Below are 72,089 nucleotides of genomic sequence, written 5' to 3' on the forward strand. Positions count from 1 at the left end.
TTGGTCCATTTCTAACCCATGTTTGCACATCTCTAAGCAATTTTGAATGGCATTTTTGGCCGTTTCTAACCATTTTTGCAAATCCCTAAGCACTTTAAAGCCATTTTTGGCATTTCTAACCCGTTTTTTGGAAATCTCTAAGCACTTTAAAGCCATGTTTGGCATTTCGAACCCATTTTTGCACATCTCTAAGCACTTTTAAACCATTTTTGGCCATTTCTAACCCATGCTTGCTCATCTCTAAGCAATTTTGAATGACATTTTTGGCCATTTCTAACCCATTTTTGCCGATCTCTACGAACTTTTAAGCCTTTTTTGGCCTTTTCTATCCCGTCTGCACATCTCTAACAATTTTGAAGCCATTTTTGGCCATTTCTAACTCATGTTTGCTCATCCCTAAGCAATTCTGAATTGCATTTTTCGCTGTTTCTATCCCATTTTTGCAGATCTCTACGAACTTTTATGCCTTTTTTGGCCTTTTCTATCCAGTTTGCACATCTCTAACCATTTTGAAGCCATTTTTGGCCATTTCTAACCCTTTTTTGCAAATCTCTAAGCACTTTAAAGCCATTTTTAGCATTTCTAACCCATTTTTGCAAATCTCTAAGCACTTTCAAGCCATTTTTAGCATTTCTAACCCATGTTTGCACATCTCTAAGCAATTTTGAATGGCATTTTTGGACGTTTCTAACCCATGTTTGCACATCTCTAAGCAATTTTGAATTGCATTTTTGGCCGTTTCTAACCCATTTTTGCAAATCCCTAAGCACTTTAAAGCCATTTTCAGCATTTCTAACTCGTTATTGCACATCTCTATGCACTTTTAAGCCATTTTGGCCATTCCTAACCCATTTTTGCAAATCCCTAAGCACTTTAAAGCCATTTTTAGCATTTCTAACCCATGTTTGCACATCTCTAAGCAATTTTGAATGGCATTTTTGGCCGTTTCTAACCATTTTTGCAAATCCCTAAGCACTTTAAAGCCATTTTTGGCATTTCTAACCCGTTTTTGGAAATCTCTAAGCACTTTAAAGCCATGTTTGGCATTTCGAACCCATTTTTGCACATCTGTAAGCACTTTTAAACCATTTTTGGCCATTTCTAACCCATTTTTGCCGATCTCTACGAACTTTTAAGCCTTTTTTGGCCTTTTCTATCCCGTCTGCACATCTCTAACAATTTTGAAGCCATTTTTGGCCATTTCTAACTCATGTTTGCTCATCCCTAAGCAATTCTGAATTGCATTTTTCGCTGTTTCTATCCCATTTTTGCAGATCTCTACGAACTTTTATGCCTTTTTTGGCCTTTTCTATCCAGTTTGCACATCTCTAACCATTTTGAAGCCATTTTTGGCCATTTCTAACCCGTTTTTGGAAATCTCTAAGCACTTTAAAGCCATTTTTAGCATTTCTAACCCATGTTTGCACATCTCTAAGCAATTTTGAATGGCATTTTTGGCCGTTTCTAAGCCATTTTTGCAAATCCCTAAGCACTTTAAAGCCATTTTCAGCATTTCTAACTCGTTATTGCACATCTCTATGCACTTTTAAGCCATTTTGGCCATTCCTAACCCATTTTTGCACATCTCTAAGCACTTTTAAACCATTTTTTGTCCATTTCTAACCCATGTTTGCACATCTCTTAGCAATTTTGAATGGCATTTTTGGCCGTTTCTAACCATTTTTGCAAATCCCTAAGCACTTTAAAGCCATTTTTGGCATTTCTAACCCGTTTTTGGTAATCTCTAAGCACTTTAAAGCCATGTTTGGCATTTCGAACCCATTTTTGCACATCTCTAAGCACTTTTAAACCATTTTTGGCCATTTCTAACCCATGCTTGCTCATCTCTAAGCAATTTTGAATGACATTTTTGGCCATTTCTAACCCATTTTTGCCGATCTCTACGAACTTTTAAGCCTTTTTTGGCCTTTTCTATCCCGTCTGCACATCTCTAACAATTTTGAAGCCATTTTTGGCCATTTCTAACTCATGTTTGCTCATCCCTAAGCAATTCTGAATTGCATTTTTCGCTGTTTCTATCCCATTTTTGCAGATCTCTACGAACTTTTATGCCTTTTTTGGCCTTTTCTATCCAGTTTGCACATCTCTAACCATTTTGAAGCCATTTTTGGCCATTTCTAACCCTTTTTTGCAAATCTCTAAGCACCTTAAAGCCATTTTTAGCATTTCTAACCCATGTTTGCAAATCTCTAAGCACTTTAAAGCCATTTTTAGCATTTCTAACCCATGTTTGCACATCTCTAAGCAATTTTGAATGACATTTTTGGCCATTTCTAACCCATTTTTGCCGATCTCTACGAACTTTTAAGCCTTTTTTGGCCTTTTCTATCCCGTCTGCACATCTCTAACAATTTTGAAGCCATTTTTGGCCATTTCTAACTCATGTTTGCTCATCCCTAAGCAATTCTGAATTGCATTTTTCGCTGTTTCTATCCCATTTTTGCAGATCTCTACGAACTTTTATGCCTTTTTTGGCCTTTTCTATCCAGTTTGCACATCTCTAACCATTTTGAAGCCATTTTTGGCCATTTCTAACCCTTTTTTGCAAATCTCTAAGCACTTTAAAGCCATTTTTAGCATTTCTAACCCATGTTTGCACATCTCTAAGCAATTTTGAATGGCATTTTTGGACGTTTCTAACCCTTGTTTGCACATCTCTAAGCAATTTTGAATGGCATTTTTGGCCATTTCTAACCCTTTTTTGCTAATGTCTAAGCACTTTAAAGCCATTTTGGCCATTTCTAACCAATTTTTGCAAATCCCAAAGCACTTTAAAGCCATTTTTGGCATTTGTAACCCATGTTTGCACATCTCTAAGCAATTTTGAATGGCATTTTTGGCCGTTTCTAACCCATTGTTGCAGATCTCTAAGCATTTTTAAGACTTTTTTGTCCTTTTCTATGCAGTTTGTGCATCTCTAACCATTTTGAAGCCATTTTTGGCCATTTCTAACCCTTTTTTGCTAATCTCTAAGCACTTTCAAGCCATTTTTAGCATTTCTAACCCATGTTTGCACATCTCGAAGCAATTTTGAATGGCATTTTTGGCCGTTTCTAACCCATTTTTGCAAATCCCTAAGCACTTTAAAGCCATTTTCAGCATTTCTAACTCGTTATTGCACATCTCTATGCACTTTTAAGCCATTTTGGCCATTCCTAACCCATTTTTGCACATCTCTAAGCACTTTTAAACCATTTTTGGTCCATTTCTAACCCATGTTTGCACATCTCTAAGCAATTTTGAATGGCATTTTTGGCCGTTTCTAACCATTTTTGCAAATCCCTAAGCACTTTAAAGCCATTTTTGGCATTTCTAACCCGTTTTTTGGAAATCTCTAAGCACTTTAAAGCCATGTTTGGCATTTCGAACCCATTTTTGCACATCTCTAAGCACTTTTAAACCATTTTTGGCCATTTCTAACCCATGCTTGCTCATCTCTAAGCAATTTTGAATGACATTTTTGGCCATTTCTAACCCATTTTTGCCGATCTCTACGAACTTTTAAGCCTTTTTTGGCCTTTTCTATCCCGTCTGCACATCTCTAACAATTTTGAAGCCATTTTTGGCCATTTCTAACTCATGTTTGCTCATCCCTAAGCAATTCTGAATTGCATTTTTCGCTGTTTCTATCCCATTTTTGCAGATCTCTACGAACTTTTATGCCTTTTTTGGCCTTTTCTATCCAGTTTGCACATCTCTAACCATTTTGAAGCCATTTTTGGCCATTTCTAACCCTTTTTTGCAAATCTCTAAGCACTTTAAAGCCATTTTTAGCATTTCTAACCCATTTTTGCAAATCTCTAAGCACTTTCAAGCCATTTTTAGCATTTCTAACCCATGTTTGCACATCTCTAAGCAATTTTGAATGGCATTTTTGGACGTTTCTAACCCATGTTTGCACATCTCTAAGCAATTTTGAATGGCATTTTTGGCCGTTTCTAACCCATTTTTGCAAATCCCTAAGCACTTTAAAGCCATTTTCAGCATTTCTAACTCGTTATTGCACATCTCTATGCACTTTTAAGCCATTTTGGCCATTCCTAACCCATTTTTGCAAATCCCTAAGCACTTTAAAGCCATTTTTAGCATTTCTAACCCATGTTTGCACATCTCTAAGCAATTTTGAATGGCATTTTTGGCCGTTTCTAACCATTTTTGCAAATCCCTAAGCACTTTAAAGCCATTTTTGGCATTTCTAACCCGTTTTTGGAAATCTCTAAGCACTTTAAAGCCATGTTTGGCATTTCGAACCCATTTTTGCACATCTGTAAGCACTTTTAAACCATTTTTGGCCATTTCTAACCCATTTTTGCCGATCTCTACGAACTTTTAAGCCTTTTTTGGCCTTTTCTATCCCGTCTGCACATCTCTAACAATTTTGAAGCCATTTTTGGCCATTTCTAACTCATGTTTGCTCATCCCTAAGCAATTCTGAATTGCATTTTTCGCTGTTTCTATCCCATTTTTGCAGATCTCTACGAACTTTTATGCCTTTTTTGGCCTTTTCTATCCAGTTTGCACATCTCTAACCATTTTGAAGCCATTTTTGGCCATTTCTAACCCTTTTTTGCAAATCTCTAAGCACTTTAAAGCCATTTTTAGCATTTCTAACCCATTTTTGCAAATCTCTAAGCACTTTCAAGCCATTTTTAGCATTTCTAACCCATGTTTGCACATCTCTAAGCAATTTTGAATGGCATTTTTGGACGTTTCTAACCCATGTTTGCACATCTCTAAGCAATTTTGAATGGCATTTTTGGCCGTTTCTAACCCATTTTTGCAAATCCCTAAGCACTTTAAAGCCATTTTCAGCATTTCTAACTCGTTATTGCACATCTCTATGCACTTTTAAGCCATTTTGGCCATTCCTAACCCATTTTTGCAAATCCCTAAGCACTTTAAAGCCATTTTTAGCATTTCTAACCCATGTTTGCACATCTCTAAGCAATTTTGAATGGCATTTTTGGCCGTTTCTAACCATTTTTGCAAATCCCTAAGCACTTTAAAGCCATTTTTGGCATTTCTAACCCGTTTTTGGAAATCTCTAAGCACTTTAAAGCCATGTTTGGCATTTCGAACCCATTTTTGCACATCTGTAAGCACTTTTAAACCATTTTTGGCCATTTCTAACCCATTTTTGCCGATCTCTACGAACTTTTAAGCCTTTTTTGGCCTTTTCTATCCCGTCTGCACATCTCTAACAATTTTGAAGCCATTTTTGGCCATTTCTAACTCATGTTTGCTCATCCCTAAGCAATTCTGAATTGCATTTTTCGCTGTTTCTATCCCATTTTTGCAGATCTCTACGAACTTTTATGCCTTTTTTGGCCTTTTCTATCCAGTTTGCACATCTCTAACCATTTTGAAGCCATTTTTGGCCATTTCTAACCCGTTTTTGGAAATCTCTAAGCACTTTAAAGCCATTTTTAGCATTTCTAACCCATGTTTGCACATCTCTAAGCAATTTTGAATGGCATTTTTGGCCGTTTCTAACCCATTTTTGCCGATCTCTACGAACTTTTAAGCCTTTTTTGGCCTTTTCTATCCCGTCTGCACATCTCTAACAATTTTGAAGCCATTTTTGGCCATTTCTAACTCATGTTTGCTCATCCCTAAGCAATTCTGAATTGCATTTTTCGCTGTTTCTATCCCATTTTTGCAGATCTCTACGAACTTTTATGCCTTTTTTGGCCTTTTCTATCCAGTTTGCACATCTCTAACCATTTTGAAGCCATTTTTGGCCATTTCTAACCCTTTTTTGGAAATCTCTAAGCACTTTAAAGCCATTTTTAGCATTTCTAACCCATGTTTGCACATCTCTAAGCAATTTTGAATGGCATTTTTGGCCGTTTCTAACCCATTTTTGCCGATCTCTACGAACTTTTAAGCCTTTTTTGGCCTTTTCTATCCCGTCTGCACATCTCTAACAATTTTGAAGCCATTTTTGGCCATTTCTAACTCATGTTTGCTCATCCCTAAGCAATTCTGAATTGCATTTTTCGCTGTTTCTATCCCATTTTTGCAGATCTCTACGAACTTTTATGCCTTTTTTGGCCTTTTCTATCCAGTTTGCACATCTCTAACCATTTTGAAGCCATTTTTGGCCATTTCTAACCCTTTTTTGCAAATCTCTAAGCACTTTAAAGCCATTTTTAGCATTTCTAACCCATGTTTGCACATCTCTAAGCAATTTTGAATGGCATTTTTGGACGTTTCTAACCCTTGTTTGCACATCTCTAAGCAATTTTGAATGGCATTTTTGGCCGTTTCTAACCCATTTTTGCAAATCCCTAAGCACTTTAAAGCCTTTTTTGGCTTTTTCTTTCCAGTTTGCACATCTCTACCCATTTCAAAGCCATTTTTGGCCATTTCTAACCCTTTTTTGCTAATGTCTAAGCACTTTAAAGCCATTTTGGCCATTTCTAACCAATTTTTGCAAATCCCAAAGCACTTTAAAGCCATTTTTGGCATTTGTAACCCATGTTTGCACATCTCTAAGCAATTTTGAATGGCATTTTTGGCCGTTTCTAACCCATTGTTGCAGATCTCTAAGCATTTTTAAGACTTTTTTGTCCTTTTCTATGCAGTTTGTGCATCTCTAACCATTTTGAAGCCATTTTTGGCCATTTCTAACCCTTTTTTGCTAATCTCTAAGCACTTTCAAGCCATTTTTAGCATTTCTAACCCATGTTTGCACATCTCGAAGCAATTTTGAATGGCATTTTTGGCCGTTTCTAACCCATTTTTGCAAATCCCTAAGCACTTTAAAGCCATTTTCAGCATTTCTAACTCGTTATTGCACATCTCTATGCACTTTTAAGCCATTTTGGCCATTCCTAACCCATTTTTGCATATCTCTAAGCACTTTTAAACCATTTTTGGTCCATTTCTAACCCATGTTTGCACATCTCTAAGCAATTTTGAATGGCATTTTTGGCCGTTTCTAACCATTTTTGCAAATCCCTAAGCACTTTAAAGCCATTTTTGGCATTTCTAACCCGTTTTTTGGAAATCTCTAAGCACTTTAAAGCCATGTTTGGCATTTCGAACCCATTTTTGCACATCTCTAAGCACTTTTAAACCATTTTTGGCCATTTCTAACCCATGCTTGCTCATCTCTAAGCAATTTTGAATGACATTTTTGGCCATTTCTAACCCATTTTTGCCGATCTCTACGAACTTTTAAGCCTTTTTTGGCCTTTTCTATCCCGTCTGCACATCTCTAACAATTTTGAAGCCATTTTTGGCCATTTCTAACTCATGTTTGCTCATCCCTAAGCAATTCTGAATTGCATTTTTCGCTGTTTCTATCCCATTTTTGCAGATCTCTACGAACTTTTATGCCTTTTTTGGCCTTTTCTATCCAGTTTGCACATCTCTAACCATTTTGAAGCCATTTTTGGCCATTTCTAACCCTTTTTTGCAAATCTCTAAGCACTTTAAAGCCATTTTTAGCATTTCTAACCCATTTTTGCAAATCTCTAAGCACTTTCAAGCCATTTTTAGCATTTCTAACCCATGTTTGCACATCTCTAAGCAATTTTGAATGGCATTTTTGGACGTTTCTAACCCATGTTTGCACATCTCTAAGCAATTTTGAATGGCATTTTTGGCCGTTTCTAACCCATTTTTGCAAATCCCTAAGCACTTTAAAGCCATTTTCAGCATTTCTAACTCGTTATTGCACATCTCTATGCACTTTTAAGCCATTTTGGCCATTCCTAACCCATTTTTGCAAATCCCTAAGCACTTTAAAGCCATTTTTAGCATTTCTAACCCATGTTTGCACATCTCTAAGCAATTTTGAATGGCATTTTTGGCCGTTTCTAACCATTTTTGCAAATCCCTAAGCACTTTAAAGCCATTTTTGGCATTTCTAACCCGTTTTTGGAAATCTCTAAGCACTTTAAAGCCATGTTTGGCATTTCGAACCCATTTTTGCACATCTGTAAGCACTTTTAAACCATTTTTGGCCATTTCTAACCCATTTTTGCCGATCTCTACGAACTTTTAAGCCTTTTTTGGCCTTTTCTATCCCGTCTGCACATCTCTAACAATTTTGAAGCCATTTTTGGCCATTTCTAACTCATGTTTGCTCATCCCTAAGCAATTCTGAATTGCATTTTTCGCTGTTTCTATCCCATTTTTGCAGATCTCTACGAACTTTTATGCCTTTTTTGGCCTTTTCTATCCAGTTTGCACATCTCTAACCATTTTGAAGCCATTTTTGGCCATTTCTAACCCGTTTTTGGAAATCTCTAAGCACTTTAAAGCCATTTTTAGCATTTCTAACCCATGTTTGCACATCTCTAAGCAATTTTGAATGGCATTTTTGGCCGTTTCTAACCCATTTTTGCCGATCTCTACGAACTTTTAAGCCTTTTTTGGCCTTTTCTATCCCGTCTGCACATCTCTAACAATTTTGAAGCCATTTTTGGCCATTTCTAACTCATGTTTGCTCATCCCTAAGCAATTCTGAATTGCATTTTTCGCTGTTTCTATCCCATTTTTGCAGATCTCTACGAACTTTTATGCCTTTTTTGGCCTTTTCTATCCAGTTTGCACATCTCTAACCATTTTGAAGCCATTTTTGGCCATTTCTAACCCTTTTTTGCAAATCTCTAAGCACTTTAAAGCCATTTTTAGCATTTCTAACCCATGTTTGCACATCTCTAAGCAATTTTGAATGGCATTTTTGGACGTTTCTAACCCTTGTTTGCACATCTCTAAGCAATTTTGAATGGCATTTTTGGCCGTTTCTAACCCATTTTTGCAAATCCCTAAGCACTTTAAAGCCTTTTTTGGCTTTTTCTTTCCAGTTTGCACATCTCTACCCATTTCAAAGCCATTTTTGGCCATTTCTAACCCTTTTTTGCTAATGTCTAAGCACTTTAAAGCCATTTTGGCCATTTCTAACCAATTTTTGCAAATCCCAAAGCACTTTAAAGCCATTTTTGGCATTTGTAACCCATGTTTGCACATCTCTAAGCAATTTTGAATGGCATTTTTGGCCGTTTCTAACCCATTGTTGCAGATCTCTAAGCATTTTTAAGACTTTTTTGTCCTTTTCTATGCAGTTTGTGCATCTCTAACCATTTTGAAGCCATTTTTGGCCATTTCTAACCCTTTTTTGCTAATCTCTAAGCACTTTCAAGCCATTTTTAGCATTTCTAACCCATGTTTGCACATCTCGAAGCAATTTTGAATGGCATTTTTGGCCGTTTCTAACCCATTTTTGCAAATCCCTAAGCACTTTAAAGCCATTTTCAGCATTTCTAACTCGTTATTGCACATCTCTATGCACTTTTAAGCCATTTTGGCCATTCCTAACCCATTTTTGCACATCTCTAAGCACTTTTAAACCATTTTTGGTCCATTTCTAACCCATGTTTGCACATCTCTAAGCAATTTTGAATGGCATTTTTGGCCGTTTCTAACCATTTTTGCAAATCCCTAAGCACTTTAAAGCCATTTTTGGCATTTCTAACCCGTTTTTTGGAAATCTCTAAGCACTTTAAAGCCATGTTTGGCATTTCGAACCCATTTTTGCACATCTCTAAGCACTTTTAAACCATTTTTGGCCATTTCTAACCCATGCTTGCTCATCTCTAAGCAATTTTGAATGACATTTTTGGCCATTTCTAACCCATTTTTGCCGATCTCTACGAACTTTTAAGCCTTTTTTGGCCTTTTCTATCCCGTCTGCACATCTCTAACAATTTTGAAGCCATTTTTGGCCATTTCTAACTCATGTTTGCTCATCCCTAAGCAATTCTGAATTGCATTTTTCGCTGTTTCTATCCCATTTTTGCAGATCTCTACGAACTTTTATGCCTTTTTTGGCCTTTTCTATCCAGTTTGCACATCTCTAACCATTTTGAAGCCATTTTTGGCCATTTCTAACCCTTTTTTGCAAATCTCTAAGCACTTTAAAGCCATTTTTAGCATTTCTAACCCATTTTTGCAAATCTCTAAGCACTTTCAAGCCATTTTTAGCATTTCTAACCCATGTTTGCACATCTCGAAGCAATTTTGAATGGCATTTTTGGACGTTTCTAACCCATGTTTGCACATCTCTAAGCAATTTTGAATGGCATTTTTGGCCGTTTCTAACCCATTTTTGCAAATCCCTAAGCACTTTAAAGCCATTTTCAGCATTTCTAACTCGTTATTGCACATCTCTATGCACTTTTAAGCCATTTTGGCCATTCCTAACCCATTTTTGCAAATCCCTAAGCACTTTAAAGCCATTTTTAGCATTTCTAACCCATGTTTGCACATCTCTAAGCAATTTTGAATGGCATTTTTGGCCGTTTCTAACCATTTTTGCAAATCCCTAAGCACTTTAAAGCCATTTTTGGCATTTCTAACCCGTTTTTGGAAATCTCTAAGCACTTTAAAGCCATGTTTGGCATTTCGAACCCATTTTTGCACATCTGTAAGCACTTTTAAACCATTTTTGGCCATTTCTAACCCATTTTTGCCGATCTCTACGAACTTTTAAGCCTTTTTTGGCCTTTTCTATCCCGTCTGCACATCTCTAACAATTTTGAAGCCATTTTTGGCCATTTCTAACTCATGTTTGCTCATCCCTAAGCAATTCTGAATTGCATTTTTCGCTGTTTCTATCCCATTTTTGCAGATCTCTACGAACTTTTATGCCTTTTTTGGCCTTTTCTATCCAGTTTGCACATCTCTAACCATTTTGAAGCCATTTTTGGCCATTTCTAACCCGTTTTTGGAAATCTCTAAGCACTTTAAAGCCATTTTTAGCATTTCTAACCCATGTTTGCACATCTCTAAGCAATTTTGAATGGCATTTTTGGCCGTTTCTAAGCCATTTTTGCAAATCCCTAAGCACTTTAAAGCCATTTTCAGCATTTCTAACTCGTTATTGCACATCTCTATGCACTTTTAAGCCATTTTGGCCATTCCTAACCCATTTTTGCACATCTCTAAGCACTTTTAAACCATTTTTTGTCCATTTCTAACCCATGTTTGCACATCTCTAAGCAATTTTGAATGGCATTTTTGGCCGTTTCTAACCATTTTTGCAAATCCCTAAGCACTTTAAAGCCATTTTTGGCATTTCTAACCCGTTTTTGGAAATCTCTAAGCACTTTAAAGCCATGTTTGGCATTTCGAACCCATTTTTGCACATCTCTAAGCACTTTTAAACCATTTTTGGCCATTTCTAACCCATGCTTGCTCATCTCTAAGCAATTTTGAATGACATTTTTGGCCATTTCTAACCCATTTTTGCCGATCTCTACGAACTTTTAAGCCTTTTTTGGCCTTTTCTATCCCGTCTGCACATCTCTAACAATTTTGAAGCCATTTTTGGCCATTTCTAACTCATGTTTGCTCATCCCTAAGCAATTCTGAATTGCATTTTTCGCTGTTTCTATCCCATTTTTGCAGATCTCTACGAACTTTTATGCCTTTTTTGGCCTTTTCTATCCAGTTTGCACATCTCTAACCATTTTGAAGCCATTTTTGGCCATTTCTAACCCTTTTTTGCAAATCTCTAAGCACCTTAAAGCCATTTTTAGCATTTCTAACCCATGTTTGCAAATCTCTAAGCACTTTAAAGCCATTTTTAGCATTTCTAACCCATGTTTGCACATCTCTAAGCAATTTTGAATGACATTTTTGGCCATTTCTAACCCATTTTTGCCGATCTCTACGAACTTTTAAGCCTTTTTTGGCCTTTTCTATCCCGTCTGCACATCTCTAACAATTTTGAAGCCATTTTTGGCCATTTCTAACTCATGTTTGCTCATCCCTAAGCAATTCTGAATTGCATTTTTCGCTGTTTCTAACCCATTTTTGCAGATCTCTACGAACTTTTATGCCTTTTTTGGCCTTTTCTATCCAGTTTGCACACCTCTAACCATTTTGAAGCCATTTTTGGCCATTTCTAACCTTTTTTTGCAAATCTCTAAGCACTTTAAAGCCATTTTTAGCATTTCTAACCCATTTTTGCAAATCTCTAAGCACTTTCAAGCCATTGTTAGCATTTCTAACCCATGTTTGCACATCTCTAAGCAATTTTGAATGGCATTTTTGGCCGTTTCTAACCCATTTTTGCAAATCCCTAAGCACTTTAAAGCCTTTTTTGGCTTTTTCTTTCCAGTTTGCACATCTCTACCCATTTCAAAGCCATTTTTGGCCATTTCTAACCCTTTTTTGCTAATGTCTAAGCACTTTAAAGCCATTTTGGCCATTTCTAACCAATTTTTGCAAATCCCAAAGCACTTTAAAGCCATTTTTGGCATTTCTAACCCGTTTTTGGAAATCTCTAAGCACTTTAAAGCCATGTTTGGCATTTCGAACCCATTTTTGCACATCTCTAAGCACTTTTAAACCATTTTTGGCCATTTCTAACCCATGCTTGCTCATCTCTAAGCAATTTTGAATGACATTTTTGGCCATTTCTAACCCATTTTTGCCGATCTCTACGAACTTTTAAGCCTTTTTTGGCCTTTTCTATCCCGTCTGCACATCTCTAACAATTTTGAAGCCATTTTTGGCCATTTCTAACTCATGTTTGCTCATCCCTAAGCAATTCTGAATTGCATTTTTCGCTGTTTCTATCCCATTTTTGCAGATCTCTACGAACTTTTATGCCTTTTTTGGCCTTTTCTATCCAGTTTGCACATCTCTAACCATTTTGAAGCCATTTTTGGCCATTTCTAACCCTTTTTTGCAAATCTCTAAGCACCTTAAAGCCATTTTTAGCATTTCTAACCCATGTTTGCAAATCTCTAAGCACTTTAAAGCCATTTTTAGCATTTCTAACCCATGTTTGCACATCTCTAAGCAATTTTGAATGACATTTTTGGCCATTTCTAACCCATTTTTGCCGATCTCTACGAACTTTTAAGCCTTTTTTGGCCTTTTCTATCCCGTCTGCACATCTCTAACAATTTTGAAGCCATTTTTGGCCATTTCTAACTCATGTTTGCTCATCCCTAAGCAATTCTGAATTGCATTTTTCGCTGTTTCTAACCCATTTTTGCAGATCTCTACGAACTTTTATGCCTTTTTTGGCCTTTTCTATCCAGTTTGCACACCTCTAACCATTTTGAAGCCATTTTTGGCCATTTCTAACCTTTTTTTGCAAATCTCTAAGCACTTTAAAGCCATTTTTAGCATTTCTAACCCATTTTTGCAAATCTCTAAGCACTTTCAAGCCATTGTTAGCATTTCTAACCCATGTTTGCACATCTCTAAGCAATTTTGAATGGCATTTTTGGCCGTTTCTAACCCATTTTTGCAAATCCCTAAGCACTTTAAAGCCTTTTTTGGCTTTTTCTTTCCAGTTTGCACATCTCTACCCATTTCAAAGCCATTTTTGGCCATTTCTAACCCTTTTTTGCTAATGTCTAAGCACTTTAAAGCCATTTTGGCCATTTCTAACCAATTTTTGCAAATCCCAAAGCACTTTAAAGCCATTTTTGGCATTTGTAACCCATGTTTGCACATCTCTAAGCAATTTTGAATGGCATTTTTGGCCGTTTCTAACCATTTTTGCAAATCCCTAAGCACTTTAAAGCCATTTTTGGCATTTCTAACCCTTTTTTGGAAATCTCTAAGCACTTTAAAGCCATTTTTGGCATTTCGAACCCATTTTTGCACATCTCTAAGCACTTTTAAACCATTTTTGGCCATTTCTAACCCATGCTTGCTCATCTCTAAGCAATTTTGAATGACATTTTTGGCCATTTCTAACCCATTTTTGCCGATCTCTACGAACTTTTAAGCCTTTTTTGGCCTTTTCTATCCCGTCTGCACATCTCTAACAATTTTGAAGCCATTTTTGGCCATTTCTAACTCATGTTTGCTCATCCCTAAGCAATTCTGAATTGCATTTTTCGCTGTTTCTATCCCATTTTTGCAGATCTCTACGAACTTTTATGCCTTTTTTGGCCTTTTCTATCCAGTTTGCACATCTCTAACCATTTTGAAGCCATTTTTGGCCATTTCTAACCCGTTTTTGGAAATCTCTAAGCACTTTAAAGCCATTTTTAGCATTTCTAACCCATGTTTGCAAATCTCTAAGCACTTTAAAGCCATTTTTAGCATTTCTAACCCATGTTTGCACATCTCTAAGCAATTTTGAATGACATTTTTGGCCATTTCTAACCCATTTTTGCCGATCTCTACGAACTTTTAAGCCTTTTTTGGCCTTTTCTATCCCGTCTGCACATCTCTAACAATTTTGAAGCCATTTTTGGCCATTTCTAACTCATGTTTGCTCATCCCTAAGCAATTCTGAATTGCATTTTTCGCTGTTTCTAACCCATTTTTGCAGATCTCTACGAACTTTTATGCCTTTTTTGGCCTTTTCTATCCAGTTTGCACACCTCTAACCATTTTGAAGCTATTTTTGGCCATTTCTAACCTTTTTTTCCAAATCTCTAAGCACTTTAAAGCCATTTTTAGCATTTCTAACCCATTTTTGCAAATCTCTAAGCACTTTCAAGCCATTGTTAGCATTTCTAACCCATGTTTGCACATCTCTAAGCAATTTTGAATGGCATTTTTGGCCGTTTCTAACCCATTTTTGCAAATCCCTAAGCACTTTAAAGCCTTTTTTGGCTTTTTCTTTCCAGTTTGCACATCTCTACCCATTTCAAAGCCATTTTTGGCCATTTCTAACCCTTTTTTGCTAATGTCTAAGCACTTTAAAGCCATTTTGGCCATTTCTAACCAATTTTTGCAAATCCCAAAGCACTTTAAAGCCATTTTTGGCATTTGTAACCCATGTTTGCACATCTCTAAGCAATTTTGAATGGCATTTTTGGCCGTTTCTAACCATTTTTGCAAATCCCTAAGCACTTTAAAGCCATTTTTGGCATTTCTAACCCGTTTTTGGAAATCTCTAAGCACTTTAAAGCCATGTTTGGCATTTCGAACCCATTTTTGCACATCTCTAAGCACTTTTAAACCATTTTTGGCCATTTCTAACCCATGCTTGCTCATCTCTAAGCAATTTTGAATGACATTTTTGGCCATTTCTAACCCATTTTTGCCGATCTCTACGAACTTTTAAGCCTTTTTTGGCCTTTTCTATCCCGTCTGCACATCTCTAACAATTTTGAAGCCATTTTTGGCCATTTCTAACTCATGTTTGCTCATCCCTAAGCAATTCTGAATTGCATTTTTCGCTGTTTCTATCCCATTTTTGCAGATCTCTACGAACTTTTATGCCTTTTTTGGCCTTTTCTATCCAGTTTGCACATCTCTAACCATTTTGAAGCCATTTTTGGCCATTTCTAACCCTTTTTTGCAAATCTCTAAGCACTTTAAAGCCATTTTTAGCATTTCTAACCCATGTTTGCACATCTCTAAGCAATTTTGAATGGCATTTTTGGACGTTTCTAACCCTTGTTTGCACATCTCTAAGCAATTTTGAATGGCATTTTTGGCCGTTTCTAACCCATTTTTGCAAATCCCTAAGCACTTTAAAGCCTTTTTTGGCTTTTTCTTTCCAGTTTGCACATCTCTACCCATTTCAAAGCCATTTTTGGCCATTTCTAACCCTTTTTTGCTAATGTCTAAGCACTTTAAAGCCATTTTGGCCATTTCTAACCAATTTTTGCAAATCCCAAAGCACTTTAAAGCCATTTTTGGCATTTGTAACCCATGTTTGCACATCTCTAAGCAATTTTGAATGGCATTTTTGGCCGTTTCTAACCCATTGTTGCAGATCTCTAAGCATTTTTAAGACTTTTTTGTCCTTTTCTATGCAGTTTGTGCATCTCTAACCATTTTGAAGCCATTTTTGGCCATTTCTAACCCTTTTTTGCTAATCTCTAAGCACTTTCAAGCCATTTTTAGCATTTCTAACCCATGTTTGCACATCTCGAAGCAATTTTGAATGGCATTTTTGGCCGTTTCTAACCCATTTTTGCAAATCCCTAAGCACTTTAAAGCCATTTTCAGCATTTCTAACTCGTTATTGCACATCTCTATGCACTTTTAAGCCATTTTGGCCATTCCTAACCCATTTTTGCACATCTCTAAGCACTTTTAAACCATTTTTGGTCCATTTCTAACCCATGTTTGCACATCTCTAAGCAATTTTGAATGGCATTTTTGGCCGTTTCTAACCATTTTTGCAAATCCCTAAGCACTTTAAAGCCATTTTTGGCATTTCTAACCCGTTTTTTGGAAATCTCTAAGCACTTTAAAGCCATGTTTGGCATTTCGAACCCATTTTTGCACATCTCTAAGCACTTTTAAACCATTTTTGGCCATTTCTAACCCATGCTTGCTCATCTCTAAGCAATTTTGAATGACATTTTTGGCCATTTCTAACCCATTTTTGCCGATCTCTACGAACTTTTAAGCCTTTTTTGGCCTTTTCTATCCCGTCTGCACATCTCTAACAATTTTGAAGCCATTTTTGGCCATTTCTAACTCATGTTTGCTCATCCCTAAGCAATTCTGAATTGCATTTTTCGCTGTTTCTATCCCATTTTTGCAGATCTCTACGAACTTTTATGCCTTTTTTGGCCTTTTCTATCCAGTTTGCACATCTCTAACCATTTTGAAGCCATTTTTGGCCATTTCTAACCCTTTTTTGCAAATGTCTAAGCACTTTAAAGCCATTTTTAGCATTTCTAACCCATTTTTGCAAATCTCTAAGCACTTTCAAGCCATTTTTAGCATTTCTAACCCATGTTTGCACATCTCTAAGCAATTTTGAATGGCATTTTTGGACGTTTCTAACCCATGTTTGCACATCTCTAAGCAATTTTGAATGGCATTTTTGGCCGTTTCTAACCCATTTTTGCAAATCCCTAAGCACTTTAAAGCCATTTTCAGCATTTCTAACTCGTTATTGCACATCTCTATGCACTTTTAAGCCATTTTGGCCATTCCTAACCCATTTTTGCAAATCCCTAAGCACTTTAAAGCCATTTTTAGCATTTCTAACCCATGTTTGCACATCTCTAAGCAATTTTGAATGGCATTTTTGGCCGTTTCTAACCATTTTTGCAAATCCCTAAGCACTTTAAAGCCATTTTTGGCATTTCTAACCCGTTTTTGGAAATCTCTAAGCACTTTAAAGCCATGTTTGGCATTTCGAACCCATTTTTGCACATCTGTAAGCACTTTTAAACCATTTTTGGCCATTTCTAACCCATTTTTGCCGATCTCTACGAACTTTTAAGCCTTTTTTGGCCTTTTCTATCCCGTCTGCACATCTCTAACAATTTTGAAGCCATTTTTGGCCATTTCTAACTCATGTTTGCTCATCCCTAAGCAATTCTGAATTGCATTTTTCGCTGTTTCTATCCCATTTTTGCAGATCTCTACGAACTTTTATGCCTTTTTTGGCCTTTTCTATCCAGTTTGCACATCTCTAACCATTTTGAAGCCATTTTTGGCCATTTCTAACCCTTTTTTGCAAATCTCTAAGCACTTTAAAGCCATTTTTAGCATTTCTAACCCATGTTTGCACATCTCTAAGCAATTTTGAATGGCATTTTTGGCCGTTTCTAAGCCATTTTTGCAAATCCCTAAGCACTTTAAAGCCATTTTCAGCATTTCTAACTCGTTATTGCACATCTCTATGCACTTTTAAGCCATTTTGGCCATTCCTAACCCATTTTTGCACATCTCTAAGCACTTTTAAACCATTTTTTGTCCATTTCTAACCCATGTTTGCACATCTCTTAGCAATTTTGAATGGCATTTTTGGCCGTTTCTAACCATTTTTGCAAATCCCTAAGCACTTTAAAGCCATTTTTGGCATTTCTAACCCGTTTTTGGAAATCTCTAAGCACTTTAAAGCCATGTTTGGCATTTCGAACCCATTTTTGCACATCTCTAAGCACTTTTAAACCATTTTTGGCCATTTCTAACCCATGCTTGCTCATCTCTAAGCAATTTTGAATGACATTTTTGGCCATTTCTAACCCATTTTTGCCGATCTCTACGAACTTTTAAGCCTTTTTTGGCCTTTTCTATCCCGTCTGCACATCTCTAACAATTTTGAAGCCATTTTTGGCCATTTCTAACTCATGTTTGCTCATCCCTAAGCAATTCTGAATTGCATTTTTCGCTGTTTCTATCCCATTTTTGCAGATCTCTACGAACTTTTATGCCTTTTTTGGCCTTTTCTATCCAGTTTGCACATCTCTAACCATTTTGAAGCCATTTTTGGCCATTTCTAACCCTTTTTTGCAAATCTCTAAGCACCTTAAAGCCATTTTTAGCATTTCTAACCCATGTTTGCAAATCTCTAAGCACTTTCAAGCCATTTTTAGCATTTCTAACCCATGTTTGCACATCTCTAAGCAATTTTGAATGACATTTTTGGCCATTTCTAACCCATTTTTGCCGATCTCTACGAACTTTTAAGCCTTTTTTGGCCTTTTCTATCCCGTCTGCACATCTCTAACAATTTTGAAGCCATTTTTGGCCATTTCTAACTCATGTTTGCTCATCCCTAAGCAATTCTGAATTGCATTTTTCGCTGTTTCTAACCCATTTTTGCAGATCTCTACGAACTTTTATGCCTTTTTTGGCCTTTTCTATCCAGTTTGCACACCTCTAACCATTTTGAAGCCATTTTTGGCCATTTCTAACCTTTTTTTGCAAATCTCTAAGCACTTTAAAGCCATTTTTAGCATTTCTAACCTATTTTTGCAAATCTCTAAGCACTTTCAAGCCATTGTTAGCATTTCTAACCCATGTTTGCACATCTCTAAGCAATTTTGAATGGCATTTTTGGCCGTTTCTAACCCATTTTTGCAAATCCCTAAGCACTTTAAAGCCTTTTTTGGCTTTTTCTTTCCAGTTTGCACATCTCTACCCATTTCAAAGCCATTTTTGGCCATTTCTAACCCTTTTTTGCTAATGTCTAAGCACTTTAAAGCCATTTTGGCCATTTCTAACCAATTTTTGCAAATCCCAAAGCACTTTAAAGCCATTTTTGGCATTTGTAACCCATGTTTGCACATCTCTAAGCAATTTTGAATGGCATTTTTGGCCGTTTCTAACCCATTGTTGCAGATCTCTAAGCATTTTTAAGACTTTTTTGTCCTTTTCTATGCAGTTTGTGCATCTCTAACCATTTTGAAGCCATTTTTGGCCATTTCTAACCCTTTTTTGCTAATCTCTAAGCACTTTCAAGCCATTTTTAGCATTTCTAACCCATGTTTGCACATCTCGAAGCAATTTTGAATGGCATTTTTGGACGTTTCTAACCCATGTTTGCACATCTCTAAGCAATTTTGAATGGCATTTTTGGCCGTTTCTAACCCATTTTTGCAAATCCCTAAGCACTTTAAAGCCATTTTCAGCATTTCTAACTCGTTATTGCACATCTCTATGCACTTTTAAGCCATTTTGGCCATTCCTAACCCATTTTTGCAAATCCCTAAGCACTTTAAAGCCATTTTTAGCATTTCTAACCCATGTTTGCACATCTCTAAGCAATTTTGAATGGCATTTTTGGCCGTTTCTAACCATTTTTGCAAATCCCTAAGCACTTTAAAGCCATTTTTGGCATTTCTAACCCGTTTTTTGGAAATCTCTAAGCACTTTAAAGCCATGTTTGGCATTTCGAACCCATTTTTGCACATCTCTAAGCACTTTTAAACCATTTTTGGCCATTTCTAACCCATGCTTGCTCATCTCTAAGCAATTTTGAATGACATTTTTGGCCATTTCTAACCCATTTTTGCCGATCTCTACGAACTTTTAAGCCTTTTTTGGCCTTTTCTATCCCGTCTGCACATCTCTAACAATTTTGAAGCCATTTTTGGCCATTTCTAACTCATGTTTGCTCATCCCTAAGCAATTCTGAATTGCATTTTTCGCTGTTTCTATCCCATTTTTGCAGATCTCTACGAACTTTTATGCCTTTTTTGGCCTTTTCTATCCAGTTTGCACATCTCTAACCATTTTGAAGCCATTTTTGGCCATTTCTAACCCTTTTTTGCAAATGTCTAAGCACTTTAAAGCCATTTTTAGCATTTCTAACCCATTTTTGCAAATCTCTAAGCACTTTCAAGCCATTTTTAGCATTTCTAACCCATGTTTGCACATCTCTAAGCAATTTTGAATGGCATTTTTGGACGTTTCTAACCCATGTTTGCACATCTCTAAGCAATTTTGAATGGCATTTTTGGCCGTTTCTAAGCCATTTTTGCAAATCCCTAAGCACTTTAAAGCCATTTTCAGCATTTCTAACTCGTTATTGCACATCTCTATGCACTTTTAAGCCATTTTGGCCATTCCTAACCCATTTTTGCACATCTCTAAGCACTTTTAAACCATTTTTTGTCCATTTCTAACCCATGTTTGCACATCTCTTAGCAATTTTGAATGGCATTTTTGGCCGTTTCTAACCATTTTTGCAAATCCCTAAGCACTTTAAAGCCATTTTTGGCATTTCTAACCCGTTTTTGGAAATCTCTAAGCACTTTAAAGCCATGTTTGGCATTTCGAACCCATTTTTGCACATCTCTAAGCACTTTTAAACCATTTTTGGCCATTTCTAACCCATGCTTGCTCATCTCTAAGCAATTTTGAATGACATTTTTGGCCATTTCTAACCCATTTTTGCCGATCTCTACGAACTTTTAAGCCTTTTTTGGCATTTTCTATCCCGTCTGCACATCTCTAACAATTTTGAAGCCATTTTTGGCCATTTCTAACTCATGTTTGCTCATCCCTAAGCAATTCTGAATTGCATTTTTCGCTGTTTCTATCCCATTTTTGCAGATCTCTACGAACTTTTATGCCTTTTTTGGCCTTTTCTATCCAGTTTGCACATCTCTAACCATTTTGAAGCCATTTTTGGCCATTTCTAACCCTTTTTTGCAAATCTCTAAGCACCTTAAAGTCATTTTTAGCATTTCTAACCCATGTTTGCAAATCTCTAAGCACTTTCAAGCCATTTTTAGCATTTCTAACCCATGTTTGCACATCTCTAAGCAATTTTGAATGACATTTTTGGCCATTTCTAACCCATTTTTGCCGATCTCTACGAACTTTTAAGCCTTTTTTGGCCTTTTCTATCCCGTCTGCACATCTCTAACAATTATGAAGCCATTTTTGGCCATTTCTAACTCATGTTTGCTCATCCCTAAGCAATTCTGAATTGCATTTTTCGCTGTTTCTAACCCATTTTTGCAGATCTCTACGAACTTTTATGCCTTTTTTGGCCTTTTCTATCCAGTTTGCACACCTCTAACCATTTTGAAGCAATTTTTGGCCATTTCTAACCTTTTTTTGCAAATCTCTAAGCACTTTAAAGCCATTTTTAGCATTTCTAACCCATTTTTGCAAATCTCTAAGCACTTTCAAGCCATTTTTAGCATTTCTAACCCATGTTTGCACATCTCTAAGCAATTTTGAATGGCATTTTTGGACGTTTCTAACCCTTGTTTGCACATCTCTAAGCAATTTTGAATGGCATTTTTGGCCGTTTCTAACCCATTTTTGCAAATCCCTAAGCACTTTAAAGCCTTTTTTGGCTTTTTCTTTCCAGTTTGCACATCTCTACCCATTTCAAAGCCATTTTTGGCCATTTCTAACCCTTTTTTGCTAATGTCTAAGCACTTTAAAGCCATTTTGGCCATTTCTAACCAATTTTTGCAAATCTCTAAGCACTTTAAAGCCATTTTTGGCATTTGTAACCCATGTTTGCACATCTCTAAGCAATTTTGAATGGCATTTTTGGCCGTTTCTAACCCATTGTTGCAGATCTCTAAGCATTTTTAAGACTTTTTTGTCCTTTTCTATGCAGTTTGTGCATCTCTAACCATTTTGAAGCCATTTTTGGCCATTTCTAACCCTTTTTTGCTAATCTCTAAGCACTTTCAAGCCATTTTTAGCATTTCTAACCCATGTTTGCACATCTCGAAGCAATTTTGAATGGCATTTTTGGACGTTTCTAACCCATGTTTGCACATCTCTAAGCAATTTTGAATGGCATTTTTGGCCGTTTCTAACCCATTTTTGCAAATCCCTAAGCACTTTAAAGCCATTTTCAGCATTTCTAACTCGTTATTGCACATCTCTATGCACTTTTAAGCCATTTTGGCCATTCCTAACCCATTTTTGCAAATCCCTAAGCACTTTAAAGCCATTTTTAGCATTTCTAACCCATGTTTGCACATCTCTAAGCAATTTTGAATGGCATTTTTGGCCGTTTCTAACCATTTTTGCAAATCCCTAAGCACTTTAAAGCCATTTTTGGCATTTCTAACCCGTTTTTGGAAATCTCTAAGCACTTTAAAGCCATGTTTGGCATTTCGAACCCATTTTTGCACATCTCTAAGCACTTTTAAACCATTTTTGGCCATTTCTAACCCATGCTTGCTCATCTCTAAGCAATTTTGAATGACATTTTTGGCCATTTCTAACCCATTTTTGCCGATCTCTACGAACTTTTAAGCCTTTTTTGGCCTTTTCTATCCCGTCTGCACATCTCTAACAATTTTGAAGCCATTTTTGGCCATTTCTAACTCATGTTTGCTCATCCCTAAGCAATTCTGAATTGCATTTTTCGCTGTTTCTATCCCATTTTTGCAGATCTCTACGAACTTTTATGCCTTTTTTGGCCTTTTCTATCCAGTTTGCACATCTCTAACCATTTTGAAGCCATTTTTGGCCATTTCTAACCCTTTTTTGCAAATCTCTAAGCACTTTAAAGCCATTTTTAGCATTTCTAACCCATGTTTGCACATCTCTAAGCAATTTTGAATGGCATTTTTGGACGTTTCTAACCCTTGTTTGCACATCTCTAAGCAATTTTGAATGGCATTTTTGGCCGTTTCTAACCCATTTTTGCAAATCCCTAAGCACTTTAAAGCCTTTTTTGGCTTTTTCTTTCCAGTTTGCACATCTCTACCCATTTCAAAGCCATTTTTGGCCATTTCTAACCCTTTTTTGCTAATGTCTAAGCACTTTAAAGCCATTTTGGCAATTTCTAACCAATTTTTGCAAATCCCAAAGCACTTTAAAGCCATTTTTGGCATTTGTAACCCATGTTTGCACATCTCTAAGCAATTTTGAATGGCATTTTTGGCCGTTTCTAACCCATTGTTGCAGATCTCTAAGCATTTTTAAGACTTTTTTGTCCTTTTCTATGCAGTTTGTGCATCTCTAACCATTTTGAAGCCATTTTTGGCCATTTCTAACCCTTTTTTGCAAATCCCAAAGCACTTTAAAGCCATTTTTAGCATTTCTAACCCATGTTTGCACATCTCGAAGCAATTTTGAATGGCATTTTTGGACGTTTCTAACCCATGTTTGCACATCTCTAAGCAATTTTGAATGGCATTTTTGGCCGTTTCTAACCCATTTTTGCAAATCCCTAAGCACTTTAAAGCCATTTTCAGCATTTCTAACTCGTTATTGCACATCTCTATGCACTTTTAAGCCATTTTGGCCATTCCTAACCCATTTTTGCACATCTCTAAGCACTTTTAAACCATTTTTTGTCCATTTCTAACCCATGTTTGCACATCTCGAAGCAATTTTGAATGGCATTTTTGGCCGTTTCTAACCCATTTTTGCAAATCCCTAAGCACTTTAAAGCCATTTTCAGCATTTCTAACTCGTTATTGCACATCTCTATCCACTTTTAAGCCATTTTGGCCATTCCTAACCCATTTTTGCAAATCCCTAAGCACTTTAAAGCCATTTTTAGCATTTCTAACCCATGTTTGCACATCTCTAAGCAATTTTGAATGGCATTTTTGGCCGTTTCTAACCATTTTTGCAAATCCCTAAGCACTTTAAAGCCATTTTTGGCATTTCTAACCCGTTTTTGGAAATCTCTAAGCACTTTAAAGCCATGTTTGGCATTTCGAACCCATTTTTGCACATCTCTAAGCACTTTTAAACCATTTTTGGCCATTTCTAACCCATGCTTGCTCATCTCTAAGCAATTTTGAATGACATTTTTGGCCATTTCTAACCCATTTTTGCCGATCTCTACGAACTTTTAAGCCTTTTTTGGCCTTTTCTATCCCATCTGCACATCTCTAACAATTTTGAAGCCATTTTTGGCCATTTCTAACTCATGTTTGCTCATCCCTAAGCAATTCTGAATTGCATTTTTCGCTGTTTCTATCCCATTTTTGCAGATCTCTACGAACTTTTATGCCTTTTTTGGCCTTTTCTATCCAGTTTGCACATCTCTAACCATTTTGAAGCCATTTTTGGCCATTTCTAACCCTTTTTTGCAAATCCCTAAGCACATTAAAGCCATTTTTAGCATTTCTAACCCATTTTTGCAAATCTCTAAGCACTTTCAAGCCATTTTTAGCATTTCTAACCCATGTTTGCACATCTCTAAGCAATTTTGAATGGCATTTTTGGACGTTTCTAACCCATGTTTGCACATCTCTAAGCAATTTTGAATGGCATTTTTGGCCGTTTCTAACCCATTTTTGCAAATCCCTAAGCACTTTAAAGCCATTTTCAGCATTTCTAACTCGTTATTGCACATCTCTATGCACTTTTAAGCCATTTTGGCCATTCCTAACCCATTTTTGCACATCTCTAAGCACTTTTAAACCGTTTTTTGTCCATTTCTAACCCATGTTTGCACATCTCTAAGCAGTTTTGAATGGCATTTTTGGCCGTTTCTAACCATTTTTGCAAATCGCTAAGCACTTTAAAGCCATTTTTGGCATTTCTAACCCGTTTTTGGAAATCTCTAAGCACTTTAAAGCCATGTTTGGCATTTCGAACCCATTTTTGCACATCTCTAAGCACTTTTAAACCATTTTTGGCCATTTCTAACCCATGCTTGCTCATCTCTAAGCAATTTTGAATGACATTTTTGGCCATTTCTAACCCATTTTTGCCGATCTCTACGAACTTTTAAGCCTTTTTTGGCCTTTTCTATCCCGTCTGCACATCTCTAACAATTTTGAAGCCATTTTTGGCCATTTCTAACTCATGTTTGCTCATCCCTAAGCAATTCTGAATTGCATTTTTCGCTGTTTCTATCCCATTTTTGCAGATCTCTACGAACTTTTATGCCTTTTTTGGCCTTTTCTATCCAGTTTGCACATCTCTAACCATTTTGAAGCCATTTTTGGCCATTTCTAACCCTTTTTTGCAAATCTCTAAGCACTTTCAAGCCATTTTTAGCATTTCTAACCCATGTTTGCACATCTCTAAGCAATTTTGAATGGCATTTTTGGACGTTTCTAACCCATGTTTGCACATCTCTAAGCAATTTTGAATGGCATTTTTGGCCATTTCTAACCCTTGTTTGCACATCTCTAAGCAATTTTGAATGGCATTTTTGGCCGTTTCTAACCCATTGTTGCAGATCTCTAAGCATTTTTAAGACTTTTTTGTCCTTTTCTATGCAGTTTGTGCATCTCTAACCATTTTGAAGCCATTTTTGGCCATTTCTAACCCTTTTTTGCAAATCTCTAAGCTCTTTAAAGCCATTTTTAGCATTTCTAACCCATTTTTGCAAATCTCTAAGCACTTTCAAGCCATTTTTAGCATTTCTAACCCATGTTTGCACATCTCTAAGCAATTTTGAATGGCATTTTTGGACGTTTCTAACCCTTGTTTGCACATCTCTAAGCAATTTTGAATGGCATTTTTGGCCGTTTCTAACCCATTTTTGCAAATCCCTAAGCACTTTAAAGCCTTTTTTGGCTTTTTCTTTCCAGTTTGCACATCTCTACCCATTTCAAAGCCATTTTTGGCCATTTCTAACCCTTTTTTGCTAATGTCTAAGCACTTTAAAGCCATTTTGGCAATTTCTAACCAATTTTTGCAAATCCCAAAGCTCTTTAAAGCCATTTTTGGCATTTGTAACCCATGTTTGCACATCTCTAAGCAATTTTGAATGGCATTTTTGGCCGTTTCTAACCCATTGTTGCAGATCTCTAAGCATTTTTAAGACTTTTTTGTCCTTTTCTATGCAGTTTGTGCATCTCTAACCATTTTGAAGCCATTTTTGGCCATTTCTAACCCTTTTTTGCTAATCTCTAAGCACTTTCAAGCCATTTTTAGCATTTCTAACCCATGATTGCACATCTCGAAGCAATTTTGAATGGCATTTTTGGCCGTTTCTAACCATTTTTGCAAATCCCTAAGCACTTTAAAGCCATTTTTGGCTTTTCTGACCCGTTTTTGGAAATCTCTAAGCACTTTAAAGCCATGTTTGGCATTTCGAACCCATTTTTGCACATCTCTAAGCACTTTTAAACCATTTTTGGCCATTTCTAACCCATGCTTGCTCATCTCTAAGCAATTTTGAATGACATTTTTGGCCATTTCTAACCCATTTTTGCCGATCTCTAAGAACTTTTAAGCCTTTTTTGGCCTTTTCTATCCCATCTGCACATCTCTAACAATTTTGAAGCCATTTTTGGCCATTTCTAACTCATGTTTGCTCATCCCTAAGCAATTCTGAATTGCATTTTTCCCTGTTTCTAACCCATTTTTGCAGATCTCTACGAACTTTTATGCCTTTTTTGGCCTTTTCAATCCAGTTTGCACACCTCTAACCATTTTGAAGCCATTTTTGGCCATTTCTAACCCTTTTTTGCAAATCTCTAAGCACTTTAAAGCCATTTTTAGCATTTCTAACCCATTTTTGCAAATCTCTAAGCACTTTCAAGCCATTTTTAGCATTTCTAACCCATGTTTGCACATCTCTAAGCAATTTTGAATGGCATTTTTGGACGTTTCTAACCCTTGTTTGCACTTCTCTAAGCAATTTTGAATGGCATTTTTGGCCGTTTCTAACCCATTTTTGCAAATCCCTAAGCACTTTAAAGCCTTTTTTGGCTTTTTCTTTCCAGTTTGCACATCTCTACCCATTTCAAAGCCATTTTTGGCCATTTCTAACCCTTTTTTGCTAATGTCTAAGCACTTTAAAGCCATTTTGGCAATTTCTAACCAATTTTTCAAATCTCAAAGCACTTTAAAGCCATTTTTGGCATTTGTAACCCATGTTTGCACATCTCTAAGCAATTTTGAATGGCATTTTTGGCCGTTTCTAACCCATTGTTGCAGATCTCTAAGCATTTTTAAGACTTTTTTGTCCTTTTCTATGCAGTTTGTGCATCTCTAACCATTTTGAAGCCATTTTTGGCCATTTCTAACCCTTTTTTGCTAATCTCTAAGCACTTTCAAGCCATTTTTAGCATTTCTAACCCATGTTTGCACATCTCGAAGCAATTTTGAATGGCATTTTTGGACGTTTCTAACCCATGTTTGCACATCTCTAAGCAATTTTGAATGGCATTTTTGGCCGTTTCTAACCCATTTTTGCAAATCCCTAAGCACTTTAAAGCCTTTTTTGGCTTTTTCTTTCCAGTTTGCACATCTCTGCCCATTTCAAAGCCATTTTTGGCCATTTCTAACCCTTTTTTGCTAATGTCTAAGCACTTTAAAGCCATTTTGGCAATTTCTAACCAATTTTTGCAAATCTCAAAGCACTTTAAAGCCATTTTTGGCATTTGTAACCCATGTTTGCACATCTCTAAGCAATTTTGAATGGCATTTTTGGCCGTTTCTAACCCATTGTTGCAGATCTCTAAGCATTTTTAAGGCTTTTTTGTCCTTTTCTATGCAGTTTGTGCATCTCTAACCATTTTGAAGCCATTTTTGGCCATTTCTAACCCTTTTTTGCTAATGTCTAAGCACTTTCAAGCCATTTTTAGCATTTCTAACCCATGTTTGCACATCTCGAAGCAATTTTGAATGGCATTTTTGGACGTTTCCAACCCATGTTTGCACATCTCTAAGCAATTTTGAATGGCATTTTTGGCCGTTTCTAACCCATTTTTGCAAATCCCTAAGCACTTTAAAGCCATTTTCAGCATTTCTAACTCGTTATTGCACATCTCTATGCACTTTTAAGCCATTTTGGCCATTCCTAACCCATTTTTGCACATCTCTAAGCACTTTTAAACCATTTTTTGTCCATTTCTAACCCATGTTTGCACATCTCTAAGCAATTTTGAATGGCATTTTTGGCCGTTTCTAACCATTTTTGCAAATCCCTAAGCACTTTAAAGCCATTTTTGGCATTTCTAACCTGTTTTTGGAAATCTCTAAGCACTTTAAAGCCATGTTTGGCATTTCGAACCCATTTTTGCACATCTCTAAGCACTTTTAAACCATTTTTGGCCATTTCTAACCCATGCTTGCTCATCTCTAAGCAATTTTGAATGACATTTTTGGCCATTTCTAACCCATTTTTGCCGATCTCTACGAACTTTTAAGCCTTTTTTGGCCTTTTCTATCCCGTCTGCACATCTCTAACAATTTTGAAGCCATTTTTGGCCATTTCTAACTCATGTTTGCTCATCCCTATGCAATTCTGAATTGCATTTTTCGCTGTTTCTATCCCATTTTTGCAGATCTCTACGAACTTTTATGCCTTTTTTGGCCTTTTCTATCCAGTTTGCACATCTCTAACCATTTTGAAGCCATTTTTGGCCATTTCTAACCCTTTTTTTCAAATCTCTAAGCACTTTAAAGCCATTTTTAGCATTTCTAACCCATTTTTGCAAATCTCTAAGCACTTTCAAGCCATTTTTAGCATTTCTAACCCATGTTTGCACATCTCTAAGCAATTTTGAATGGCATTTTTGGACGTTTCTAACCCTTGTTTGCACATCTCTAAGCAATTTTGAATGGCATTTTTGGCCGTTTCTAACCCATTTTTGCAAATCCCTAAGCACTTTAAAGCCTTTTTTGGCTTTTTCTTTCCAGTTTGCACATCTCTACCCATTTCAAAGCCATTTTTGGCCATTTCTAACCCTTTTTTGCTAATGTCTAAGCACTTTAAAGCCATTTTGGCCATTTCTAACCAATTTTTGCAAATCCCAAAGCACTTTAAAGCCATTTTTGGCATTTGTAACCCATGTTTGCACATCTCTAAGCAATTTTGAATGGCATTTTTGGCCGTTTCTAACCCATTGTTGCAGATCTCTAAGCATTTTTAAGACTTTTTTGTCCTTTTCTATGCAGTTTGCACATCTCTAACCATTTTGAAGCCATTTTTGGCCATTTTAACCCTTTTTTGCTAATGTCTAAGCACTTTCAAGCCATTTTTAGCATTTCTAACCCATGTTTGCACATCTCGAAGCAATTTTGAATGGCATTTTTGGACGTTTCTAACCCATTTTTGCAAATCCCTAAGCACTTTAAAGCCATTTTCAGCATTTCTAACTCGTTATTGCACATCTCTATGCACTTTTAAGCCAATTTGGCCATTCCTAACCCATTTTTGCACATCTCTAAGCGCTTTTAAACCATTTTTTGTCCATTTCTAACTCATGTTTGCACATCTCTAAGCAATTTTGAATGGCATTTTTGGCCGTTTCTAACCATTTTTGCAAATCCCTAAGCACTTTAAAGCCATTTTTGGCATTTCTAACCCGTTTTTGGAAATCTCTAAGCACTTTAAAGCCATGTTTGGCATTTCGAACCCATTTTTGCACATCTCTAAGCACTTTTAAACCATTTTTGGCCATTTCTAACCCATGCTTGCTCATCTCTAAGCAATTTTGAATGACATTTTTGGCCATTTCTAACCCATTTTTGCCGATCTCTATGAACTTTTAAGCCTTTTTTGGCCTTTTCTATCCCGTCTGCACATCTCTAACAATTTTGAAGCCATTTTTGGCCATTTCTAACTCATGTTTGCTCATCCCTAAGCAATTCTGAATTGCATTTTTCGCTGTTTCTATCCCATTTTCGCAGATCTCTACGAACTTTTATGCCTTTTTTGGCCTTTTCTATCCAGTTTGCACATCTCTAACCATTTTGAAGCCATTTTTGGCCATTTCTAACCCTTTTTTGCAAATGTCTAAGCACTTTAAAGCCATTTTGGCCATTTCTAACCCATTTTTGCAAATCTCTAAGCACTTTCAAGCCATTTTTAGCATTTCTAACCCATGTTTGCACATCTCGAAGCAATTTTGAATGGCATTTTTGGCCGTTTCTAACCCATTTTTGCAAATCCCTAAGCACTTTAAAGCCATTTTCAACATTTCTAACTCGTTATTGCACATCTCTATGCACTTTTAAGCCATTTTGGCCATTCCTAACCCATTTTTGCAAATCCCTAAGCACTTTAAAGCCATTTTTAGCATTTCTAACCCATGTTTGCACATCTCTAAGCAATTTTGAATGGCATTTTTGGCCGTTTCTAGCCATTTTTGCAAATCCCTAAGCACTTTAAAGCCATTTTTGGCATTTCTAACCCGTTTTTGGAAATCTCTAAGCACTTTAAAGCCATGTTTGGCATTTCGAACCCATTTTTGCACATCTCTAAGCACTTTTAAACCATTTTTGGCCATTTCTAACCCATGCTTGCTCATCTCTAAGCAATTTTGAATGACATTTTTGGCCATTTCTAACCCATTTTTGCCGATCTCTACGAACTTTTAAGCCTTTTTTGGCCTTTTCTATCCCGTCTGCACATCTCTAACAATTTTGAAGCCATTTTTGGCCATTTCTAACTCATGTTTGCTCATCCCTAAGCAATTCTGAATTGCATTTTTCGCTGTTTCTATCCCATTTTTGCAGATCTCTACGAACTTTTATGCCTTTTTTGGCCTTTTCTATCCAGTTTGCACATCTCTAACCATTTTGAAGCCATTTTTGGCCATTTCTAACCCTTTTTTGCTAATCTCTAAGCACTTTCAAGCCATTTTTAGAATTTCTAACCCATGTTTGCGCATCTCTAAGCAATTTTGAATGGCATTTTTGGACGTTTCTAACCCTTGTTTGCACATCTCTAAGCAATTTTGAATGGCATTTTTGGCCGTTTCTAACCCATTTTTGCAAATCCCTAAGCACTTTAAAGCCTTTTTTGGCTTTTTCTTTCCAGTTTGCACATCTCTACCCATTTCAAAGCCATTTTTGGCCATTTCTAACCCTTTTTTGCTAATGTCTAAGCACTTTCAAGCCATTTTGGCCATTTCTAACCAATTTTTGCAAATCCCAAAGCACTTTAAAGCCATTTTTGGCATTTGTAACCCATGTTTGCACATCTCTAAGCAATTTTGAATGGCATTTTTGGCCGTTTCTAACCCATTGTTGCAGATCTCTAAGCATTTTTAAGACTTTTTTGTCCTTTTCTATGCAGTTTGTGCATCTCTAACCATTTTGAAGCCATTTTTGGCCATTTCTAACCCTTTTTTGCTAATGTCTAAGCACTTTCAAGCCATTTTTAGCATTTCTAACCCATGTTTGCACATCTCGAAGCAATTTTGAATGGCATTTTTGGACGTTTCTAACCCATGTTTGCACATCTCTAAGCAATTTTGAATGGCATTTTTGGCCGTTTCTAACCCATTTTTGCAAATCCCTAAGCACTTTAAAGCCATTTTCAGCATTTCTAACTCGTTATTGCACATCTCTATGCACTTTTAAGCCATTTTGGCCATTCCTAACCCATTTTTGCACATCTCTAAGCACTTTTAAACCATTTTTTGTCCATTTCTAACCCATGTTTGCACATCTCTAAGCAATTTTGAATGGCATTTTTGGCCGTTTCTAACCATTTTTGCAAATCCCTAAGCACTTTAAAGCCATTTTTGGCATTTCTAACCCGTTTTTGGAAATCTCTAAGCACTTTAAAGCCATGTTTGGCATTTCGAACCCATTTTTGCACATCTCTAAGCACTTTTAAACCATTTTTGGCCATTTCTAACCCATGCTTGCTCATCTCTAAGCAATTTTGAATGACATTTTTGGCCATTTCTAACCCATTTTTGCCGATCTCTACGAACTTTTAAGCCTTTTTTGGCCTTTTCTATCCCGTCTGCACATCTCTATCAATTTTGAAGCCATTTTTGGCCATTTCTAACTCATGTTTGCTCATCCCTAAGCAATTCTGAATTGCATTTTTCGCTGTTTCTAACCCATTTTTGCAGATCTCTACGAACTTTTATGCCTTTTTTGGCCTTTTCTATCCAGTTTGCACATCTCTAACCATTTTGAAGCCATTTTTGGCCATTTCTAACCCTTTTTTGCAAATCTCTAAGCACTTTAAAGCCATTTTTAGCATTTCTAACCCATTTTTGCAAATCTCTAAGCACTTTCAAGCCATTTTTAGCATTTCTAACCCATGTTTGCACATCTCTAAGCAATTTTGAATGGCATTTTTGGACGTTTCTAACCCTTGTTTGCACATCTCTAAGCAATTTTGAATGGCATTTTTGGCCGTTTCTAACCCATTTTTGCAAATCCCTAAGCACTTTAAAGCCTTTTTTGGCTTTTTCTTTCCAGTTTGCACATCTCTACCCATTTCAAAGCCATTTTTGGCCATTTCTAACCCTTTTTTTGCTAATGTCTAAGCACTTTAAAGCCATTTTGGCAATTTCTAACCAATTTTTGCAAATCCCAAAGCACTTTAAAGCCATTTTTGGCTTTTGTAACCCATGTTTGCACATCTCTAAGCAATTTTGAATGGCATTTTTGGCCGTTTCTAACCCATTGTTGCAGATCTCTAAGCATTTTTAAGACTTTTTTGTCCTTTTCTATGCAGTTTGTGCATCTCTAACCATTTTGAAGCCATTTTTGGCCATTTCTAACCCTTTTTTGCTAATCTCTAAGCACTTTCAAGCCATTTTTAGCATTTCTAACCCATGTTTGCACATCTCGAAGCAATTTTGAATGGCATTTTTGGACGTTTCTAACCCATGTTTGCACATCTCTAAGCAATTTTGAATGGCATTTTTGGCCGTTTCTAACCCATTTTTGCAAATCCCTAAGCACTTTAAAGCCATTTTCAGCATTTCTAACTCGTTATTGCACATCTCTATGCACTTTTAAGCCATTTTGGCCATTCCTAACCCATTTTTGCACATCTCTAAGCACTTTTAAACCATTTTTTGTCCATTTCTAACCCATGTTTGCACATCTCTAAGCAATTTTGAATGGCATTTTTGGCCGTTTCTAACCATTTTTGCAAATCCCTAAGAACTTTAAAGCCATGTTTGGCATTTCGAACCCATTTTTGCACATCTCTAAGCACTTTTAAACCATTTTTGGCCATTTCTAACCCATGCTTGCTCATCTCTAAGCAATTTTGAATGACATTTTTGGCCATTTCTAACCCATTTTTGCCGATCTCTACGAACTTTTAAGCCTTTTTTGGCCTTTTCTATCCCGTCTGCACATCTCTAACAATTTTGAAGCCATTTTTGGCCATTTCTAACTCATGTTTGCTCATCCCTAAGCAATTCTGAATTGCATTTTTCGCTGTTTCTATCCCATTTTTGCAGATCTCTACAAACTTTTATGCCTTTATTGGCCTTTTCTATCCAGTTTGCACATCTCTAACCATTTTGAAGCCATTTTTGGCCATTTCTAACCCTTTTTTGCAAATCTCTAAGCACCTTAAAGCCATTTTTAGCATTTCTAACCCATGTTTGCAAATCTCTAAGCACTTTCAAGCCATTTTTAGCATTTCTAACCCATGTTTGCACATCTCTAAGCAATTTTGAATGGCATTTTTGGCCATTTCTAACCCATTTTTGCCGATCTCTACGAACTTTTAAGCCTTTTTTGGCCTTTTCTATCCCGTCTGCACATCTCTAACAATTATGAAGCCATTTTTGGCCATTTCTAACTCATGTTTGCTCATCCCTAAGCAATTCTGAATTGCATTTTTCGCTGTTTCTAACCCATTTTTGCAGATCTCTACGAACTTTTATGCCTTTTTTGGCCTTTTCTATCCAGTTTGTACACCTCTAACCATTTTGAAGCCATTTTTGGCCATTTCTAACCTTTTTTTCAAATCTCTAAGCACTTTAAAGCCATTTTTAGCATTTCTAACCCATTTTCGCAAATCTCTAAGCACTTTCAAGCCATTTTTAGCATTTCTAACCCATGTTTGCACATCTCGAAGCAATTTTGAATGGCATTTTTGGACGTTTCTAACCCATGTTTGCACATCTCTAAGCAATTTTGAATGGCATTTTTGGCCGTTTCTAACCCATTTTTGCAAATCCCTAAGCACTTTAAAGCCTTTTTTGGCTTTTTCTTTCCAGTTTGCACATCTCTACCCATTTCAAAGCCATTTTTGGCCATTTCTAACCCTTTTTTGCTAATGTCTAAGCACTTTAAAGCCATTTTTGGCCATTTCTAACCAATTTTTGCAAATCCCAAAGCACTTTAAAGCCATTTTTGGCATTTGTAACCCATGTTTGCACATCTCTAAGCAATTTTGAATGGCATTTTTGGCCGTTTCTAACCCATTGTTGCAGATCTCTAAGCATTTTTAAGACTTTTTTGTCCTTTTCTATGCAGTTTGTGCATCTCTAACCATTTTGAAGCCATTTTTGGCCATTTCTAACCCTTTTTTGCTAATGTCTAAGCACTTTCAAGCCATTTTTAGCATTTCTAACCCATGTTTGCACATCTCGAAGCAATTTTGAATGGCATTTTTGGACGTTTCTAACCCATGTTTGCACATCTCTAAGCAATTTTGAATGGCATTTTTGGCCGTTTCTAACCCATTTTTGCAAATCCCTAAGCACTTTAAAGCCATTTTCAGCATTTCTAACTCGTTATTGCACATCTCTTTGCACTTTTAAGCCATTTTGGCCATTCCTAACCCATTTTTGCACATCTCTAAGCACTTTTAAACCATTTTTTTGTCCATTTCTAACCCATGTTCGCTCATCTCTAAGCAATTTTGAATGGCATTTTTGGCCGTTTCTAACCATTTTTGCAAATCCCTAAGCACTTTAAAGCCATTTTTGGCATTTCTAACCCGTTTTTGGAAATCTCTAAGCACTTTAAAGCCATTTTTAGCATTTCTAACCCATGTTTGCACATCTCTAAGCAATTTTGAATGGCATTTTTGGACATTTCTAACCCATGTTTGCACATCTCTAAGCAATTTTGAATGGCATTTTTGGCCGTTTCTAACCCATTTTTGCAAATCCCTAAGCACTTTAAAGCCTTTTTTGGCTTTTTCTTTCCAGTTTGCACATCTCTACGCATTTTAAAGCCATTTTTGGCCATTTCTAACCTTTTTTTGCTAATGTCTAAGCACTTTAAAGCCATTTTGGCCATTTCTAACCAATTTTTGCAAATCCCAAAGCAATTTAAAGCCATTTTTGGCATTTGTAACCCATGTTTGCACATCTCAAAGCAATTTTGAATGGCATTTTTGGCCGTTTCTAACCCATTGTTGCAGATCTCTAAGCATTTTTAAGACTTTTTTGTCCTTTTCTATGCAGTTTGTGCATCTCTAACCATTTTGAAGCCATTTTTGGCCATTTCTAACCCTTTTTTGCTAATGTCTAAGCACTTTCAAGCCATTTTTAGCGTTTCTAACCCATGTTTGCACATCTCTAAGCAATTTTGAATGGCATTTTTGGACGTTTCTAACCCTTGTTTGCACATCTCTAAGCAATTTTGAATGGCATTTTTGGCCGTTTCTAACCCATTTTTGCAAATCCCTAAGCACTTTAAAGCCATTTTCAGCATTTCTACTTCGTTATTGCACATCTCTATGCACTTTTAAGCCATTTTGGCCATTCCTAACCCATTTTTGCACATCTCTAAGCACTTTTAAACCATTTTTTGTCCATTTCTGACCCATGTTTGCACATCTCTAAGCAATTTTGAATGGCATTTTTGGCCGTTTCTAACCATTTTTGCAAATCCCTAAGCACTTTAAAGCCATTTTTGGCATTTCTAACCCGTTTTTGGAAATCTCTAAGCACTTTAAAGCCATGTTTGGCATTTCGAACCCATTTTTGCACATCTCTAAGCACTTTTAAACCATTTTTGGCCATTTCTAACCCATGCTTGCTCATCTCTAAGCAATTTTGAATGACATTTTTGGCCATTTCTAACCCATTTTTGCCGATCTCTACGAACTTTTAAGCCTTTTTTGGCCTTTTCTATCCCGTCTGCACATCTCTAACAATTTTGAAGCCATTTTTGGCCATTTCTAACTCATGTTTGCTCATCCCTAAGCAATTCTGAATTGCATTTTTCGCTGTTTCTATCCCATTTTTGCAGATCTCTACGAACTTTTATGCCCTTTTTGGCCTTTTCTATCCAGTTTGCACATCTCTAACCATTTTGAAGCCATTTTTGGCCATTTCTAACCCTTTTTTGCAAATCTCTAAGCACTTTAAAGCCATTTTTAGCATTTCTAACCCATTTTTGCAAATCTCTAAGCACTTTCAAGCCATTTTTAGCATTTCTAACCCATGTTTGCACATCTCTAAGCAATTTTGAATGGCATTTTTGGACGTTTCTAACCCTTGTTTGCAAATCCCTAAGCACTTTAAAGCCTTTTTTGGCTTTTTCTTTCCAGTTTGCACATCTCTACCCATTTCAAAGCCATTTTTGGCCATTTCTAACCCTTTTTTGCTAATGTCTAAGCACTTTAAAGCCATTTTGGCCATTTCTAACCAATTTTTGCAAATCCCAAAGCACTTTAAAGCCATTTTTGGCATTTGTAACCCATGTTTGCACATCTCTAAGCAATTTTGAATGGCATTTTTGGCCGTTTCTAACCCATTGTTGCAGATCTCTAAGCATTTTTAAGACTTTTTTGTCCTTTTCTATGCAGTTTGTGCATCTCTAACCATTTTGAAGCCATTTTTGGCCATTTCTAACCCTTTTTTGCTAATGTCTAAGCACTTTCAAGCCATTTTTAGCATTTCTAACCCATGTTTGCACATCTCGAAGCAATTTTGAATGGCATTTTTGGCCGTTTCTAACCCATTTTTGCAAATCCCTAAGCACTTTAAAGCCTTTTTTGGCTTTTTCTTTCCAGTTTGCACATCTCTACCCATTTTAAAGCCATTTTTGGCCATTTCTAACCTTTTTTTGCTAATGTCTAAGCACTTTAAAGCCATTTTGGCAATTTCTAACCAATTTTTGCAAATCCCAAAGCACTTTAAAGCCATATTTGGCATTTGTAACCCATGTTTGCACATCTCTAAGCAATTTTGAATGGCATTTTTGGCCGTTTCTAACCCATTGTTGCAAATCCCTAAGCACTTTAAAGCCTTTTTTGGCTTTTTCTTTCCAGTTTGCACATCTCTACCCATTTCAAAGCCATTTTTGGCCATTTCTAACCCTTTTTTGCTAATGTCTAAGCACTTTAAAGCCATTTTGGCCATTTCTAACCAATTTTTGCAAATCCCAAAGCACTTTAAAGCCATTTTTGGCATTTGTAACCCATGTTTGCACATCTCTAAGCAATTTTGAATGGCATTTTTGGCCGTTTCTAACCCATTGTTGCAGATCTCTAAGCATTTTTAAGACTTTTTTGTCCTTTTCTATGCAGTTTGTGCATCTCTAACCATTTTGAAGCCATTTTTGGCCATTTCTAACCCTTTTTTGCTAATGTCTAAGCACTTTCAAGCCATTTTTAGCATTTCTAACCCATGTTTGCACATCTCGAAGCAATTTTGAATGGCATTTTTGGACGTTTCTAACCCATGTTTGCACATCTCTAAGCAATTTTGAATGGCATTTTTGGCCGTTTCTAACCCATTTTTGCAAATCCCTAAGCACTTTAAAGCCATTTTCAGCATTTCTACTTCGTTATTGCACATCTCTATGCACTTTTAAGCCATTTTGGCCATTCCTAACCCATTTTTGCACATCTCTAAGCACTTTTAAACCATTTTTTGTCCATTTCTGACCCATGTTTGCACATCTCTAAGCAATTTTGAATGGCATTTTTGGCCGTTTCTAACCATTTTTGCAAATCCCTAAGCACTTTAAAGCCATTTTTGGCATTTCTAACCCGTTTTTGGAAATCTCTAAGCACTTTAAAGCCATGTTTGGCATTTCGAACCCATTTTTGCACATCTCTAAGCACTTTTAAACCATTTTTGGCCATTTCTAACCCATGCTTGCTCATCTCTAAGCAATTTTGAATGACATTTTTGGCCATTTCTAACCCATTTTTGCCGATCTCTACGAACTTTTAAGCCTTTTTTGGCCTTTTCTATCCCGTCTGCACATCTCTAACAATTTTGAAGCCATTTTTGGCCATTTCTAACTCATGTTTGCTCATCCCTAAGCAATTCTGAATTGCATTTTTCGCTGTTTCTATCCCATTTTTGCAGATCTCTACGAACTTTTATGCCCTTTTTGGCCTTTTCTATCCAGTTTGCACATCTCTAACCATTTTGAAGCCATTTTTGGCCATTTCTAACCCTTTTTTGCAAATCTCTAAGCACTTTAAAGCCATTTTTAGCATTTCTAACCCATTTTTGCACATCTCTAAGCACTTTCAAGCCATTTTTAGCATTTCTAACCCATGTTTGCACATCTCTAAGCAATTTTGAATGGCATTTTTGGACGTTTCTAACCCTTGTTTGCAAATCCCTAAGCACTTTAAAGCCTTTTTTGGCTTTTTCTTTCCAGTTTGCACATCTCTACCCATTTCAAAGCCATTTTTGGCCATTTCTAACCCTTTTTTGCTAATGTCTAAGCACTTTAAAGCCATTTTGGCCATTTCTAACCAATTTTTGCAAATCCCAAAGCACTTTAAAGCCATTTTTGGCATTTGTAACCCATGTTTGCACATCTCTAAGCAATTTTGAATGGCATTTTTGGCCGTTTCTAACCCATTGTTGCAGATCTCTAAGCATTTTTAAGACTTTTTTGTCCTTTTCTATGCAGTTTGTGCATCTCTAACCATTTTGAAGCCATTTTTGGCCATTTCTAACCCTTTTTTGCTAATGTCTAAGCACTTTCAAGCCATTTTTAGCATTTCTAACCCATGTTTGCACATCTCGAAGCAATTTTGAATGGCATTTTTGGCCGTTTCTAACCCATTTTTGCAAATCCCTAAGCACTTTAAAGCCTTTTTTGGCTTTTTCTTTCCAGTTTGCACATCTCTACCCATTTTAAAGCCATTTTTGGCCATTTCTAACCTTTTTTTGCTAATGTCTAAGCACTTTAAAGCCATTTTGGCAATTTCTAACCAATTTTTGCAAATCCCAAAGCACTTTAAAGCCATATTTGGCATTTGTAACCCATGTTTGCACATCTCTAAGCAATTTTGAATGGCATTTTTGGCCGTTTCTAACCCATTGTTGCAAATCCCTAAGCACTTTAAAGCCTTTTTTTGGCTTTTTCTTTCCAGTTTGCACATCTCTACCCATTTCAAAGCCATTTTTGGCCATTTCTAACCCTTTTTTGCTAATGTCTAAGCACTTTAAAGCCATTTTGGCCATTTCTAACCAATTTTTGCAAATCCCAAAGCACTTTAAAGCCATTTTTGGCATTTGTAACCCATGTTTGCACATCTCTAAGCAATTTTGAATGGCATTTTTGGCCGTTTCTAACCCATTGTTGCAGATCTCTAAGCATTTTTAAGACTTTTTTGTCCTTTTCTATGCAGTTTGTGCATCTCTAACCATTTTGAAGCCATTTTTGGCCATTTCTAACCCTTTTTTGCTAATGTCTAAGCACTTTCAAGCCATTTTTAGCATTTCTAACCCATGTTTGCACATCTCGAAGCAATTTTGAATGGCATTTTTGGACGTTTCTAACCCATGTTTGCACATCTCTAAGCAATTTTGAATGGCATTTTTGGCCGTTTCTAACCCATTTTTGCAAATCCCTAAGCACTTTAAAGCCATTTTCAGCATTTCTAACTCGTTATTGCACATCTCTATGCACTTTTAAGCCATTTTGGCCATTCCTAACCCATTTTTGCACATCTCTAAGCACTTTTAAACCATTTTTTGTCCATTTCTAACCCATGTTTGCACATCTCTAAGCAATTTTGAATGGCATTTTTGGCCGTTTCTAACCATTTTTGCAAATCCCTAAGCACTTTAAAGCCATTTTTGGCATTTCTAACCCGTTTTTGGAAATCTCTAAGCACTTTAAAGCCATGTTTGGCATTTCGAACCCATTTTTGCACATCTCTAAGCACTTTTAAACCATTTTTGGCCATTTCTAACCCATGCTTGCTCATCTCTAAGCAATTTTGAATGACATTTTTGGCCATTTCTAACCCATTTTTGCCGATCTCTACGAACTTTTAAGCCTTTTTTGGCCTTTTCTATCCCGTCTGCACATCTCTAACAATTTTGAAGCCATTTTTGGCCATTTCTAACTCATGTTTGCTCATCCCTAAGCAATTCTGAATTGCATTTTTCGCTGTTTCTATCCCATTTTTGCAGATCTCTACGAACTTTTATGCCTTTTTTGGCCTTTTCTATCCAGTTTGCACATCTCTAACCATTTTGAAGCCATTTTTGGCCATTTCTAACCCTTTTTTGCAAATCTCTAAGCACTTTCAAGCCATTTTTAGCATTTCTAACCCATGTTTGCACATCTCTAAGCAATTTTGAATGGCATTTTTGGACGTTTCTAACCCATGTTTGCACATCTCTAAGCAATTTTGAATGGCATTTTTGGCCATTTCTAACCCTTGTTTGCACATCTCTAAGCAATTTTGAATGGCATTTTTGGCCGTTTCTAACCCATTGTTGCAGATCTCTAAGCATTTTTAAGACTTTTTTGTCCTTTTCTATGCAGTTTGTGCATCTCTAACCATTTTGAAGCCATTTTTGGCAATTTTTGGCCATTTCTAACCCTTTTTTTGCAAATCTCTAAGCTCTTTAAAGCCATTTTTTAGCATTTCTAACCCATTTTTGCAAATCTCTAAGCACTTTCAAGCCATTTTTAGCATTTCTAACCCATGTTTGCACATCTCTAAGCAATTTTGAATGGCATTTTTGGACGTTTCTAACCCTTGTTTGCACATCTCTAAGCAATTTTGAATGGCATTTTTGGCCGTTTCTAACCCATTTTTGCAAATCCCTAAGCACTTTAAAGCCTTTTTTGGCTTTTTCTTTCCAGTTTGCACATCTCTACCCATTTCAAAGCCATTTTTGGCCATTTCTAACCCTTTTTTGCTAATGTCTAAGCACTTTAAAGCCATTTTGGCAATTTCTAACGAATTTTTGCAAATCCCAAAGCACTTTAAAGCCATTTTTGGCATTTGTAACCCATGTTTGCACATCTCTAAGCAATTTTGAATGGCATTTTTGGCCGTTTCTAACCCATTGTTGCAGATCTCTAAGCATTTTTTAAGACTTTTTTGTCCTTTTCTATGCACTTTGTGCATCTCTAACCATTTTGAAGCCATTTTTGGCCATTTCTAACCCTTTTTTGCTAATGTCTAAGCACTTTCAAGCCATTTTTAGCATTTCTAACCCATGTTTGCACATCTCGAAGCAATTTTGAATGGCATTTTTGGACGTTTCTAACCCCTGTTTGCACATCTCTAAGCAATTTTGAATGGCATTTTTGGCCGTTTCTAACCCATTTTTGTAAATCCCTAAGCACTTTAAAGCCTTTTTTGGCTTTTTCTTTCCAGTTTGCACATCTCTACCCATTTCAAAGCCATTTTTGGCCATTTCTAACCCTTTTTTTGCTAATGTCTAAGCACTTTAAAGCCATTTTGGCAATTTCTAACCAATTTTTTGCAAATCTCAAAGCACTTTAAAGCCATTTTTTGGCATTTGTAACCCATGTTTGCACATCTCTAAGCAATTTTGAATGGCATTTTTGGCCGTTTCTAACCCATTGTTGCAGATCTCTAAGCATTTTTAAGACTTTTTTGTCCTTTTCTATGCAGCTTGTGCATCTCTAACCATTTTGAAGCCATTTTTGGCCATTTCTAACCCTTTTTTGCTAATGTCTAAGCACTTTCAAGCCATTTTTAGCATTTCTAACCCATGTTTGCACATCTCGAAGCAATTTTGAATGGCATTTTTTGGACGTTTCCAACTCATGTTTGCACATCTCTGAGCAATTTTGAATGGCATTTTTGGCCGTTTCTAACCCATTTTTGCAAATCCCTAAGCACTTTAAAGCCATTTTCAGCATTTCTAACTCGTTATTGCACATCTCTATGCACTTTTAAGCCATTTTGGCCATTCCTAACCCATTTTTGCACATCTCTAAGCACTTTTAAACCATTTTTTGTCCATTTCTAACCCATGTTTGCACATCTCTAAGCAATTTTGAATGGCATTTTTGGCCGTTTCTAACCATTTTTGCAAATCCCTAAGCACTTTAAAGCCATTTTTGGCATTTCTAACCTGTTTTTGGAAATCTCTAAGCACTTTAAAGCCATGTTTGGCATTTCGAACCCATTTTTGCACATCTCTAAGCACTTTTAAACCATTTTTGGCCATTTCTAACCCATGCTTGCTCATCTCTAAGCAATTTTGAATGACATTTTTGGCCATTTCTAACCCATTTTTGCCGATCTCTACGAACTTTTAAGCCTTTTTTGGCCTTTTCTATCCCGTCTGCACATCTCTAACAATTTTGAAGCCATTTTTGGCCATTTCTAACTCATGTTTGCTCATCCCTATGCAATTCTGAATTGCATTTTTCGCTGTTTCTATCCCATTTTTGCAGATCTCTACGAACTTTTATGCCTTTTTTGGCCTTTTCTATCCAGTTTGCACATCTCTAACCATTTTGAAGCCATTTTTGGCCATTTCTAACACTTTTTTTCAAATCTCTAAGCACTTTAAAGCCATTTTTAGCATTTCTAACCCATTTTTGCAAATCTCTAAGCACTTTCAAGCCATTTTTAGCATTTCTAACCCATGTTTGCACATCTCTAAGCAATTTTGAATGGCATTTTTGGACGTTTCTAACCCTTGTTTGCACATCTCTAAGCAATTTTGAATGGCATTTTTGGCCGTTTCTAACCCATTTTTGCAAATCCCTAAGCACTTTAAAGCCTTTTTTGGCTTTTTCTTTCCAGTTTGCACATCTCTACCCATTTCAAAGCCATTTTTGGCCATTTCTAACCCTTTTTTGCTAATGTCTAAGCACTTTAAAGCCATTTTGGCCATTTCTAACCAATTTTTGCAAATCCCAAAGCACTTTAAAGCCATTTTTGGCATTTGTAACCCATGTTTGCACATCTCTAAGCAATTTTGAATGGCATTTTTGGCCGTTTCTAACCCATTGTTGCAGATCTCTAAGCATTTTTAAGACTTTTTTTGTCCTTTTCTATGCAGTTTGCACATCTCTAACCATTTTGAAGCCATTTTTGGCCATTTTAACCCTTTTTTGCTAATGTCTAAGCACTTTCAAGCCATTTTTAGCATTTCTAACCCATGTTTGCACATCTCGAAGCAATTTTGAATGGCATTTTTGGACGTTTCTAACCCATTTTTGCAAATCCCTAAGCACTTTAAAGCCATTTTCAGCATTTCTAACTCGTTATTGCACATCTCTATGCACTTTTAAGCCATTTTGGCCATTCCTAACCCATTTTTGCACATCTCTAAGCGCTTTTAAACCATTTTTTGTCCATTTCTAACTCATGTTTGCACATCTCTAAGCAATTTTGAATGGCATTTTTGGCCGTTTCTAACCATTTTTGCAAATCCCTAAGCACTTTAAAGCCATTTTTGGCATTTCTAACCCGTTTTTGGAAATCTCTAAGCACTTTAAAGCCATGTTTGGCATTTCGAACCCATTTTTGCACATCTCTAAGCACTTTTAAACCATTTTTGGCCATTTCTAACCCATGCTTGCTCATCTCTAAGCAATTTTGAATGACATTTTTGGCCATTTCTAACCCATTTTTGCCGATCTCTATGAACTTTTAAGCCTTTTTTGGCCTTTTCTATCCCGTCTGCACATCTCTAACAATTTTGAAGCCATTTTTGGCCATTTCTAACTCATGTTTGCTCATCCCTAAGCAATTCTGAATTGCATTTTTCGCTGTTTCTATCCCATTTTTGCAGATCTCTACGAACTTTTATGCCTTTTTTGGCCTTTTCTATCCAGTTTGCACATCTCTAACCATTTTGAAGCCATTTTTGGCCATTTCTAACCCTTTTTTGCAAATCTCTAAGCACTTTAAACCCGTTTTTAGCATTTCTAACCCTTTTTTGCAAATCTCTAAGCACTTTCAAGCCATTTTTAGCATTTCTAACCCATGTTTGCACATCTCTAAGCAATTTTGAATGGCATTTTTGGCCGTTTCTAACCCATTTTTTGCAAATCCCTAAGCACTTTAAAGCCATTTTCAGCATTTCTAACTCGTTATTGCACATCTCTATGCACTTTTAAGCCATTTTGGCCATTCCTAACCCATTTTTGCACATCTCTAAGCACTTTTAAACCATTTTTGGTCCATTTCTAACCCATGTTTGCACATCTCTAAGCAATTTTGAATGGCATTTTTGGCAGTTTCTAACCATTTTTGCAAATCCCTAAGCACTTTAAAGCCATTTTTGGCATTTCTAACCCGTTTTTGGAAATCTCTAAGCACTTTAAAGCCATGTTTGGCATTTCGAACCCATTTTTGCACATCTCTAAGCACTTTTAAACCATTTTTGGCCATTTCTAACCCATGCTTGCTCATCTCTAAGCAATTTTGAATGACATTTTTGGCCATTTCTAACCCATTTTTGCCGATCTCTACGAACTTTTAAGCCTTTTTTGGCCTTTTCTATCCCGTCTGCACATCTCTAACAATTTTGAAGCCATTTTTGGCCATTTCTAACTCATGTTTGCTCATCCCTAAGCAATTCTGAATTGCATTTTTCGCTGCTTCTATCCCATTTTTGCAGATCTCTACGAACTTTTATGCCTTTTTTGGCCTTTTCTATCCAGTTTGCACATCTCTAACCATTTTGAAGCCATTTTTGGCCATTTCTAACCCTTTTTTGCAAATCTCTAAGCACCTTAAAGCCATTTTTAGCATTTCTAACCCATGTTTGCAAATCTCTAAGCACTTTCAAGCCATTTTTAGCATTTCTAACCCATGTTTGCACATCTCTAAGCAATTTTCAATGACATTTTTGGCCATTTCTAACCCATTTTTGCCGATCTCTACGAACTTTTAAGCCTTTTTTGGCCTTTTCTATCCCGTCTGCACATCTCTAACAATTATGAAGCCATTTTTGGCCATTTCTAACTCATGTTTGCTCATCCCTAAGCAATTCTGAATTGCATTTTTCGCTGTTTCTAACCCATTTTTGCAAATCTCTACGAACTTTTATGCCTTTTTTGGCCTTTTCTATCCAGTTTGCACACCTCTAACCATTTTGAAGCCATTTTTGGCCATTTCTAACCTTTTTTTGAAAATCTCTAAGCACTTTAAAGCCATTTTTAGCATTTCTAACCCATTTTTGCAAATCTCTAAGCACTTTCAAGCCATTTTTAGCATTTCTAACCCATGTTTGCACATCTCGAAGCAATTTTGAATGGCATTTTTGGACGTTTCTAACCCATGTTTGCACATCTCTAAGCAATTTTGAATGGCATTTTTGGCAGTTTCTAACCCATTTTTGCAAATCCCTAAGCACTTTAAAGCCTTTTTTGGCTTTTTCTTTCCAGTTTGCACATCTCTACCCATTTTAAAGCCATTTTTGGCCAATTCTAACCCTTTTTTTGCTAATGTCTAAGCACTTTAAAGCCATTTTGGCAATTTCTAACCAATTTTTGCAAATCCCAAAGCACTTTAAAGCCATTTTTGGCATTTGTAACCCATGTTTGCACTTCTCTAAGCAATTTTGAATGGCATTTTTGGCCGTTTCTAACCCATTGTTGCAGATCTCTAAGCATTTTTAAGACTTTTTTGTCCTTTTCTATGCAGTTTGTGCATCTCTAACCATTTTGAAGCCATTTTTGGCCATTTCTAACCCTTTTTTGCAAATCTCTAAGCACTTTCAAGCCATTTTTAGCATTTCTAACCCATGTTTGCACATCTCGAAGCAATTTTGAATGGCATTTTTGGACGTTTCTAACCCATGTTTGCACATCTCTAAGCAATTTTGAATGGCATTTTTGGCCGTTTCTAACCCATTTTTGCAAATCCCTAAGCACTTTAAAGCCATTTTCAGCATTTCTAACTCGTTATTGCACATCTCTATGCACTTTTAAGCCATTTTGGCCATTCCTAACCCATTTTTGCAAATCCCTAAGCACTTTAAAGCCATTTTTAGCCCATTTCTAACCCATGTTTGCACATCTCTAAGCAATTTTGAATGGCATTTTTGGCCGTTTCTAACCATTTTTGCAAATCCCTAAGCACTTTAAAGCCATTTTTGGCATTTCGAACCCATTTTTGCACATCTCTAAGCACTTTAAAGCCATGTTTGGCATTTCGAACCCATTTTTGCACATCTCTAAGCACTTTTAAACCATTTTTGGCCTTTTCTAACCCATTTTTGCCGATCTCTACGAACTTTTAAGCCTTTTTTGGCCTTTTCTATCCCGTCTGCACATCTCTAACAATTTTGAAGCCATTTTTGGCCATTTCTAACCCATGTTTGCTCATCCCTAAGCAATTCTGAATTGCATTTTTCGCTGTTTCTATCCCATTTTTGCAGATCTCTACGAACTTTTATGCCTTTTTTGGCCTTTTCTATCCAGTTTGCACATCTCTAACCATTTTGAAGCCATTTTTGGCCATTTCTAACCCTTTTTTGCAAATCTCTAAGCACTTTAAAGCCATTTTTAGCATTTCTAACCCATGTTTGCACATCTCTAAGCAATTTTGAATGGCATTTTTGGACGTTTCTAACCCTTGTTTGCACATCTCTAAGCAATTTTGAATGGCATTTTTGGCCGTTTCTAACCCATTTTTGCAAATCCCTAAGCACTTTAAAGCCTTTTTTGGCTTTTTCTTTCCAGTTTGCACATCTCTACCCATTTCAAAGCCATTTTTGGCCATTTCTAACCCTTTTTTGCTAATGTCTAAGCACTTTAAAGCCATTTTGGCCATTTCTAACCAATTTTTGCAAATCCCAAAGCACTTTAAAGCCATTTTTGGCATTTGTAACCCATGTTTGCACATCTCTAAGCAATTTTGAATGGCATTTTTGGCCGTTTCTAACCCATTGTTGCAGATCTCTAAGCATTTTTAAGACTTTTTTGTCCTTTTCTATGCAGTTTGTGCATCTCTAACCATTTTGAAGCCATTTTTGGCCATTTCTAACCCTTTTTTGCTAATGTCTAAGCACTTTCAAGCCATTTTTAGCATTTCTAACCCATGTTTGCACATCTCGAAGCAATTTTGAATGGCATTTTTGGACGTTTCTAACCCATGTTTGCACATCTCTAAGCAATTTTGAATGGCATTTTTGGCCGTTTCTAACCCATTTTTGCAAATCCCTAAGCACTTTAAAGCCATTTTCAGCATTTCTAACTCGTTATTGCACATCTCTATGCACTTTTAAGCCATTTTGGCCATTCCTAACCCATTTTTGCACATCTCTAAGCACTTTTAAACCATTTTTTGTCCATTTCTAACCCATGTTTGCACATCTCTAAGCAATTTTGAATGGCATTTTTGGCCGTTTCTAACCATTTTTGCAAATCCCTAAGCACTTTAAAGCCATTTTTGGCATTTCTAACCCGTTTTTGGAAATCTCTAAGCACTTTAAAGCCATGTTTGGCAGTTCGAACCCATTTTTGCACATCTCTAAGCACTTTTAAACCATTTTTGACCATTTCTAACCCATGCTTGCTCATCTCTAAGCAATTTTGAATGACATTTTTGGCCATTTCTAACCCATTTTTGCCGATCTCTACGAACTTTTAAGCCTTTTTTGGCCTTTTCTATCCCGTCTGCACATCTCTAACAATTTTGAAGCCATTTTTGGCCATTTCTAACCCATGTTTGCTCATCCCTAAGCAATTCTGAATTGCATTTTTCGCTGTTTCTATCCCATTTTTGCAGATCTCTACGAACTTTTATGCCTTTTTTGGCCTTTTCTATCCAGTTTGCACATCTCTAACCATTTTGAAGCCATTTTTGGCCATTTCTAACCCTTTTTTGCAAATCTCTAAGCACTTTAAAGCCATTTTTAGCATTTCTAACCCATGTTTGCACATCTCTAAGCAATTTTGAATGGCATTTTTGGACGTTTCTAACCCTTGTTTGCACATCTCTAAGCAATTTTGAATGGCATTTTTGGCCGTTTCTAACCCATTTTTGCAAATCCCTAAGCACTTTAAAGCCTTTTTTGGCTTTTTCTTTCCAGTTTGCACATCTCTACCCATTTCAAAGCCATTTTTGGCCATTTCTAACCCTTTTTTGCTAATGTCTAAGCACTTTAAAGCCATTTTGGCCATTTCTAACCAATTTTTGCAAATCCCAAAGCACTTTAAAGCCATTTTTGGCATTTGTAACCCATGTTTGCACATCTCTAAGCAATTTTGAATGGCATTTTTGGCCGTTTCTAACCCATTGTTGCAGATCTCTAAGCATTTTTAAGACTTTTTTGTCCTTTTCTATGCAGTTTGTGCATCTCTAACCATTTTGAAGCCATTTTTGGCCATTTCTAACCCTTTTTTGCTAATCTCTAAGCACTTTCAAGCCATTTTTAGCATTTCTAACCCATGTTTGCACATCTCGAAGCAATTTTGAATGGCATTTTTGGACGTTTCTAACCCATGTTTGCACATCTCTAAGCAATTTTGAATGGCATTTTTGGCCGTTTCTAACCCATTTTTGCAAATCCCTAAGCACTTTAAAGCCATTTTCAGCATTTCTAACTCGTTATTGCACATCTCTATGCACTTTTAAGCCATTTTGGCCATTCCTAACCCATTTTTGCACATCTCTAAGCACTTTTAAACCATTTTTTGTCCATTTCTAACCCATGTTTGCACATCTCTAAGCAATTTTGAATGGCATTTTTGGCCGTTTCTAACCATTTTTGCAAATCCCTAAGCACTTTAAAGCCATTTTTGGCATTTCTAACCCGTTTTTGGAAATCTCTAAGCACTTTAAAGCCATGTTTGGCAGTTCGAACCCATTTTTGCACATCTCTAAGCACTTTTAAACCATTTTTGACCATTTCTAACCCATGCTTGCTCATCTCTAAGCAATTTTGAATGACATTTTTGGCCATTTCTAACCCATTTTTGCCGATCTCTACGAACTTTTAAGCCTTTTTTGGCCTTTTCTATCCCGTCTGCACATCTCTAACAATTTTGAAGCCATTTTTGGCCATTTCTAACTCATGTTTGCTCATCCCTAAGCAATTCTGAATTGCATTTTTCGCTGTTTCTATCCCATTTTTGCAGATCTCTACGAACTTTTATGCCTTTTTTGGCCTTTTCTATCCAGTTTGCACATCTCTAACCATTTTGAAGCCATTTTTGGCCATTTCTAACCCTTTTTTTGCACATCTCTAAGCACTTTAAAGCCATTTTTAGCATTTCTAACCCATTTTTGCAAATCTCTAAGCACTTTCAAGCCATTTTTAGCATTTCTAACCCATGTTTGCACATCTCTAAGCAATTTTGAATGGCATTTTTGGACGTTTCTAACCCTTGTTTGCACATCTCTAAGCAATTTTGAATGGCATTTTTGGCCGTTTCTAACCCATTTTTGCAAATCCCTAAGCACTTTAAAGCCTTTTTTGGCTTTTTCTTTCCAGTTTGCACATCTCTACCCATTTCAAAGCCATTTTTGGCCATTTCTAACCCTTTTTTGCTAATGTCTAAGCACTTTAAAGCCATTTTGGCCATTTCTAACCAATTTTTGCAAATCCCAAAGCACTTTAAAGCCATTTTTGGCATTTGTAACCCATGTTTGCACATCTCTAAGCAATTTTGAATGGCATTTTTGGCCGTTTCTAACCCATTGTTGCAGATCTCTAAGCATTTTTAAGACTTTTTTGTCCTTTTCTATGCAGTTTGCACATCTCTAACCATTTTGAAGCCATTTTTGGCCATTTTAACCCTTTTTTGCTAATGTCTAAGCACTTTCAAGCCATTTTTAGCATTTCTAACCCATGTTTGCACATCTCGAAGCAATTTTGAATGGCATTTTTGGACGTTTCTAACCCATTTTTGCAAATCCCTAAGCACTTTAAAGCCATTTTCAGCATTTCTAACTCGTTATTGCACATCTCTATGCACTTTTAAGCCATTTTGGCCATTCCTAACCCATTTTTGCACATCTCTAAGCGCTTTTAAACCATTTTTTGTCCATTTCTAACTCATGTTTGCACATCTCTAAGCAATTTTGAATGGCATTTTTGGCCGTTTCTAACCATTTTTGCAAATCCCTAAGCACTTTAAAGCCATTTTTGGCATTTCTAACCCGTTTTTGGAAATCTCTAAGCACTTTAAAGCCATGTTTGGCATTTCGAACCCATTTTTGCACATCTCTAAGCACTTTTAAACCATTTTTGGCCATTTCTAACCCATGCTTGCTCATCTCTAAGCAATTTTGAATGACATTTTTGGCCATTTCTAACCCATTTTTGCCGATCTCTATGAACTTTTAAGCCTTTTTTGGCCTTTTCTATCCCGTCTGCACATCTCTAACAATTTTGAAGCCATTTTTGGCCATTTCTAACTCATGTTTGCTCATCCCTAAGCAATTCTGAATTGCATTTTTCGCTGTTTCTATCCCATTTTTGCAGATCTCTACGAACTTTTATGCCTTTTTTGGCCTTTTCTATCCAGTTTGCACATCTCTAACCATTTTGAAGCCATTTTTGGCCATTTCTAACCCTTTTTTGCAAATCTCTAAGCACTTTAAACCCGTTTTTAGCATTTCTAACCCATTTTTGCAAATCTCTAAGCACTTTCAAGCCATTTTTAGCATTTCTAACCCATGTTTGCACATCTCTAAGCAATTTTGAATGGCATTTTTGGCCGTTTCTAACCCATTTTTGCAAATCCCTAAGCACTTTAAAGCCATTTTCAGCATTTCTAACTCGTTATTGCACATCTCTATGCACTTTTAAGCCATTTTGGCCATTCCTAACCCATTTTTGCACATCTCTAAGCACTTTTAAACCATTTTTGGTCCATTTCTAACCCATGTTTGCACATCTCTAAGCAATTTTGAATGGCATTTTTGGCAGTTTCTAACCATTTTTGCAAATCCCTAAGCACTTTAAAGCCATTTTTGGCATTTCTAACCCGTTTTTGGAAATCTCTAAGCACTTTAAAGCCATGTTTGGCATTTCGAACCCATTTTTGCACATCTCTAAGCACTTTTAAACCATTTTTGGCCATTTCTAACCCATGCTTGCTCATCTCTAAGCAATTTTGAATGACATTTTTGGCCATTTCTAACCCATTTTTGCCGATCTCTACGAACTTTTAAGCCTTTTTTGGCCTTTTCTATCCCGTCTGCACATCTCTAACAATTTTGAAGCCATTTTTGGCCATTTCTAACTCATGTTTGCTCATCCCTAAGCAATTCTGAATTGCATTTTTCGCTGCTTCTATCCCATTTTTGCAGATCTCTACGAACTTTTATGCCTTTTTTGGCCTTTTCTATCCAGTTTGCACATCTCTAACCATTTTGAAGCCATTTTTGGCCATTTCTAACCCTTTTTTGCAAATCTCTAAGCACCTTAAAGCCATTTTTAGCATTTCTAACCCATGTTTGCAAATCTCTAAGCACTTTCAAGCCATTTTTAGCATTTCTAACCCATGTTTGCACATCTCTAAGCAATTTTCAATGACATTTTTGGCCATTTCTAACCCATTTTTGCCGATCTCTACGAACTTTTAAGCCTTTTTTGGCCTTTTCTATCCCGTCTGCACATCTCTAACAATTATGAAGCCATTTTTGGCCATTTCTAACTCATGTTTGCTCATCCCTAAGCAATTCTGAATTGCATTTTTCGCTGTTTCTAACCCATTTTTGCAGATCTCTACGAACTTTTATGCCTTTTTTGGCCTTTTCTATCCAGTTTGCACACCTCTAACCATTTTGAAGCCATTTTTGGCCATTTCTAACCTTTTTTTGAAAATCTCTAAGCACTTTAAAGCCATTTTTAGCATTTCTAACCCATTTTTGCAAATCTCTAAGCACTTTCAAGCCATTTTTAGCATTTCTAACCCATGTTTGCACATCTCGAAGCAATTTTGAATGGCATTTTTGGACGTTTCTAACCCATGTTTGCACATCTCTAAGCAATTTTGAATGGCATTTTTGGCCGTTTCTAACCCATTTTTGCAAATCCCTAAGCACTTTAAAGCCTTTTTTGGCTTTTTCTTTCCAGTTTGCACATCTCTACCCATTTTAAAGCCATTTTTGGCCAATTCTAACCCTTTTTTTGCTAATGTCTAAGCACTTTAAAGCCATTTTGGCAATTTCTAACCAATTTTTGCAAATCCCAAAGCACTTTAAAGCCATTTTTGGCATTTGTAACCCATGTTTGCACTTCTCTAAGCAATTTTGAATGGCATTTTTGGCCGTTTCTAACCCATTGTTGCAGATCTCTAAGCATTTTTAAGACTTTTTTGTCCTTTTCTATGCAGTTTGTGCATCTCTAACCATTTTGAAGCCATTTTTGGCCATTTCTAACCCTTTTTTGCAAATCTCTAAGCACTTTCAAGCCATTTTTAGCATTTCTAACCCATGTTTGCACATCTCGAAGCAATTTTGAATGGCATTTTTGGACGTTTCTAACCGATGTTTGCACATCTCTAAGCAATTTTGAATGGCATTTTTGGCCGTTTCTAACCCATTTTTGCAAATCCCTAAGCACTTTAAAGCCATTTTCAGCATTTCTAACTCGTTATTGCACATCTCTATGCACTTTTAAGCCATTTTGGCCATTCCTAACCCATTTTTGCAAATCCCTAAGCACTTTAAAGCCATTTTTAGCCCATTTCTAACCCATGTTTGCACATCTCTAAGCAATTTTGAATGGCATTTTTGGCCGTTTCTAACCATTTTTGCAAATCCCTAAGCACTTTAAAGCCATTTTTGGCATTTCTAACCCGTTTTTGGAAATCTCTAAGCACTTTAAAGCCATGTTTGGCATTTCGAACCCATTTTTGCACATCTCTAAGCACTTTTAAACCATTTTTGGCCTTTTCTAACCCATTTTTGCCGATCTCTACGAACTTTTAAGCCTTTTTTGGCCTTTTCTATCCCGTCTGCACATCTCTAACAATTTTGAAGCCATTTTTGGCCATTTCTAACCCATGTTTGCTCATCCCTAAGCAATTCTGAATTGCATTTTTCGCTGTTTCTATCCCATTTTTGCAGATCTCTACGAACTTTTATGCCTTTTTTGGCCTTTTCTATCCAGTTTGCACATCTCTAACCATTTTGAAGCCATTTTTGGCCATTTCTAACCCTTTTTTGCAAATCTCTAAGCACTTTAAAGCCATTTTTAGCATTTCTAACCCATGTTTGCACATCTCTAAGCAATTTTGAATGGCATTTTTGGACGTTTCTAACCCTTGTTTGCACATCTCTAAGCAATTTTGAATGGCATTTTTGGCCGTTTCTAACCCATTTTTGCAAATCCCTAAGCACTTTAAAGCCTTTTTTGGCTTTTTCTTTCCAGTTTGCACATCTCTACCCATTTCAAAGCCATTTTTGGCCATTTCTAACCCTTTTTTGCTAATGTCTAAGCACTTTAAAGCCATTTTGGCCATTTCTAACCAATTTTTGCAAATCCCAAAGCACTTTAAAGCCATTTTTGGCATTTGTAACCCATGTTTGCACATCTCTAAGCAATTTTGAATGGCATTTTTGGCCGTTTCTAACCCATTGTTGCAGATCTCTAAGCATTTTTAAGACTTTTTTGTCCTTTTCTATGCAGTTTGTGCATCTCTAACCATTTTGAAGCCATTTTTGGCCATTTCTAACCCTTTTTTGCTAATCTCTAAGCACTTTCAAGCCATTTTTAGCATTTCTAACCCATGTTTGCACATCTCGAAGCAATTTTGAATGGCATTTTTGGACGTTTCTAACCCATGTTTGCACATCTCTAAGCAATTTTGAATGGCATTTTTGGCCGTTTCTAACCCATTTTTGCAAATCCCTAAGCACTTTAAAGCCATTTTCAGCATTTCTAACTCGTTATTGCACATCTCTATGCACTTTTAAGCCATTTTGGCCATTCCTAACCCATTTTTGCACATCTCTAAGCACTTTTAAACCATTTTTTGTCCATTTCTAACCCATGTTTGCACATCTCTAAGCAATTTTGAATGGCATTTTTGGCCGTTTCTAACCATTTTTGCAAATCCCTAAGCACTTTAAAGCCATTTTTGGCATTTCTAACCCGTTTTTGGAAATCTCTAAGCACTTTAAAGCCATGTTTGGCATTTCGAACCCATTTTTGCACATCTCTAAGCACTTTTAAACCATTTTTGGCCATTTCTAACCCATGCTTGCTCATCTCTAAGCAATTTTGAATGACATTTTTGGCCATTTCTAACCCATTTTTGCCGATCTCTACGAACTTTTAAGCCTTTTTTGGCCTTTTCTATCCCGTCTGCACATCTCTAACAATTTTGAAGCCATTTTTGGCCATTTCTAACTCATGTTTGCTCATCCCTAAGCAATTCTGAATTGCATTTTTCGCTGTTTCTATCCCATTTTTGCAGATCTCTACGAACTTTTATGCCTTTTTTGGCCTTTTCTATCCAGTTTGCACATCTCTAACCATTTTGAAGCCATTTTTGGCCATTTCTAACCCTTTTTTGCAAATCTCTAAGCACCTTAAAGCCATTTTTAGCATTTCTAACCCATGTTTGCAAATCTCTAAGCACTTTCAAGCCATTTTTAGCATTTCTAACCCATGTTTGCACATCTCTAAGCAATTTTGAATGGCATTTTTGGCCATTTCTAACCCATTTTTGCCGATCTCTACGAACTTTTAAGCCTTTTTTGGCCTTTTCTATCCCGTCTGCACATCTCTAACAATTTTGAAGCCATTTTTGGCCATTTCTAACTCATGTTTGCTCATCCCTAAGCAATTCTGAATTGCATTTTTCGCTGTTTCTATCCCATTTTTGCAGATCTCTACGAACTTTTATGCCTTTTTTGGCCTTTTCTATCCAGTTTGCACATCTCTAACCATTTTGAAGCCATTTTTGGCCATTTCTAACCCTTTTTTGCAAATCTCTAAGCACTTTAAAGCCATTTTTAGCATTTCTAACCCATTTTTGCAAATCTCTAAGCACTTTCAAGCCATTTTTAGCATTTCTAACCCATGTTTGCACATCTCTAAGCAATTTTGAATGGCATTTTTGGACGTTTCTAACCCTTGTTTGCACATCTCTAAGCAATTTTGAATGGCATTTTTGGCCGTTTCTAACCCATTTTTGCAAATCCCTAAGCACTTTAAAGCCATTTTCAGCATTTCTAACTCGTTATTGCACATCTCTATGCACTTTTAAGCCATTTTGGCCATTCCTAACCCATTTTTGCACATCTCTAAGCACTTTTAAACCATTTTTGGTCCATTTCTAACCCATGTTTGCACATCTCTAAGCAATTTTGAATGGCATTTTTGGCCGTTTCTAACCCATTGTTGCAGATCTCTAAGCATTTTTAAGACTTTTTTGGCCTTTTCTATCCAGTTTGCACATCTCTAACCATTTTGAAGCCATTTTTGGCCATTTCTAACCCGTTTTTGGAAATCTCTAAGCACTTTAAAGCCATTTTTAGCATTTCTAACCCATGTTTGCACATCTCTAAGCAATTTTGAATGGCATTTTTGGCCGTTTCTAAGCCATTTTTGCAAATCCCTAAGCACTTTAAAGCCATTTTCAGCATTTCTAACTCGTTATTGCACATCTCTATGCACTTTTAAGCCATTTTGGCCATTCCTAACCCATTTTTGCACATCTCTAAGCACTTTTAAACCATTTTTTGTCCATTTCTAACCCATGTTTGCACATCTCTAAGCAATTTTGAATGGCATTTTTGGCCGTTTCTAACCATTTTTGCAAATCCCTAAGCACTTTAAAGCCATTTTTGGCATTTCTAACCCGTTTTTGGAAATCTCTAAGCACTTTAAAGCCATGTTTGGCATTTCGAACCCATTTTTGCACATCTCTAAGCACTTTTAAACCATTTTTGGCCATTTCTAACCCATGCTTGCTCATCTCTAAGCAATTTTGAATGACATTTTTGGCCATTTCTAACCCATTTTTGCCGATCTCTACGAACTTTTAAGCCTTTTTTGGCCTTTTCTATCCCGTCTGCACATCTCTAACAATTTTGAAGCCATTTTTGGCCATTTCTAACTCATGTTTGCTCATCCCTAAGCAATTCTGAATTGCATTTTTCGCTGTTTCTAACCCATTTTTGCAGATCTCTACGAACTTTTATGCCTTTTTTGGCCTTTTCTATCCAGTTTGTACACCTCTAACCATTTTGAAGCCATTTTTGGCCATTTCTAACCCTTTTTTGCAAATCTCTAAGCACTTTAAAGCCATTTTTAGCATTTCTAACCCATTTTTGCAAATCTCTAAGCACTTTCAAGCCATTTTTAGCATTTCTAACCCATGTTTGCACATCTCGAAGCAATTTTGAATGGCATTTTTGGACGTTTCTAACCCATGTTTGCACATCTCTAAGCAATTTTGAATGGCATTTTTGGCCGTTTCTAACCCATTTTTGCAAATCCCTAAGCACTTTAAAGCCTTTTTTGGCTTTTTCTTTCCAGTTTGCACATCTCTACCCATTTCAAAGCCATTTTTGGCCATTTCTAACCCTTTTTTGCTAATGTCTAAGCACTTTAAAGCCATTTTGGCCATTTCTAACCAATTTTTGCAAATCCCAAAGCACTTTAAAGCCATTTTTGGCATTTGTAACCCATGTTTGCACATCTCTAAGCAATTTTGAATGGCATTTTTGGCCGTTTCTAACCCATTGTTGCAGATCTCTAAGCATTTTTAAGAGTTTTTTGTCCTTTTCTATGCAGTTTGTGCATCTCTAACCATTTTGAAGCCATTTTTGGCCATTTCTAACCCTTTTTTGCTAATCTCTAAGCACTTTCAAGCCATTTTTAGCATTTCTAACCCATGTTTGCACATCTCGAAGCAATTTTGAATGGCATTTTTGGACGTTTCTAACCCATGTTTGCACATCTCTAAGCAATTTTGAATGGCATTTTTGGCCGTTTCTAACCCATTTTTGCAAATCCCTAAGCACTTTAAAGCCATTTTCAGCATTTCTAACTCGTTATTGCACATCTCTATGCACTTTTAAGCCATTTTGGCCATTCCTAACCCATTTTTGCAAATCCCTAAGCACTTTAAAGCCATTTTTAGCATTTCTAACCCATGTTTGCACATCTCTAAGCAATTTTGAATGGCATTTTTGGCCGTTTCTAACCATTTTTGCAAATCCCTAAGCACTTTAAAGCCATTTTTGGCATTTCTAACCCGTTTTTGGAAATCTCTAAGCACTTTAAAGCCATGTTTGGCATTTCGAACCCATTTTTGCACATCTCTAAGCACTTTTAAACCATTTTTGGCCATTTCTAACCCATTTTTGCCGATCTCTACGAACTTTTAAGCCTTTTTTGGCCTTTTCTATCCCGTCTGCACATCTCTAACAATTTTGAAGCCATTTTTGGCCATTTCTAACTCATGTTTGCTCATCCCTAAGCAATTCTGAATTGCATTTTTCGCTGTTTCTATCCCATTTTTGCAGATCTCTACGAACTTTTATGCCTTTTTTGGCCTTTTCTATCCAGTTTGCACATCTCTAACCATTTTGAAGCCATTTTTGGCCTTTTCTATCCAGTTTGCACATCTCTAACCATTTTGAAGCCATTTTTGGCCATTTCTAACCCTTTTTTGCAAATCTCTAAGCACTTTAAAGCCATTTTTAGCATTTCTAACCCATGTTTGCACATCTCTAAGCAATTTTGAATGGCATTTTTGGACGTTTCTAACCCTTGTTTGCACATCTCTAAGCAATTTTGAATGGCATTTTTGGACGTTTCTAACCCATTTTTGCAAATCCCTAAGCACTTTAAAGCCATTTTCAGCATTTCTAACTCGTTATTGCACATCACTATGCACTTTTAAGCCATTTTGGCCATTCCTAACCCATTTTTGCACATCTCTAAGCACTTTTAAACCATTTTTTGTCCATTTCTAACCCATGTTTGCACATCTCTAAGCAATTTTGAATGGCATTTTTGGCCGTTTCTAACCATTTTTGCAAATCCCTAAGCACTTTAAAGCCATTTTTGGCATTTCTAACCCGTTTTTGGAAATCTCTAAGCACTTTAAAGCCATGTTTGGCATTTCGAACCCATTTTTGCACATCTCTAAGCACTTTTAAACCATTTTTGGCCATTTCTAACCCATGCTTGCTCATCTCTAAGCAATTTTGAATGACATTTTTGGCCATTTCTAACCCATTTTTGCCGATCTCTACGAACTTTTAAGCCTTTTTTGGCCTTTTCTATCCCGTCTGCACATCTCTAACAATTTTGAAGCCATTTTTGGCCATTTCTAACTCATGTTTGCTCATCCCTAAGCAATTCTGAATTGCATTTTTCGCTGTTTCTATCCCATTTTTGCAGATCTCTACGAACTTTTATGCCTTTTTTGGCCTTTTCTATCCAGTTTGCACATCTCTAACCATTTTGAAGCCATTTTTGGCCATTTGTAACCCTTTTTTGCAAATCTCTAAGCACTTTAAAGCCATTTTTAGCATTTCTAACCCATGTTTGCACATCTCTAAGCAATTTTGAATGGCATTTTTGGACGTTTCTAACCCATGTTTGCACATCTCTAAGCAATTTTGAATGGCATTTTTGGCCGTTTCTAACCCATTTTTGCAAATCCCTAAGCACTTTAAAGCCTTTTTTGGCTTTTTCTTTCCAGTTTGCACATCTCTACCCATTTCAAAGCCATTTTTGGCCATTTCTAACCCTTTTTTGCTAATGTCTAAGCACTTTAAAGCCATTTTGGCCATTTCTAACCAATTTTTGCAAATCCCAAAGCACTTTAAAGCCATTTTTGGCATTTGTAACCCATGTTTGCACATCTCTAAGCAATTTTGAATGGCATTTTTGGCCGTTTCTAACCCATTGTTGCAGATCTCTAAGCATTTTTAAGAGTTTTTTGTCCTTTTCTATGCAGTTTGTGCATCTCTAACCATTTTGAAGCCATTTTTGGCCATTTCTAACCCTTTTTTGCTAATCTCTAAGCACTTTCAAGCCATTTTTAGCATTTCTAACCCATGTTTGCACATCTCGAAGCAATTTTGAATGGCATTTTTGGACGTTTCTAACCATTTTTGCAAATCCCTAAGCACTTTAAAGCCATTTTTGGCATTTCTAACCCGTTTTTGGAAATCTCTAAGCACTTTAAAGCCATGTTTGGCATTTCGAACCCATTTTTGCACATCTCTAAGCACTTTTAAACCATTTTTGGCCATTTCTAACCCATGCTTGCTCATCTCTAAGCAATTTTGAATGACATTTTTGGCCATTTCTAACCCATTTTTGCCGATCTCTACGAACTTTTAAGCCTTTTTTGGCCTTTTCTATCCCGTCTGCACATCTCTAACAATTTTGAAGCCATTTTTGGCCATTTCTAACTCATGTTTGCTCATCCCTAAGCAATTCTGAATTGCATTTTTCGCTGTTTCTATCCCATTTTTGCAGATCTCTACGAACTTTTATGCCTTTTTTGGCCTTTTCTATCCAGTTTGCACATCTCTAACCATTTTGAAGCCATTTTTGGCCATTTCTAACCCTTTTTTGCAAATCTCTAAGCACTTTAAAGCCATTTTTAGCATTTCTAACCCATGTTTGCACATCTCTAAGCAATTTTGAATGGCATTTTTGGACGTTTCTAACCCATGTTTGCACATCTCTAAGCAATTTTGAATGGCATTTTTGGCCGTTTCTAACCCATTTTTGCAAATCCCTAAGCACTTTAAAGCCTTTTTTGGCTTTTTCTTTCCAGTTTGCACATCTCTACCCATTTCAAAGCCATTTTTGGCCATTTCTAACCCTTTTTTGCTAATGTCTAAGCACTTTAAAGCCATTTTGGCCATTTCTAACCAATTTTTGCAAATCCCAAAGCACTTTAAAGCCATTTTTGGCATTTGTAACCCATGTTTGCACATCTCTAAGCAATTTTGAATGGCATTTTTGGCCGTTTCTAACCCATTGTTGCAGATCTCTAAGCATTTTTAAGAGTTTTTTGTCCTTTTCTATGCAGTTTGTGCATCTCTAACCATTTTGAAGCCATTTTTGGCCATTTCTAACCCTTTTTTGCTAATCTCTAAGCACTTTCAAGCCATTTTTAGCATTTCTAACCCATGTTTGCACATCTCGAAGCAATTTTGAATGGCATTTTTGGACGTTTCTAACCATTTTTGCAAATCCCTAAGCACTTTAAAGCCATTTTTGGCATTTCTAACCCGTTTTTGGAAATCTCTAAGCACTTTAAAGCCATGTTTGGCATTTCGAACCCATTTTTGCACATCTCTAAGCACTTTTAAACCATTTTTGGCCATTTCTAACCCATGCTTGCTCATCTCTAAGCAATTTTGAATGACATTTTTGGCCATTTCTAACCCATTTTTGCCGATCTCTACGAACTTTTAAGCCTTTTTTGGCCTTTTCTATCCCGTCTGCACATCTCTAACAATTTTGAAGCCATTTTTGGCCATTTCTAACTCATGTTTGCTCATCCCTAAGCAATTCTGAATTGCATTTTTCGCTGTTTCTATCCCATTTTTGCAGATCTCTACGAACTTTTATGCCTTTTTTGGCCTTTTCTATCCAGTTTGCACATCTCTAACCATTTTGAAGCCATTTTTGGCCATTTCTAACCCTTTTTTGCAAATCTCTAAGCACCTTAAAGCCATTTTTAGCATTTCTAACCCATGTTTGCAAATCTCTAAGCACTTTCAAGCCATTTTTAGCATTTCTAACCCATGTTTGCACATCTCTAAGCAATTTTGAATGGCATTTTTGGCCATTTCTAACCCATTTTTGCCGATCTCTACGAACTTTTAAGCCTTTTTTGGCCTTTTCTATCCCGTCTGCACATCTCTAACAATTTTGAAGCCATTTTTGGCCATTTCTAACTCATGTTTGCTCATCCCTAAGCAATTCTGAATTGCATTTTTCGCTGTTTCTAACCCATTTTTGCAGATCTCTACGAACTTTTATGCCTTTTTTGGCCTTTTCTATCCAGTTTGTACACCTCTAACCATTTTGAAGCCATTTTTGGCCATTTCTAACCTTTTTTTGCAAATCTCTAAGCACTTTAAAGCCATTTTTAGCATTTCTAACCCATTTTTGCAAATCTCTAAGCACTTTCAAGCCATTTTTAGCATTTCTAACCCATGTTTGCACATCTCGAAGCAATTTTGAATGGCATTTTTGGACGTTTCTAACCCATGTTTGCACATCTCTAAGCAATTTTGAATGGCATTTTTGGCCGTTTCTAACCCATTTTTGCAAATCCCTAAGCACTTTAAAGCCTTTTTTGGCTTTTTCTTTCCAGTTTGCACATCTCTACCCATTTCAAAGCCATTTTTGGCCATTTCTAACCCTTTTTTGCTAATGTCTAAGCACTTTAAAGCCATTTTGGCCATTTCTAACCAATTTTTGCAAATCCCAAAGCACTTTAAAGCCATTTTTGGCATTTGTAACCCATGTTTGCACATCTCTAAGCAATTTTGAATGGCATTTTTGGCCGTTTCTAACCCATTGTTGCAGATCTCTAAGCATTTTTAAGACTTTTTTGTCCTTTTCTATGCAGTTTGTGCATCTCTAACCATTTTGAAGCCATTTTTGGCCATTTCTAACCCTTTTTTGCTAATCTCTAAGCACTTTCAAGCCATTTTTAGCATTTCTAACCCATGTTTGCACATCTCGAAGCAATTTTGAATGGCATTTTTGGACGTTTCTAACCCATGTTTGCACATCTCTAAGCAATTTTGAATGGCATTTTTGGCCGTTTCTAACCCATTTTTGCAAATCCCTAAGCACTTTAAAGCCATTTTCAGCATTTCTAACTCGTTATTGCACATCTCTATGCACTTTTAAGCCATTTTGGCCATTCCTAACCCATTTTTGCAAATCCCTAAGCACTTTAAAGCCATTTTTAGCATTTCTAACCCATGTTTGCACATCTCTAAGCAATTTTGAATGGCATTTTTGGCCGTTTCTAACCATTTTTGCAAATCCCTAAGCACTTTAAAGCCATTTTTGGCATTTCTAACCCATTTTTGGAAATCTCTATGCACTTTAAAGCCATGTTTGGCATTTCGAACCCATTTTTGCACATCTCTAAGCACTTTTAAACCATTTTTGGCCATTTCTAACCCATGCTTGCTCATCTCTAAGCAATTTTGAATGACATTTTTGGCCATTTCTATCCCGTCTGCACATCTCTAACAATTTTGAAGCCATTTTTGGCCATTTCTAACTCATGTTTGCTCATCCCTAAGCAATTCTGAATTGCATTTTTCGCTGTTTCTATCCCATTTTTGCAGATCTCTACGAACTTTTATGCCTTTTTTGGCCTTTTCTATCCAGTTTGCACATCTCTAACCATTTTGAAGCCATTTTTGGCCATTTCTAACCCTTTTTTGCAAATCTCTAAGCACCTTAAAGCCATTTTTAGCATTTCTAACCCATGTTTGCAAATCTCTAAGCACTTTCAAGCCATTTTTAGCATTTCTAACCCATGTTTGCACATCTCTAAGCAATTTTGAATGGCATTTTTGGCCATTTCTAACCCATTTTTGCCGATCTCTACGAACTTTTAAGCCTTTTTTGGCCTTTTCTATCCCGTCTGCACATCTCTAACAATTATGAAGCCATTTTTGGCCATTTCTAACTCATGTTTGCTCATCCCTAAGCAATTCTGAATTGCATTTTTCGCTGTTTCTAACCCATTTTTGCAGATCTCTACGAACTTTTATGCCTTTTTTGGCCTTTTCTATCCAGTTTGTACACCTCTAACCATTTTGAAGCCATTTTTGGCCATTTCTAACCTTTTTTTGCAAATCTCTAAGCACTTTAAAGCCATTTTTAGCATTTCTAACCCATTTTTGCAAATCTCTAAGCACTTTCAAGCCATTTTTAGCATTTCTAACCCATGTTTGCACATCTCGAAGCAATTTTGAATGGCATTTTTGGACGTTTCTAACCCATGTTTGCACATCTCTAAGCAATTTTGAATGGCATTTTTGGCCGTTTCTAACCCATTTTTGCAAATCCCTAAGCACTTTAAAGCCTTTTTTGGCTTTTTCTTTCCAGTTTGCACATCTCTACCCATTTCAAAGCCATTTTTGGCCATTTCTAACCCTTTTTTGCTAATGTCTAAGCACTTTAAAGCCATTTTGGCCATTTCTAACCAATTTTTGCAAATCCCAAAGCACTTTAAAGCCATTTTTGGCATTTGTAACCCATGTTTGCACATCTCTAAGCAATTTTGAATGGCATTTTTGGCCGTTTCTAACCCATTGTTGCAGATCTCTAAGCATTTTTAAGACTTTTTTGTCCTTTTCTATGCAGTTTGTGCATCTCTAACCATTTTGAAGCCATTTTTGGCCATTTCTAACCCTTTTTTGCTAATCTCTAAGCACTTTCAAGCCATTTTTAGCATTTCTAACCCATGTTTGCACATCTCGAAGCAATTTTGAATGGCATTTTTGGACGTTTCTAACCCATGTTTGCACATCTCTAAGCAATTTTGAATGGCATTTTTGGCCGTTTCTAACCCATTTTTGCAAATCCCTAAGCACTTTAAAGCCATTTTCAGCATTTCTAACTCGTTATTGCACATCTCTATGCACTTTTAAGCCATTTTGGCCATTCCTAACCCATTTTTGCAAATCCCTAAGCACTTTAAAGCCATTTTTAGCATTTCTAACCCATGTTTGCACATCTCTAAGCAATTTTGAATGGCATTTTTGGCCGTTTCTAACCATTTTTGCAAATCCCTAAGCACTTTAAAGCCATTTTTGGCATTTCTAACCCGTTTTTGGAAATCTCTAAGCACTTTAAAGCCATGTTTGGCATTTCGAACCCATTTTTGCACATCTCTAAGCACTTTTAAACCATTTTTGGCCATTTCTAACCCATTTTTGCCGATCTCTACGAACTTTTAAGCCTTTTTTGGCCTTTTCTATCCCGTCTGCACATCTCTAACAATTTTGAAGCCATTTTTGGCCATTTCTAACTCATGTTTGCTCATCCCTAAGCAATTCTGAATTGCATTTTTCGCTGTTTCTATCCCATTTTTGCAGATCTCTACGAACTTTTATGCCTTTTTTGGCCTTTTCTATCCAGTTTGCACATCTCTAACCATTTTGAAGCCATTTTTGGCCATTTCTAACACTTTTTTGCAAATCTCTAAGCACTTTAAAGCCATTTTTAGCATTTCTAACCCATTTTTGCAAATCTCTAAGCACTTTCAAGCCATTTTTAGCATTTCTAACCCATGTTTGCACATCTCTAAGCAATTTTGAATGGCATTTTTGGACGTTTCTAACCCTTGTTTGCACATCTCTAAGCAATTTTGAATGGCATTTTTGGCCGTTTCTAACCCATTTTTGCAAATCCCTAAGCACTTTAAAGCCATTTTCAGCATTTCTAACTCGTTATTGCACATCTCTATGCACTTTTAAGCCATTTTGGCCATTCCTAACCCATTTTTGCACATCTCTAAGCACTTTTAAACCATTTTTTGTCCATTTCTAACCCATGTTTGCACATCTCTAAGCAATTTTGAATGGCATTTTTGGCCGTTTCTAACCCATTGTTGCAGATCTCTAAGCATTTTTAAGACTTTTTTGGCCTTTTCTATCCAGTTTGCACATCTCTAACCATTTTGAAGCCATTTTTGGCCATTTCTAACCCGTTTTTGGAAATCTCTAAGCACTTTAAAGCCATTTTTAGCATTTCTAACCCATGTTTGCACATCTCTAAGCAATTTTGAATGGCATTTTTGGCCGTTTCTAACCCATTGTTGCAGATCTCTAAGCATTTTTAAGACTTTTTTGGCCTTTTCTATCCAGTTTGCACATCTCTAACCATTTTGAAGCCATTTTTGGCCATTTCTAACCCGTTTTTGGAAATCTCTAAGCACTTTAAAGCCATTTTTAGCATTTCTAACCCATGTTTGCACATCTCTAAGCAATTTTGAATGGCATTTTTGGCCGTTTCTAACCCATTTTTGCAAATCCCTAAGCACTTTAAAGCCATTTTCAGCATTTCTAACTCGTTATTGCACATCTCTATGCACTTTTAAGCCATTTTGGCCATTCCTAACCCATTTTTGCACATCTCTAAGCACTTTTAAACCATTTTTTGTCCATTTCTAACCCATGTTTGCACATCTCTAAGCAATTTTGAATGGCATTTTTGGCCGTTTCTAACCATTTTTGCAAATCCCTAAGCACTTTAAAGCCATTTTTGGCATTTCTAACCCGTTTTTGGAAATCTCTAAGCACTTTAAAGCCATGTTTGGCATTTCGAACCCATTTTTGCACATCTCTAAGCACTTTTAAACCATTTTTGGCCATTTCTAACCCATGCTTGCTCATCTCTAAGCAATTTTGAATGACATTTTTGGCCATTTCTAACCCATTTTTGCCGATCTCTACGAACTTTTAAGCCTTTTTTGGCCTTTTCTATCCCGTCTGCACATCTCTAACAATTTTGAAGCCATTTTTGGCCATTTCTAACTCATGTTTGCTCATCCCTAAGCAATTCTGAATTGCATTTTTCGCTGTTTCTATCCCATTTTTGCAGATCTCTACGAACTTTTATGCCTTTTTTGGCCTTTTCTATCCAGTTTGCACATCTCTAACCATTTTGAAGCCATTTTTGGCCATTTCTAACCCTTTTTTGCAAATCTCTAAGCACCTTAAAGCCATTTTTAGCATTTCTAACCCATGTTTGCAAATCTCTAAGCACTTTCAAGCCATTTTTAGCATTTCTAACCCATGTTTGCACATCTCTAAGCAATTTTGAATGGCATTTTTGGCCATTTCTAACCCATTTTTGCCGATCTCTACGAACTTTTAAGCCTTTTTTGGCCTTTTCTATCCCGTCTGCACATCTCTAACAATTATGAAGCCATTTTTGGCCATTTCTAACTCATGTTTGCTCATCCCTAAGCAATTCTGAATTGCATTTTTCGCTGTTTCTAACCCATTTTTGCAGATCTCTACGAACTTTTATGCCTTTTTTGGCCTTTTCTATCCAGTTTGCACACCTCTAACCATTTTGAAGCCATTTTTGGCCATTTCTAACCTTTTTTTGCAAATCTCTAAGCACTTTAAAGCCATTTTTAGCATTTCTAACCCATTTTTGCAAATCTCTAAGCACTTTCAAGCCATTTTTAGCATTTCTAACCCATGTTTGCACATCTCGAAGCAATTTTGAATGGCATTTTTGGACGTTTCTAACCCATGTTTGCACATCTCTAAGCAATTTTGAATGGCATTTTTGGCCGTTTCTAACCCATTTTTGCAAATCCCTAAGCACTTTAAAGCCTTTTTTGGCTTTTTCTTTCCAGTTTGCACATCTCTACCCATTTCAAAGCCATTTTTGGCCATTTCTAACCCTTTTTTGCTAATGTCTAAGCACTTTAAAGCCATTTTGGCCATTTCTAACCAATTTTTGCAAATCCCAAAGCACTTTAAAGCCATTTTTGGCATTTGTAACCCATGTTTGCACTTCTCTAAGCAATTTTGAATGGCATTTTTGGCCGTTTCTAACCCATTGTTGCAGATCTCTAAGCATTTTTAAGACTTTTTTGTCCTTTTCTATGCAGTTTGTGCATCTCTAACCATTTTGAAGCCATTTTTGGCCATTTCTAACCCTTTTTTGCTAATCTCTAAGCACTTTCAAGCCATTTTTAGCATTTCTAACCCATGTTTGCACATCTCGAAGCAATTTTGAATGGCATTTTTGGACGTTTCTAACCCATGTTTGCACATCTCTAAGCAATTTTGAATGGCATTTTTGGCCGTTTCTAACCCATTTTTGCAAATCCCTAAGCACTTTAAAGCCATTTTCAGCATTTCTAACTCGTTATTGCACATCTCTATGCACTTTTAAGCCATTTTGGCCATTCCTAACCCATTTTTGCAAATCCCTAAGCACTTTAAAGCCATTTTTAGCATTTCTAACCCATGTTTGCACATCTCTAAGCAATTTTGAATGGCATTTTTGGCCGTTTCTAACCATTTTTGCAAATCCCTAAGCACTTTAAAGCCATTTTTGGCATTTCTAACCCATTTTTGGAAATCTCTAAGCACTTTAAAGCCATGTTTGGCATTTCGAACCCATTTTTGCACATCTCTAAGCACTTTTAAACCATTTTTGGCCATTTCTAACCCATGCTTGCTCATCTCTAAGCAATTTTGAATGACATTTTTGGCCATTTCTAACCCATTTTTGCCGATCTCTACGAACTTTTAAGCCTTTTTTGGCCTTTTCTATCCCGTCTGCACATCTCTAACAATTTTGAAGCCATTTTTGGCCATTTCTAACTCATGTTTGCTCATCCCTAAGCAATTCTGAATTGCATTTTTCGCTGTTTCTAACCCATTTTTGCAGATCTCTACGAACTTTTATGCCTTTTTTGGCCTTTTCTATCCAGTTTGCACACCTCTAACCATTTTGAAGCCATTTTTGGCCATTTCTAACCCTTTTTTTGCACATCTCTAAGCACTTTAAAGCCATTTTTAGCATTTCTAACCCATTTTTGCAAATCTCTAAGCACTTTCAAGCCATTTTTAGCATTTCTAACCCATGTTTGCACATCTCTAAGCAATTTTGAATGGCATTTTTGGACGTTTCTAACCCTTGTTTGCACATCTCTAAGCAATTTTGAATGGCATTTTTGGCCGTTTCTAACCCATTTTTGCAAATCCCTAAGCACTTTAAAGCCTTTTTTGGCTTTTTCTTTCCAGTTTGCACATCTCTACCCATTTCAAAGCCATTTTTGGCCATTTCTAACCCTTTTTTGCTAATGTCTAAGCACTTTAAAGCCATTTTGGCCATTTCTAACCAATTTTTGCAAATCCCAAAGCACTTTAAAGCCATTTTTGGCATTTGTAACCCATGTTTGCACATCTCTAAGCAATTTTGAATGGCATTTTTGGCCGTTTCTAACCCATTGTTGCAGATCTCTAAGCATTTTTAAGACTTTTTTGTCCTTTTCTATGCAGTTTGCACATCTCTAACCATTTTGAAGCCATTTTTGGCCATTTTAACCCTTTTTTGCTAATGTCTAAGCACTTTCAAGCCATTTTTAGCATTTCTAACCCATGTTTGCACATCTCGAAGCAATTTTGAATGGCATTTTTGGACGTTTCTAACCCATTTTTGCAAATCCCTAAGCACTTTAAAGCCATTTTCAGCATTTCTAACTCGTTATTGCACATCTCTATGCACTTTTAAGCCATTTTGGCCATTCCTAACCCATTTTTGCACATCTCTAAGCGCTTTTAAACCATTTTTTGTCCATTTCTAACTCATGTTTGCACATCTCTAAGCAATTTTGAATGGCATTTTTGGCCGTTTCTAACCATTTTTGCAAATCCCTAAGCACTTTAAAGCCATTTTTGGCATTTCTAACCCGTTTTTGGAAATCTCTAAGCACTTTAAAGCCATGTTTGGCATTTCGAACCCATTTTTGCACATCTCTAAGCACTTTTAAACCATTTTTGGCCATTTCTAACCCATGCTTGCTCATCTCTAAGCAATTTTGAATGACATTTTTGGCCATTTCTAACCCATTTTTGCCGATCTCTATGAACTTTTAAGCCTTTTTTGGCCTTTTCTATCCCGTCTGCACATCTCTAACAATTTTGAAGCCATTTTTGGCCATTTCTAACTCATGTTTGCTCATCCCTAAGCAATTCTGAATTGCATTTTTCGCTGTTTCTATCCCATTTTTGCAGATCTCTACGAACTTTTATGCCTTTTTTGGCCTTTTCTATCCAGTTTGCACATCTCTAACCATTTTGAAGCCATTTTTGGCCATTTCTAACCCTTTTTTGCAAATCTCTAAGCACTTTAAACCCGTTTTTAGCATTTCTAACCCATTTTTGCAAATCTCTAAGCACTTTCAAGCCATTTTTAGCATTTCTAACCCATGTTTGCACATCTCTAAGCAATTTTGAATGGCATTTTTGGCCGTTTCTAACCCATTTTTGCAAATCCCTAAGCACTTTAAAGCCATTTTCAGCATTTCTAACTCGTTATTGCACATCTCTATGCACTTTTAAGCCATTTTGGCCATTCCTAACCCATTTTTGCACATCTCTAAGCACTTTTAAACCATTTTTGGTCCATTTCTAACCCATGTTTGCACATCTCTAAGCAATTTTGAATGGCATTTTTGGCAGTTTCTAACCATTTTTGCAAATCCCTAAGCACTTTAAAGCCATTTTTGGCATTTCTAACCCGTTTTTGGAAATCTCTAAGCACTTTAAAGCCATGTTTGGCATTTCGAACCCATTTTTGCACATCTCTAAGCACTTTTAAACCATTTTTGGCCATTTCTAACCCATGCTTGCTCATCTCTAAGCAATTTTGAATGACATTTTTGGCCATTTCTAACCCATTTTTGCCGATCTCTACGAACTTTTAAGCCTTTTTTGGCCTTTTCTATCCCGTCTGCACATCTCTAACAATTTTGAAGCCATTTTTGGCCATTTCTAACTCATGTTTGCTCATCCCTAAGCAATTCTGAATTGCATTTTTCGCTGCTTCTATCCCATTTTTGCAGATCTCTACGAACTTTTATGCCTTTTTTGGCCTTTTCTATCCAGTTTGCACATCTCTAACCATTTTGAAGCCATTTTTGGCCATTTCTAACCCTTTTTTGCAAATCTCTAAGCACCTTAAAGCCATTTTTAGCATTTCTAACCCATGTTTGCAAATCTCTAAGCACTTTCAAGCCATTTTTAGCATTTCTAACCCATGTTTGCACATCTCTAAGCAATTTTCAATGACATTTTTGGCCATTTCTAACCCATTTTTGCCGATCTCTACGAACTTTTAAGCCTTTTTTGGCCTTTTCTATCCCGTCTGCACATCTCTAACAATTATGAAGCCATTTTTGGCCATTTCTAACTCATGTTTGCTCATCCCTAAGCAATTCTGAATTGCATTTTTCGCTGTTTCTAACCCATTTTTGCAGATCTCTACGAACTTTTATGCCTTTTTTGGCCTTTTCTATCCAGTTTGCACACCTCTAACCATTTTGAAGCCATTTTTGGCCATTTCTAACCTTTTTTTGAAAATCTCTAAGCACTTTAAAGCCATTTTTAGCATTTCTAACCCATTTTTGCAAATCTCTAAGCACTTTCAAGCCATTTTTAGCATTTCTAACCCATGTTTGCACATCTCGAAGCAATTTTGAATGGCATTTTTGGACGTTTCTAACCCATGTTTGCACATCTCTAAGCAATTTTGAATGGCATTTTTGGCCGTTTCTAACCCATTTTTGCAAATCCCTAAGCACTTTAAAGCCTTTTTTGGCTTTTTCTTTCCAGTTTGCACATCTCTACCCATTTTAAAGCCATTTTTGGCCAATTCTAACCCTTTTTTTGCTAATGTCTAAGCACTTTAAAGCCATTTTGGCAATTTCTAACCAATTTTTGCAAATCCCAAAGCACTTTAAAGCCATTTTTGGCATTTGTAACCCATGTTTGCACTTCTCTAAGCAATTTTGAATGGCATTTTTGGCCGTTTCTAACCCATTGTTGCAGATCTCTAAGCATTTTTAAGACTTTTTTGTCCTTTTCTATGCAGTTTGTGCATCTCTAACCATTTTGAAGCCATTTTTGGCCATTTCTAACCCTTTTTTGCAAATCTCTAAGCACTTTCAAGCCATTTTTAGCATTTCTAACCCATGTTTGCACATCTCGAAGCAATTTTGAATGGCATTTTTGGACGTTTCTAACCGATGTTTGCACATCTCTAAGCAATTTTGAATGGCATTTTTGGCCGTTTCTAACCCATTTTTGCAAATCCCTAAGCACTTTAAAGCCATTTTCAGCATTTCTAACTCGTTATTGCACATCTCTATGCACTTTTAAGCCATTTTGGCCATTCCTAACCCATTTTTGCAAATCCCTAAGCACTTTAAAGCCATTTTTAGCCCATTTCTAACCCATGTTTGCACATCTCTAAGCAATTTTGAATGGCATTTTTGGCCGTTTCTAACCATTTTTGCAAATCCCTAAGCACTTTAAAGCCATTTTTGGCATTTCTAACCCGTTTTTGGAAATCTCTAAGCACTTTAAAGCCATGTTTGGCATTTCGAACCCATTTTTGCACATCTCTAAGCACTTTTAAACCATTTTTGGCCTTTTCTAACCCATTTTTGCCGATCTCTACGAACTTTTAAGCCTTTTTTGGCCTTTTCTATCCCGTCTGCACATCTCTAACAATTTTGAAGCCATTTTTGGCCATTTCTAACCCATGTTTGCTCATCCCTAAGCAATTCTGAATTGCATTTTTCGCTGTTTCTATCCCATTTTTGCAGATCTCTACGAACTTTTATGCCTTTTTTGGCCTTTTCTATCCAGTTTGCACATCTCTAACCATTTTGAAGCCATTTTTGGCCATTTCTAACCCTTTTTTGCAAATCTCTAAGCACTTTAAAGCCATTTTTAGCATTTCTAACCCATGTTTGCACATCTCTAAGCAATTTTGAATGGCATTTTTGGACGTTTCTAACCCTTGTTTGCACATCTCTAAGCAATTTTGAATGGCATTTTTGGCCGTTTCTAACCCATTTTTGCAAATCCCTAAGCACTTTAAAGCCTTTTTTGGCTTTTTCTTTCCAGTTTGCACATCTCTACCCATTTCAAAGCCATTTTTGGCCATTTCTAACCCTTTTTTGCTAATGTCTAAGCACTTTAAAGCCATTTTGGCCATTTCTAACCAATTTTTGCAAATCCCAAAGCACTTTAAAGCCATTTTTGGCATTTGTAACCCATGTTTGCACATCTCTAAGCAATTTTGAATGGCATTTTTGGCCGTTTCTAACCCATTGTTGCAGATCTCTAAGCATTTTTAAGACTTTTTTGTCCTTTTCTATGCAGTTTGTGCATCTCTAACCATTTTGAAGCCATTTTTGGCCATTTCTAACCCTTTTTTGCTAATCTCTAAGCACTTTCAAGCCATTTTTAGCATTTCTAACCCATGTTTGCACATCTCGAAGCAATTTTGAATGGCATTTTTGGACGTTTCTAACCCATGTTTGCACATCTCTAAGCAATTTTGAATGGCATTTTTGGCCGTTTCTAACCCATTTTTGCAAATCCCTAAGCACTTTAA

Source organism: Lathamus discolor, chromosome W (genome assembly GCF_037157495.1).
Source record: "Lathamus discolor isolate bLatDis1 chromosome W, bLatDis1.hap1, whole genome shotgun sequence".
Lineage (NCBI taxonomy): Eukaryota > Metazoa > Chordata > Aves > Psittaciformes > Psittacidae > Lathamus > Lathamus discolor.